General features: G+C 38.3%; 3 protein-coding genes and 1 pseudogene across 3 annotated transcripts in view; all 4 read left to right on the forward strand.

Annotated features, from left to right (window-relative positions):
• Positions 1-11995: 11995 nt before the first annotated feature.
• LOC110542904 (putative vomeronasal receptor-like protein 4) lies at positions 11996-12895 on the forward strand. The gene has a single exon (XM_021629386.1). It carries the CDS (start codon positions 11996-11998, stop codon positions 12893-12895), a length of 900 nt encoding a protein of 299 aa, XP_021485061.1.
• A 10694-nt stretch (positions 12896-23589) lies between these two features.
• LOC132652758 (putative vomeronasal receptor-like protein 4) lies at positions 23590-24509 on the forward strand (annotated as a pseudogene).
• Positions 24510-44882: 20373 nt separating this feature from the next.
• Positions 44883-45791, forward strand: LOC110542439 (putative vomeronasal receptor-like protein 4). Its single transcript, XM_021629030.1, has one exon. It carries the CDS (start codon positions 44883-44885, stop codon positions 45789-45791), a length of 909 nt encoding a protein of 302 aa, XP_021484705.1.
• Positions 45792-68826: 23035 nt separating this feature from the next.
• LOC110544309 (putative vomeronasal receptor-like protein 4) overlaps positions 68827-72089 on the forward strand; it is an 8849-nt gene continuing 5586 nt past the window's right edge. The window contains exon 1 of the mRNA XM_060378774.1: positions 68827-69693. Within this exon, the coding sequence (XP_060234757.1) occupies positions 68827-69693 (867 nt within the window). The remainder of the gene's footprint in view (positions 69694-72089) is intronic.

Genomic DNA, 72089 nt, shown 5'->3' on the forward strand with positions numbered 1-72089 from the left:
GTGTTGTCACTTGAGTTTTTCATCTTGTCCATTCTGATGGGTGTAAGGTGAAATCTCAGGGTCATTTTGATTTCCATTTCCCTAATGGCTAATGAGGTTTCTTTAAGTGTTTCTCTGCCATTCGATATTCCTCTACAGAGAATTCTCTGTTTACCTCTGTTCCCCTTTTAAATTGGATTACTTGGTTCGCTGCTTTTCAGCTTTTTAGTTCTTTATATATACTGGATATTAGTCCTCTGTCAGATTGAGGTTAGGTAAAGATTCTTTCCCAATCTGTTGGCAGTTGTTTTGTTTGATGATGGTGATTTATAGAAGCTTTTCAGTTTCATGAGGTCCCATTTATCGATTGTTGTTCTTAGAGCCTGTGCTGTTGGTGTTCTGTTCAGGAAGTTGTCTCCTGTGCCAATGAGTTCAAGGGTATTCCCCATTTTTTTTTAACCGATTTAATGTGTCTGGCTTTATGTTGAGGTCTTTGATCCACGTGGACATTAATTTTATGCAGGGTGATAAGTATGGATCTATTTTCATTTTTCTACATGTAGACATCCAGTTGGACCAGAAGCATCTGTTGAAGATGCTATCTTTTCTCCATTGTATGGTTTTGGCATCTTTGTCAAAGATCAGGTGTCCATAAGTGTGTGGGTTTATTTTTGGGTCATTTTTTCAGTTCCATTGAACCACCATTCTGTTTCTATGCCAGTACCATGCAGTTTTTATAACTGTTGCTCTATAGTACTGCTTGAGATCAGGGATGGAGATAGCTGCAGAAGATGTTTTATCATAGAGGATTGTTTTAGCAATTCTGGGTTTCTTGTTATTCCATATGAAGTTGAGAATTTTTCTTTCCAGGTCTGTAAAGAACTGTGTTGGTAATTTGATGGGCATTGCATTGAATCTGTAGATTGCTTTTGGTAAGATGGCCATTTTTACTATGTTAATCCTTCCAAGCCATGAGCATGGGAGATCTTTCCATCTTCTGATATCTTCTTCTAATTCTTTCTTCAGAGACTTGAAATTTTTTTTCATACAAGTCTTTGACATGCTTGGTTAGGGTTACTCTAAGGTACTTTATGTCATTTGTGGCTATTGTGAATGGTGTTATTTCCCTAATTTCTTTCTCAGCCCTTTTGTCTTTTGAACACAGGAGGGCTCCCAATTTTTTGAGTTAATTTTGTATCTGGCCACTTTGCTGAAGGTGTTTATCAGCTGTAGGAGTTCCCTGGTAGAGTTTTTGGGGTCACTCACGTATACTATCATATCATCTGCAAATAGTGATAATTTGACTTCTTCCTTTCCAATTTGTATCCCCTTGATCTCCTTCAACTGTCTTATTGCTCTAGCAAGGACTTCCAGAACTATGTTGAAGAGATATGGAGAGAGTGGGCAGCCTTGTCTTGTCCCTGATTTTAGTGGGATTGCTTTAAGTTTCTCTCCATTCAGTTTGATGTTGGCCGTAGCTTGCTGTTTATTGCCTTTACTATGTTTAGATATGTGCCTTTTATCCATGATCTCTCCAATACTTTAAACATGAATGAATGTTAGATTTTGTCAAATGCTTTTTCAGCATGTAGGGAGATTATCACGTGGTTTTTTTCTTTCAGTTTGTTAATATGGTGGATCACATTAATGGATTTCAGTATATTAAGCCACCCCTGCGTACTGGCATGAAGCCTACTTGGTCATAGTGGATGATATCTTTGATGTGTTCTTGGATTCGGTTTGCAAGTATTTTTGCATCAATGTTCATAAGGGAGATTGGCCTGAAATTCTCTTTCTTTGTTGGGGCTTTGTGTGGTTTAGGTACCAGGGTGACTGTGGCTTTATAGACTGAGTTTGGTAACGTTCCCTTTCTTTCCATTTTGTGGAATAGTTTGAAGAGAATTGGTGTTAGCTCTTCTTTGAAGGTCTGGTAGAATTCTGTGCTGAAGCCATCTGGTCCTGGGCTTTTTTTGGATGGGAAACTTTTGATGACCGCTTCTATTTCCTTGGGGGATATAGTACTATTTAATTGATTTACGTGGTCCTGATTCAGCTTTGGTAAGTGGAATTGATCAAGAAAATTGTCCATTTCATTTAGATTGTCAAATTTTGTGGCATATAGATTTTTGAAGTAAGTCCTAATGATTGTTTGGATTTCCTCATTGTCTGTAGTTATGTCCTCCTTTTCGTTTCTGATTTTGTTGATTTGGATGGTGTCTCTCTACCTTTTAGTTAGCTTGGCTAAGGGTTTGTCTATCTTACTGATTTTCTCAAAGAACCAGCTCTTGGTTTCATTGATTCTTTGAATTGTTTTATTTGTTTCTAATTGATCGATTTCAGCCCCGAGTTTGATTATTTCCAGCCGTCTACTCCTTGTTGGTGTGTCTGCTTCTTCTTTTCCTAGGGTTTTTAAGTGAGCCATTAAGTTGCCATTAAGTTCCTTGAATGAGCTGTCTCAAATTTCTTCTTGAAGGCACTTAGTGCTATGAACTTTCCTCTTAGCACTGCTTTCATTGTGTCCCACAAGTTTGGGTATGTTGTGTCTTCATTTTCTTTGGGTTCTAGGAAGACTTTAATTTCTTTCTTTATTTCTTCCCTGACCCAGCTGTCATTTAGTAGCAAGTTGTTCAGTTTCCATGTGTGTGTAGGCTTATTGCTATTTCTGTTGTTGTTGACGTCCAGCTTTATTCCATGGTGATCAGACAGGATACAGGGGATTATTTCAATCTTCTTGTATCTGTTGAGGCTCTCTTTGTGGCCAACTATATCGTCTATTTTGGAGACGGTTCCATGAGGTGCTGAGAAGAAGGTAAATTCTTTTGTGTTTGGGTGTAAGGTTCTGTAAATGTCTGTTAGGTCCATTTGATTCATGACCTCTGTTAGAGACATTGTTTCTTCATTTAATTTCTGTCTTGTTGACCTGTCCTTTGTTGAGAGTAGGGTGTTGAAGTCTCCCACTATTAATGTGTGTGGATCTATGTGTGGTTTAAGGTTTACCAAATGTGGGTGCCCTTGTATTTGGGGCATTGATGTTCAGGATTGTGATGTCTTCTTTTTGGAATTTTCCCTTGATGTGTATGAAGTGTCCTTCCCCATTTCTTTTTATTAATTTTTGTTGAAAGTCTATTTTATCAGATATTAGAATGGCTACTTTTGCTTGCTTCTTGGGTCCATTTGCTTGGAAAGCCGTCTTCGAACCCTTTATCCTCAGTGAATGTATATCTTTGTGACTTAGGTGTGTTTCTTGTACACAACATTTTGCTGGGTTTTGATTACGTATCCATTTTCTTAGTCTGTGTCTTTTTATTGGAGAATTGAATCCATTGATGCTGAGAGAGATTAATGACCAGTGGCTGTTAGATCCTTTGATTTTGATTTTGGCTGTGGTGATAAGGTTGTGTGTTTGGTTGCTTTTTGTTTTACTGTAGTGAGGTTAATTATTTCCTGTGTTTTCTTGAAAGTAGATAATTGACTGTGTGTGCATGTTTAAAGTTTTCATTGTAGAGGTCGTTTGCTTTTTAGGTGAGGTTTATACTAGATATTTTCTTTTCTATGAAGCTATTGTGAATGGAAATGTCTATAATCTCGTCATCTCGTCTGTCTTCTTTATTGCTGCTATATAAAAACAAATATTGGTTTGTGCAAGCTGATTTTGTATGTTGTCACACTGCTGAATTTGGTTATCATTTCTAGATCTGTTCTGAGAATTTGGGGACCTTTAACATATAGTTTATGCCATCAGCAAATATGGATATTTTGACTTCTTTCTGTACACGTATCCCTTTAATTTCCTTTTCTTGCCTTTTGTTCTAGTTAGTCCTTTGTGATCCATGTGGAAAAGGAGAGGAGATAGTGGGCATCCCTGTCTCATTCCTGACTTGAGAAAAATGCATTTAGGGTACTGTTTGCTGTGCTCATATATAACTTCTATGTAGGGGTGTGTTCTCTCTAGTGCTATATTTCCTAAGACTTTAATCATAAATGCATGTTATTTTTTCAAAGCCTGTTCCTTCATTTATTGAGATGATCATGTGGTTTTTGATTTTAAGTCCATTTCTGTGGTTTATTACAATTATTGACTTGACTATGTTGACCAATCCCTACATTTCAGAGATAAAGCCAATTTGCTCATGTGGTAGATTGGTTTATTTTTTGTATGCCTGCATTTTGTTTGTAATTATCTTTTTTTGTTCTTGTCGAGTCATTACTTATTTTTGGTATTACAGTTATACTGGGTTTGTAGAAATAGTTTGGTAGTGTTTCCTCCCTCACTCCTCCCATCCTTCTCTCTCTTTTATTCTCCTTCTTACAAAAATTGTGAGAAAAGGACTGACTCTACTGTGTTTAAATATCTGGTAGAATTCTGCTTTAGGTCTTTTGGGTCCTGGACTTTCCTTGGCTGGAAGGCTTTTTATTATTATTTCAGTCTCCTCTTTTGTTGTTGGTCCATTTAAATTGCTAACTTTTTTGCTTAATTTTGTGATTTGGAAGAATCCTACATAATGGAGTACATGCTTTCAAAATGTCCTCTTACAATATTATGAATTTGTTTGTTGTCTCTTGTAACATTTATATATTTACTTCTTTTTAAAAAATTTTATTTTATGTAAATTGATATTTTACCTAAATGTATATTTTACCTAAATGAGAGTGTTGCATCTTAGAGTTATAGATAGTTGTGAGCTGCCATAAGGGGTGCTGGGAATTGAACCCAGGTCCTCTGAAAGAAGAGTCAGTGTTTTTAACCACTGAGCCATCTCTTCAGCCCCCCACATTAATTTTTGATTCTGTTAATTTGGATCTTCTCTTTATTTCTTTTGCTTAGTTAGGCCAAGTTCTTCTCAATTACATTTCTTGATTTTTTTGTACTGTTTTCTTTGTTTCTGTTTTGTTGATTTCTGCTTATATTATTATTTATTCCTGTCGACTAGGTTGTATTTGGTTTGCTGCAACTTTTTGAGTTGTATAATTATGACGTTTATTTATGATGTTTATTTCTGATTTTTAATAAAAACTATAAATTTCCCACATAAGATTGCTTTCAATGTATTTCAGAAGTTTTGTCTTATTGTGGTTTTTTTATTTTCAAATAGTTCCAGGAAGTTTTTATTCCTGTATTTATTTTTTCTTTGACCCCATCATCATTCTGTATTGAGCTTTTTAATCTCTAAGAATTTTTGTATTTAATAGAGATTTGTTTGTTGTCAGTTTTAGGTTTTATTGCATTGTTGTCAAATTGGATGCAAGGAGTGATTTCATTTTTTTTTATTTGTAATGATTTGCTTTGCAGTTCAAGATACTGTCTATTTTAGAAAAAATTCTTTGTTCTTCAGAGTGAAATGTATATTCTTTGGTGTTTGGTTAAAATATTCTCTAGGTATCTCTATGAAGTCCACTTGCTGTATGACATCATCTTTTTATTTGATGTTTCTGTTTAATTTTGGCCAGATGACTAATGAGAGAAAGTTGCATATTGAAATCACCTACTAATTATGGATTGATATTAAGCTGTGCTTTTTAATCCAGAAGTAGATATTTTTAAACATATTCGGGTGTTTCTGAGTTTGATGTATATGTGTTTTAGGAAGTAATGTTTTCTTGGTTAACGGTTCCCTTGATTAGAATTAAGTGTCTCTCTTTGTCTCATATATTTAGTTTCAGTCCAAAATCAATTTGTCAGATGTTTAGGATGTCTATGTTGTGGAAAATTGTTCTTCTTTCTTCAATCACAGCATTAGTATTGCTAGGTATATTAGATTAGGTAACATTTAGGACTTGGGATGTATTACTGTAGGCTCTTCTAGCTTTGAAAGTTTACCCTGCTAAATCAGCTGTTCATACTGCACTGTTTTCTTGGAATTAATGAAGTTCACTTTTCCCTTTTTTGGCTTTTCTTTATTTGTGACTTGAAATTTTTCTCTTGGAGTTTTTAATCCACTTTTTTTTGTTTTTATAGTCATAGTGTTTTAATGATAAGATGCATGGAAATTTTTGTTTCTGCTCTTCTCATTTTTGTGTTCTGTGTGCTTCTTGTAATATATGGTGTGTCCTTGTATAGTTTTTTCTTATCATTATATTTTAGGTTTTGTGTTTCCCATTGACTTATGATTCTTCTCCCTTACCTGTACCTATAATTTGAAGGTCTGATGTTTTTCATGGTGTCCCATGTACACAACATTTCTAGGCATGCACACTAACAACTGAGCTATATTCTCAGCCTCAGAGACCACTTTCTGCTGATAATACAGTCATATTACTTTACTTCCATGTGGTCTATAAAAATTATTTTTCCCAAATGTGTTTTGAGGATGTGACATTTTCTTAATTTCCTCAAAAGAGCTGTTAATTTCTGGGTGGGACCCTAAGCCTACAGTGAATTAAATATGGAGGCTACAAGGAATGTTTGAGAAGAAGGAAGGATTCTTGGCAGAATCTGAAATGTTTTTCCACTTGTAAAAAAAATGGGCTATTATTATTCATAACTCTGTTTTGTTCACAGAGACTTGGGATAAGTTAATCCACACAGGAAGATATGGCCTGTTGAGAATAGCTCACACACAGGAATCCCTGAGCTCAGCTGTAACTATGCCCATGGTTCCCCTGAAATTGGGGAAGTTCACTTTTCCATTTGATGGTACCACATACTAACAACCCAAAGGACAAACTGCCTTCTCCAGATGACATGATAATTATTGGTCTAGAGGGAGATGAGCTGATAACATGTCTTCCTTATAACTACTTCTTAGGGCCTCATTCTACATGGATGTTTGTCAAAGGTCCAGCCTGGTAAGTGTCTCTTTTTCCGTTCATGAATAGTGAGAGCTGTAAGTAGGTGATAGATTGACGCAGGATTTTCTGTAAAAAGTTAATACTGAATCCCCTGCTTAGAATTTTACTTTTGAGATGCATTGTATCATAAACATACACAAGATGCTTGTAGACATAAATATATCTGTCTTTATAAAAGCACATCGATTTCACTTAATGGGGGTCTCTGATTTTATATGTGTCCCTAGTATGGGAGCTATTGGAAAGAGGATGGGATCAAGTACAAGGATGGATAGAGAGAGAAGAGGCTAATAGGGTGAAGATCATCAATGGGTATTATACAGTGAATGAACATGTCATGAAAACCATCACTCTTTACAATGAATGTACTTTTACATATATGCAAAGAGTAGCTCCAGATGCAATATTTTAAGGAGACTGTATTCCTAAGGTTCTTCTAAGTGTATAATCTAAGAATTCTAAGACTGTGATTCCACCTAGGTATTGCCAATTGTGTTAGTTTTCCATCCCTGTAACAATAACTTAAAGGGTAAAATACACAAATAACAGACATATTTTTGTTTGTAGGAGTACATTTATATTAAGGTACTTTTAAACTACATTTTGTATTTTGTCATTTTCCTACTTTTTTTTCCCAAGTTAGCTGGCTGTATACATTTAACTACATGAAACCTATGCTAGGTACCCATAAATAATATTAACTAATTTAGCGTTTATCCAGTAATTTTCTAGTCTGTTACGTTTGCATATACTTAGGAATTCTTAAGAAAGTATTAGTAAGACATAGCCTAGTTAAGACATATGACATTATTAATATTATATAAGAAGTTGAAAAACTTTTATATAGATTTGATTATTCTATGATTCATAATAGAGCAGATATTTGGGGGAATTTCAAAAGAATTTGGAAATCCACATTATGTATGAAATTCTTGCAAAGTTAATTTTACAAAATTTAAACTGGATGTTTTCCAGTAAATATTTGAGTGTTTTGGCTAAAATGAATTCCATTTTTAATATTTCAGGTTTTCTAAATCAAACCTTGTAATGCTGCTACCAGTATAATATTGAGCAAGCTTTTCATTAGCATTGAGAAAATATTTTAAATTCTCAACAAATACTTAAATAGTATAAAATATTCAAAGTCAACATCCCGAATGTGTCTTTCAATAGTTACAAAATACAATTGTTGATTAAAATACGTATTCACAAAGAAATGCCAGGTAAACTTAAATTTAGGTCATGAATATCACAAGTTTATTTTTATTTTGATGGAATATTATTTACTAATATATATAAGATTAAAATGGAAAATGATGGCAGATGTGGTGACAGACACCTATGAGTCCAACATTTTCAAGGCTAAGACAGAAGCCTCATGGATTTGTTTGAAGTCAGTCTGAACTACAGGTTGAAATCTCCTCCATCTTTCTCTTAAACACACATGCACACATGCACACACACACACACACACACACACACACACCAAACATAAGAAAATTTAACTTGAAAAGAGATAATGTAGAATTATAAAAATGTTTTAAAAGAACGGAACAAAATGATGCCAGCTAATGTTAGTAACTCACTGGCCACCGAGTATCAACAACACAAAAACCAAATGATAAAAACATGAGTTTATGTTTACAAGCATTAGAAAATTTTCCTTTTGTTTTGGACAATTCACATTAAATATTTGCTTCAATGCAGAGGCAGGGCCCATGGATCTGATCAAGTCAACCATCAATCAAAAAACAGAGAACACTTCCTCCATTTTTCTTAAAGTTCCTTTTATTTCACAAATATATTTTATATATTTCTCAGTTTTTAACTCCTGTTGTGCAGCCCAGGCACACAGTATGATATTCCTCTATTCTTAGTGTCAGTATTCCAATAACCTCTCTCTCTCTCTCTCTCTCTAACACACACACACACACACACATACACACACAGTTTTCCAGGAAACATTTTTATATCTTTACCTAACTTATGCTATGCAACCTGTGATGAATCTCTGAGCTTGATGGCTTCCCCACAGTCTCTGCAGTGATCCTCCTGCTGCTGCTGCTTCATCTGGGAGAGCTGGATCGTAACTGTGGGGCTGTGCTGTAATATTCTAGTCACCATCTGTGTGCTTCCAGTCACAGCTGCACTAGACTCAATTTCAAATGCACAATTCAAGCATTGAAATTACTTAAGAATATTGGGTAACAGGTATAAATTAATAACTCACTAAAAAGCAGTAACTATTCATGCTGGCATTATCTATTTTATAAAGATTTCATAGAACTAAATTGATTGGTTAAGGTTTTCATCCTTCTAAGATTCCTGAAGACTTAATTCTTGTTGCTGACAGTGGGCATTACATATGACAACACCATTTATCTTGTCACCTGAAAGTCACATCTGCACTTTATGGTCTCTCTGAGCTGTCACACTGCTTTATGCGCATTATGAACTAAACATGGTAAAACATAATATAAAAAATGATAATTTAAATGTAATATATTTGTATGTGCTTTATATCATTCACTCTTCACAAAGCAGAATGAAAAGATCACTATATAGTTATAAAACAAGACCGTTCTAAAATAAAATACCATAATAGTGAAGAGGTAAAGTGATTTTTCTTGGAAGAATGTAGAGCTATGCACAAAGCAGCTCTTGGTCTCCTTTGTTGCAGGTCTTTTCACACAGCTGCCTGCACACTGCTTAGTCTTTTGTTGTGTGTCAATTTAATCAAGATGGCCTCTTCACTATTATGAATGTTTATGGGTATACTTTGTGTTTTAGTACATACAAGAAAAGTTTACAACTTAAACTAAGGTAAAAGCCTCCAACACTGCAATTTTCTTTTAAAATGAAATATGATTTTCTCAATGTGTATCTATGTTAACATCTCAGATTGTAGCCATGGCAGCCGCAGTCTTTTCTGGTTCAGTCTCAGATTCAGTGAGTTCCAAAGAAAAGTGCCACTTTATTAATGTATGTGATAAACATTTAAAGAGCAATGAATATGAAGTAGAGAGGTTGACTTGCATATTTTTGGGATAAGGAAATCATGTTAGATTATTGTCTTTTACCTTATATTATCATGTTTTAATTACCCATAATACATGTGTTATGTTAATAAATTATTGCTGTATAATTAATAATGAATGATCATATATGTATCTGGTTTGTACACTTGCATTTTTAAAATTAGAATTGAGCTATATTTCCTACCGTTTGGAGAACAAGGCCTGAATTAAGTATGATCCTGGAGCTTTATTTGTTTATTTATTTATTTATTTATTATTTATTTAGTTTATTTTACACATTTGTGTGTTTTGCCTATATATAATATCTAGACTCCACTGATCTGCCTAATCAGAGATTGCAATGGATCACCATGAACTAGAGTTACAGATGATCATGAACAAACATATCACTGCTAAGAATCAAACCCAGGTCATTGCTAGAGCAAAAACTGGTCTTAACCACTGACCTATACCTCCAGCCCATATCTTGGAGCTTTTTAAAACAGAACATCCCTGTGTAGCTATTGTAAATATATGTTGGTAATGAAATCAAATGCTTGGCTCTGGCAATTTGGGTGAATCCATTTCTCAACTAGATTAAACTTTTTAAGTGCAAAATCATGCCAATATAAAGCATGTGGTTTGTGGTCTCATATTCATAGCAAGAGTGGTCTCAGCAACAAACTTCTGTGTCATTTTTATACATACATGCATGGTTACCCCTTATATGAGTGAACTTGGAAATATAATTGAGCACACATTATCATACAAGAATCTGAGCCAGTGTGGTTGTTTTCTATTTCTCGATCTCAAAATGATTTTAAAGTAATTCATGAAATTAATTTGATATGATAATGACATATATCATAAGGACAAGTAACTGAGACAGGCAGGAAGGTAAGACTGTTGTTGAAGCTGTAAAATGTGTCTGGGTGCTGATGATGTATGATGACATTGGTGACCTTGATTTGCACTGCATGGTAAGGAATCTCTTTTAAACATGATCACTACATGGTCATCTTCCACAAGTTCCTGCTTGTTATAAATGTGTGGGAAATAGTGTTTGTCTTAGTGTCACTTGCTGGAGTCTTCCAGCTTGTAGATATGATTATGTAGCCTGTGGTAAGTAACTATGGGAATCAGGAAAGTAAAACAGGACCGTTTCCAGGATTATGGGTGATGCTGGGAGGAGTAGAGAGCAGAAGAGCAGGTACAAGTATCTGATCAAGAAAATAGTTAAAGGTGGGGCTTCTTAGAATGTGTGAGGAAGATAAATACAGAAGAAAGACTAAGTAGGTAAAATATCAACATGATGGCTGAAAAGCTGTAACTAGTCATTCTGTTAGGAATTTACACTGCTCCTCCAAAAAGAAAAGAAAAACAGTGTTTGTCACAATAACTTGAAGACAATTCTTTTAAACCTGAGACAGAGTCTTATTAAAGGTAATGGGATGGACACTAAAGTGGGAGACCACGTATAACCATAATTAATGGTTAGGGAATTCATAGGATGAAAGTACACTAATGGTTTCCAACTATGTACATGTCTTTAACTCCAGATTCTGGGAATGTAAGATTTCATGCGAAAAGAAGCATATTTTTATGATGAATTGAGATAGACCTATTGCTAATTAAAGCAGCGGCATTATCATGAATTATCACTGTGACTCCATTAGAATTATGAGTCAAGACATGGATAGTTGCAAACTTAAACATAGTAAAATTATAGAATATTAGACAGACTCACCTCAGTTTTAAATTTTTGTGACTATTTTCCCAATTAATGTAAGTTTTTTCAGTTGCACAATGTGATTAATTTTCTGTCCTCCCCACTACTGTTTTAGGTATTAAGAATAAAATGAGGCAATTTGAATAAATAGGATTGGATTTCTAAGGCATGAAATTCAGATTTAATAAGGCATACACAAAGCATGTATTCTGTATAGATGTGCTAGTGAATGACTTTATCATGTCCAGTATTCTATTTCTCCAGGTAGAGAGATATATGGAGAGTATATAGAAATGTAGGCTATGAAGTCTAATATGGAACATCAAAAGTTAAAGGGGCAGGCTAATCAAGAGTAAATAGATAAAATGTTATAATGATATAGACACACTGAGAGGTGGATCACAAAACGTATACTCTGTTTTTCTTCCAGATATACGAAATATCCTTCCTTTCTTCTCTTAAGATGATTTAATTTCCTCTTATGTCTTCATTAAAGAATGTCCTTTATTTCCAAGCTGGATTTGGACTCATAGCCAATATGTATCTTCTTTTTTTCTATACTTTCATAATTGTAGGTCACAGACCTAAGCCCACAGACCTGATGTCCTATCAACTGACCTTTGTTCACATAATGATGGTCCTCATTGGAGGAGACATGTGGCTTACAGACATATTTGAGTCACTGAACATTGAAAATAACTTCAAATGTAAGACAAGTTTTTACATACACAGGGTGATGAGAGGCCTCTCCATCTGCATCACCTGCCTCCTCAGTGTGTTCCAGGCTGTCACTATCAGTCCCAGTAGCTCTTTTTTGGCAAAATTTAAACATAAACTAAAAAAATACATGATCAGTGTTTTCTTCTGTATTTGGTCTTTCAATTTGTCCTTCAGTAGTAACCTAATATTCTATGTTGGTGGATTTATCAATGTGAGTGAGACAAACCAGATGAAGGTCACTAAATCCTGCTCACTCTTCCCCACGAACTATGTCCTCAGGGGATTGATTTTAACACTGACAATATCCAGAGATGTGTTTCTTGTAGGAGTCATGCTGACCACAAGTGCATACATGGTGATTATCTTGTTCAGACATCAGAGGCAATGCAAGAATCTTTATAGCATCAGCCACCTGAGAGCATCCCCTGAGAAAAGGGCCACCCAGAACATCTTGCTGCTGGTGGTTTTCTTTGTTATCATATACTGGGTGGACTTCATCATCTCATCTACCTCAGTCCTGTTATGGAACTATGACCCATTCATCCAGACTATTCAGAAGTTTGTGATGAATGCCTATCCCACAATTACTCCTTTGATACAAATAATTTCTGATAAAAGAATAATAAGAATGCTGAAAATCTTGCAGTCAAAATACCACTAGATTTTATAAAAGACATTTTCCTCTTCTTTTAAAAATGATTCATTTATTTTCATTTGTATGTATGAGTTTGGTAACAATAAGTATGCAGGTGTGCATTCCTGGTGTGCACAGAGGTCTGAAGAGGTCTCTGGCTCCTCAGAGGTGACAGTGATCTTGTTATTGTCGCATTTGATGGTTACAACGCTTCTGCCAAGAGTCCCAGCTTTCCCTTTCATCTTGATTCTCTCCTGGAGGACCTGCTTAAAACTAGCAGCATCCATAATTCCATCTTCTACAGAATGGGTGCAGTCAAGGATGAAATTCAAAACCTGTTTCTTTTTTGGTTTTTGCCCCCCACTTGCCACAAGATTTTTCACAGGTGTCATGGCAACAGAGGAGGCCTTTTCATATGATTTTAAAGTAATTTGTGCTATTACATATATACATTCTTTTGACATTATGCTGCCAAGCAATATAAAGTTCTTAAGTTTATTGTACACTATAAGCTAGTTCCACATGAATTCTCTTTCTCCTTTTTTCTTTATATCATAAAAGTGTCCTTGATGTTGAGGTAACTTAAAAGAAGCTCTTTGCTGAGAGTGACCTTTTAAGCCTTTCTGTTGAAAACTGAGATTCCAAGTGTTCACCTCCATACCCCACCATTTAAAAACTATGTTTTTCCTCTATTGAAAACAGTTTTTTTTTCATATAATGTATTTTGATCAGATATTCCCTTTTCCTAGTCCTCCCAGTTCATCCTCATCTCCTCTCCCACTCAGATTCACACCCTTTCTGTCTTTCTTCAGGAAGCACACAGGCCTGTAAGCAATAATAATAAGTGACAGTAAGATAAAACAAAAATAACAAATCAGAATAGAATAAAAGAAACAAAAAAAAAGGGTCAGAGAAAAAGCCCAGTAAATACATATAGATATAGAAAAACACAAGTTCAACACAGGGATCTCATTAAAATACAAAACCAGAAATCATAAACTTTATGAAAATGACCTGTAGAGACTGCACTGACTTCATTTTGTGTGGGTCCAAGTGGCACTCCTGGAACACACCTGCAGAGCAACCGGTAGAGGACTAATCAGATCTAGCATGTCCAAACCCAGGAAATCTCAAACTTGAGATTTAAAATTTATCCTGAGAACAGAAGGTGTGGGACAAAGCTTTCTCCTTGTTTCTGTGCCTGTCTCAGGAGCACGTGACACAACACCTAGGTGGCCACAAGTGAGTCAGTCACTTAAACTTGTCACTTGTTACCTTTCCCCATGCCAGGGAGCATCCCCAGCGTCGTAGTCCCTGCCAATCAAACCCCAAACCCCTCCCACTGCCCAAGGTTTACAGTGTCCCTGCTCAGGAAATGAAACAAGCCCATCTACTTCATCAAAGATGGTCTGAGACTTGCTGTTTGTTCTGGGAAAACAAGGGCTGCCCTCCTCCCAGAAGAATTCACCGCTGGACTCCCAGACTTGACTGCTGGCCAAGCAGTTGCAGCAGAACCACAGCAGGCACCTCTGGAGCTCTCCTGGGTGCCTCGAAACAGCTGCTCAATTCATCCAATTCAGGTCTGGCAGGCCTCTAAGAGCTCTGAACTCCTGCTGCTTGGATCAGCCCCAGAACCTGCGTTCCTGCTGTAGCTGCATCAGGAGTGGGCATTTGGTCACACCCACTGATATTAAGACAGTGGTTTAACCAAAGAGATGTAACACTGCGATATCTCCACCACCTGGGCTTCAGAGCCCTGAGCCTTTTGGCCTCTGTGGTCCAACCAAAAGGGAAGTAACACTTCTGCTGTGGAGAAAATCTTTTCTCCCACATATCCGGCCAGACTGGATATCCAGTGGCTGGGATCCGGTTCTGTGTTTCATTCATGTCAGCCCTAAGACAAAAGTTCCTGAGAAAAACGGAACTCTGGACCCCACGCTTCACTCTTTCCCCCAGGAAGCTGACGGTGCTTGGACCTTCTTATGGAAAAAGTGCCTAATTCAGCTCAGTGCCCCATGCCATTCTGCAGCTCTTCTGGCTGGAGACACTGAACCACAAGGCAGGGGCCTACTGTTATAAAGTAAGTAATGTATTATGAATAAAGCTGCTACAAACATGGTTGAGCAAATGCGTTTGCTGTGTACTTGAGCATCTTTTGGATATATGCCTAGGAGTGGTATAGCTGGATCTTGAGGAAGCACCATTCCTAATTCTCTGCAACTCCAGATTGATTTCCAAAGTGGTTGTACAAGTTTACATTCCCACCAGCAATAGAGCAGGGTTCCTTTTTCCACATCCTCTCCAGCATGTATTGTCACTTGAGTTTTGGATCTTAGCCATTCTGATGGGTATAAGGTGAAATCTTGGGTTTGAATCTGGAAACAATCCAGATGTCCCTCAATGGAGGAGTGGATACAGAAATTGTGATTCATTTACACAATGGAATAGTACTCAGCAATTAAAAACAAAGAAATCATGAAATTTGCAGGCAAATGGTGGGAACTAGAAAATATCATTTTGAGTGAGGTATCCCAGAAGCAGAAAGACATACAAGGAATATACTCACTTATAAGTGGATATTAGACATAATATAGGATAAACATACTAAAATATGTACACCTAAAGTAGCCAATCAAGAAAGAGGACCCTGGGTGAGATGATCAATCCTCACTCAGAAAGGAAAATAGGATGGATATTGTAATATGAAGAAAACAGTAAACAGGAAGCCTACCACAGAAGTCCTTTGAAAGACTCAACCCGGCAGGGTATTAAGGCAGATCCTGAGACCAAACTTTGGGCAGAGTACAGAGAATCATATTAAAGAAGGGGAAGATAGAAAGACCTGGAGGGGACAGGAACTCCACAAGCAGAGCAACAGAGCTAAGACATCTGGGCCCAAGGGTCTTCTCAAACACCAATACTCCAACGAAGGACCATGCATGAAGATAACTGAGAACACCTGCACAGAAGTAGCCCATGGCAGTTCAGTGTCCAAGTGGGTTCCCTAGTAATGGGAACAGGGACTGTCCGTGACATTCATTCAGGTTGGCTCTTTAATCACCTCCCCCTAAGCGGGTAGCAGCCTTACCAGGCCAGAGAGGAAGACAATGCAGCCAGGCTTGATGAGACCTGATAGGCTAGGGTCAGATGGAAGGGAAAGAGGACTTACCCTATCAGTGGACTTGGAGAGGGGCATGGGAGGAGATGAGGGAGAGCTGATGTGATTCGGACGGAATGAGGGGAGACCTTCAGCTGGGATACAAAGTGAATAAATTTTAATTAATATACCGGCTAGAAAAAAAAGTGGGGAATACCCTAGAACTCATTGGTACAGGAGAAAACTTCCTGAACAGAACACCAACAGCACAGGCTCTAAGAGCAACAATCAATAAATGGGACTTCATGAAACTGAAAAGCTTCTGTAAAGCAAAGGATACTGTCATCAAAACAAAGCGACTGCCTACAGATTGGGAAAGAACCTTCACCAACCCTTTATCTAACAGAGGACTCACATCCAGTATATATAAAGAACTAAAGAAGCTGAAAAGCAGCAAACCAAGTAATCCACTTAAAAAATGGGGAACAGAGCTAAACAGAGAATTCTCAATAGAGCAATATCGAATGTCAGAGAAGCACTTAAAGAAATGCTCAACCTCATTAGCCATTAGGGAAATGCAAATCAAAACAACCCTGAGATTTCACCTTACACCCATGAGAATGGCCAAGATCAAAAACTCAAGTGACAACACATGCTGGAGAGGTTGTGGAGAAAGGGGATAAGGGGAGAAGTCCTGGGGGCAGCTGCCCTCCTTCTGGGTTTCTTGCTGTAAATTTAGTGATCAGCTGCGGTAATCTGTGGCGGGTGAGTACTGCTCTGGTGTCTTGGGGCACTCAGTTCTGTCTGTTTGCAATCTGCCGTCTGCTAGACTTTCTCTAGGTGACCCCAGCAGCACGGTTTCTTCCTTCTCTGTGGGGTCCTCTCCGGACAGGGGTTCCCAGTCCCTGTTGTACTGGGGCGCACAGCTTGTCTGTACCGCTGAGCTGAGCGCAAAGCTCTCTACGCGCGGCAGGAGCTCGGCTGTGATGGCGGCAGAGACCTGGGAAACATGATCGATGTAGTTTCAGGGCCCCGAGTTCAGTCTCCTGGTCTCTGCACGAAAAGTGCTGTCCTGCTGCTCAGATGTGCTGTTTTTCCAGCGCCGCCATCTTGGCTCCCCCCCTATCGCTCTATTCTTAGACTCAGTATTCCAATAATCTCTCCCCCCTTCACACACACACAAGCACGCACACAGACACACTTTTCGATTGAACACTTTCTTATCTCTATGTAACTCATGACATACAACCTGTGATGAATCTCTGAGCTTGATGGCTTCCCCACAGTCTCTGCAGTGACATTCCTGCTGCTGCTGCTTCATCTGGGAAAGCTGGATCGTAAGTGTGGGGCTGTAATATTCTAGTCAGCTTCTGTGTGCTTCCAGTCACAGCGGCACTAAACTCAATATCCAAAAACCAATTCGTGTATTTAAATTATTTTTAAGAGTATCAGGTAATAGGTATGAATTAATACCTTATTGGTAAGTGATCAGTATTTATTTCTGCTGTCCTTAACTAATTTATGAAGGTTTCATGGAAGTAGCTTGAGTGGCTATGGTTTTCATCTTCAGGCAGCACCACACCCCTCGTCACCGCAAAGTCACACACTCACTTTATGCTCTCCAAGCAGTCATACTGCTTTTAGGTCATTACCCACTAAATATGGTAAATCTTAAAATGAAAATGATACTTCTGGCATACTTGTATGCTTTTTAGATTACTAAATTTCTACTAAGCAGAAGGCAAATATCAGCATAGTTTATAAGACAAGTCTGTTCTAAAATCAAATACTGTGATAATGAAGTGGTAAAGTGTTTTTTTCTTGGAAAAGTTTAGAACTATGCACAAAGCAGTTATTCGTCTTTTGTTGCCGATGTCTTCACACAGCTGCCTGCACACTCTTTAGGTCTGGGTCAATCTAACAGTGATGGCCTCTCCACTATGATGAATGTGTATGGATACACTTTGGGCTTTATTACTCACAACTGAAATTATACTTTAATAAGTGTGAAAACCCCCAGCACTGCAATTTCTTTTTGTGTTTTTCAAATAAAAAAAATGGGCTTGCTCAGTGCATGCAATGTTGACAACTGTAGACATGGCAGTTATGGTCTTTTATTTCTCATCCAGTCTCAGCTTCAGTGAACCTCAGAGAAAGGTGTCACTTGACCATTTAGAAGGTTTGATGCTACTGGATGAGACAAACATTTAGGAAGCAATAGATATGAAGTAGATAGATGGAATAATATACCTTTGGAAAACAAACACTTTTTAGAATAATATTTTTTATCTTATGATCTTTTTTATGTCTTATATTACATGTGCTATATTAGTAAAAGTAGATATATAGTTCATGAAAATAATTATAGATATATAGTTTGTGAATTTGTGATTTTAAAATTGGAATAAGGTTTCTCCTCTTTTAATTCGGAGGCCAACACTTAAAAAAGGTATTATCAGGGAACTTTCCTTTATTTATTAATTATTTTTCATATATGAATATTTTGCTTGCATGTATGTCTGTGTACCACTAGTGTGCCATGACAGAGAGAGCAATGGATCTCCCAGAATTAGAGTTACAGATTATTATGAGGCACCATATCAGTTTTGGGAATCCAATCCAGATCAGGAGCCTACCACAGAGAACTTCTGAATGACTCTACCCACACGGTACCGAAGCAGAGGCTGAGACTCATAGCCAAACTTTGGGCAAGGAGTCTTATGAAAGAATGGGGAGCTAGATAGTATAACTGACTGACCCTCAAAATGCTACCAGGGAACTTCTACAGCTGATATACATCTTCAGCAAAGTGGCCGGATACAAAATTAACTAAAAAAAAAAAAAAAAAAAATCAGTAGCCCTCCTGTATACAAAAGACAAAAGGGCTGAGAAAGAAATTAGGGAAACAATACCCTTCACAGTAGCCACAAAAGACATGAAGTATCTTGGTGTGATCCTAACCAAGCAAGTAAAAGACTTGTATGAAAAAAAAATCAAGTCTCTGAAGAAAGAATTAGAAGAAGACATCAAAAGATGGAAAGATCTCCCATGTTCACAGCTTGGCAGGATTAACATAGTAAAAATGGCCATCTTACCAAAAGCAATCTATAGATTCAATGCAATTCCCATCAAATTACCAAAACAATTCTTTACAGACCTTGAAAGAAAAATTCTCAACTTCGTATGGAATAACAAGAAACCCAGAATTGCTAAAACAATCCTCTATGATAAAAGATTTCTGGAGGTATCTCATCCCTGATCTCAAGCAGTACTATAGAGCAACAGTAATAAAAACTTCATGGCATTGGCATAGAAACAAAATGGTGGACGAATGGAACTGAATAAAAGACCCAGAAATAAACCCACATACTTATGGGCACCTGGTTTTTTACAAAGATGACAAAACCATACAATGGAAAAAAAGATAGCATCTTCAACAAATGGCTGGTCTAACTGGATGTCTACATGTAGAAAAATGAAAATAGATTCATACTCATCACCCTGCAGAAAACTAAAGTCCAAGGGGATCAAAGACCTCAACATAAAACCAGACACATTAAATCGGTTAGAAGAAAAAGTGGGGAACAGCCTGGACCTCATTGGTACAGGAGACAACTTCCTGAACAGAACACCAACAGCACAGGTTCTAAGAGCAACAATCAATAAATGGGATGTCATGAAACTCAAAAGCTTCTGTAAAGCAAAGGACACTTTCATCAAAACAAAACGACAGCCTACAGACTGGGAAAGAATCTTAACCAACCCTACATCTGACAGAGGGCTAATATCCAGTATATATAAAGAATTAAAGAAGTTTAAAAGCAACAAATCAAGTAATCCAATTAAAAAATGGGGAACAGAACTAAACAGAATTCTCTGTAGAGGAATATCAAATGGCAGAGAAACACTTAAAGAAATGCTCAATGCCATTAACCATCAGGGAAATGCAAATCAAAATGACCCTAAGATTTCACCTTACACCCATCAGAATGGCCAAGATCAAAACCTCAAGTGACAACACATGCTGGAGAGGTTGTTGAGAAAGGGGAACCCTCCTCCACTGCTGCTGGGAATGTAAACTTGTACAACCACTCTGGAAATAAATTTGGCGCTTTCTCAGACAACTAGGAATAGTGCTTCCTAAAGATCCAGCTATACCACTCCTAGGCATATATTCAAAAGAGCTCAAGTACAGAACAAGTACATTTGCTCAAACATGTTTGTATCAGCTTTATTTGTAATAGCCAGAAGCTGGAAAGAGCCCAGATGCCCCTCAACTGAAGAATGGATGCAGAAATTGAGGTACATCTACACAATGGAATATTACTCAGCAATAAAAAACAAAGTAATGATGAAATTTCCAGGTAAATGGTGGGAACTGTACAAGATCATCCTGAGTGAGCTATCCCAGAAGCAGAAAGACACACACGGTATATACTCACTCATATAGACATATAATATATGATAAACTTACTACAATGTGTACACCTAAAGAAACTAATGAAGAGGAAGGACTCTGGCTACAATGCTCAAATCCATCCCAAAAGGCAAAGAGGATGGACATCAGAAGAAGAAGAAAACAGGAAACAAGTTAGGAACCTGCCACAGAGGACCTCTGAAAGGCTCTGCCCTGCAGACTATCAAAGCAGAAGCTGAGACTAACGGCCAACTGTTGGACAGAGTGCATGAAATCTTATGTAAGAAGTGGGAAATAGTAAGATCTGGAGTGGACAGGAGCTCCACAAGGAGAGCAACAGAACCAGAAAATCTGAGCACAGGGGTCTTTCCTAAGACTTATACTTCAACCAAGTACAATGAATGGAGATAAGCTAGAATAAATGTAGCCCCTGGCAGTTCAGTGTCCAAGTAGGTTCAACAGTAATGGGAACAGGGATTGCCTCTGATGTGAACTGATTGGCCTGCTCTTTGATCACCTCCCCCTGAGAGTGGAACTGCCTTACCAGGCCACAGAGAAAGACAATGTAGCCACTCCTGATGAGATCTGATAGACTAGGATCAGAAGGAAGGAGAAGACCTCCCTTATCAGTGGACATGGGGAGGCGCATACCTCAAGAAGGGGGAGGAAAGGTGGGATTGGGAGGCGAGGATGGAGGGGTTTATGGGGAGCTACAATGTGAATAAAATCATCAATAAAAATAAAAAATATAAAAAAAATTCATGTTAAAAAAAAAAAGAATGGGGAGCTAGAAATACCTGGAGGTAACAGGTGTTCCACAAGGAGACCAACAGAACCAAAAAATCTGGGCCCAGGGGTCTTTTTTGAGACTGATACTTCAACCAAGGGCTATGCAAGGAGATAACCTAGAACCGTTGCTCAGATGTAGTCCATGGCAGCTCAATATCTAAGTAGGTTCCCTAGTGAGAGGAACAGGGAATGTCTCTGACATGAACTCAGTGGCTGGCTCGTTAATCACCTCAACCTGGGTTTGGGGTGGAACAGCCTCATAAGGCAACAGAGGAAGACAATGTAACCAGTCCTGATGACACCTGATAGGCTTGGGTCAGATGGAAGTGGAGGTAGACCTCCCCTATCAGTGGACTAGGGGAAGGGTATGGGATTAGAAGAGGGAGGGAGGGTGGGATTGGGAGGAGACAAGGTAGGGGGCTACAGCTAGGATACAAAAAATGACTAAATTGTAATACATAAAAATAAATAAGTAATTTTTAAAAAAGAAAGGGGCCTGAAGTGACAGGAGCTCCACAAGAAGACCAACAGTGCCAAGTAACCAGGGCATCAACCATGCAGGAACTGGACCTAGGTGCTCTACAAAGGTTAAGTTGATGGACATCTTAGACCTCATGGGGGTCCTCTAGTAAGGGAAGTGGGGACTCCATTAGACAAAGCCTTACTTGCCAGGTTTTTGATCACTTTCCTCTTGTGGAACTGCCTTGCCAGGCCACAGGAGCAGAGAATATGCTTAGTCCTGATGCAACTTGATGAGCTGGACTGAATGAGAAAGGAAGCTCCACTTTTCTGAGGAAAAGGGGAGGACGAAGAGCAAGGTAGAGAGTCTGGGGAAGGGAGGATGGATGGGACTATAACAGGATGTAAAATAAATAAAAATAAAATTAAGTAAAAGAAAGAAAATTATTTACTTCTTTCTGGCCTTTATTGCAACAAAAGTAAAGAACAATATCATTTGTCTAAATAGCTCAAAGTTAATTCTTTAATCCTGAATTGGAGCTATCAAAGGGTTTAAATGGGATAAGAACTGCACTGGAAGTCATCCAAGTCCACTTACAACCATAACAATTAATACTACAATTAATACTGTGTGGAAAGTACAGAAAATGTCTCCAAAGGCATCTATGTCTTTAGTTTTGTATGCTGAGGATGTAAGATTTTGTGGAAGAATAAGCAAACAAACAAAAAGAGAATTGAGGTAAACTTTTTGCTGATTCAAATCATGAGATTATCATGAATTATCGCTGTGATTCAATAAGAAATTTGAATGAAAACATTGTTACTAAAATACATCATAGTAAAATTATAGACTATGAGTCTGACTCACCTGATTGGATACTTTTAGTGATTTTTTTTCTTCAGACTGACACAGTTTTGTTCAGTTGTACAAATGTGATTAATAATTTCTGCTCCTCACTACTATTTTAGGTGGTAACAATAAAATGAGGCAATTTAAATCAATAGGATTGAATTTTTAAAATTTTTATTTCTTAATATTAATCACAGGTTATTTACTTTGTATCCCAGATATAACCCACTACTTCATTCCCTCCCAATCCTACCCTCCCTCATTTCCTCCCTGCCCCTTTCCAAGTCCACTGCTAGGGGAGGTCCTCCTCCCCTTCCACCTGACTGACCCTACCTTATCAGGTATCTTCAGTACTGGCTGCAATGTCCTCCTCTGTGACCTAGCAAGCTGTTCCTTTCTTGGGGGCTAGTGGAGGTAAGGGAGCCAGTCCTTGAGTTTATGTCCAAAATAGTTCCTGTTCCCATTACTAGAGTATCCACTTGGATACTAGCTACCATGGGCTACATCCGAGCAGGGGTTCTAGGTTATATCCCAACATGGTTCTTGGTTGCAGAAACAAGAGGACCCCCTTGCCCTGATATATTTTATCCTTGTGGAGCGCCTGTCCTCTCCCGGTCATATTAACAAATGGGATGGACATGGGAAGTAGGAGAAAACAAGAAACAGGACAGGAGCCTACCACAGAGAGCCTCTGAAAGACTCTACCTAGCAGCATATCAAAGCAGATGCTGAGACTCATAACCAAACCTTCGGCAGAGTGCAGGGAATCATATGATAAAATAGGATTGGTTTTCTAGTTGATATGCAGGTGCAATACAGGCACACAAAATATGAGTTCTGTATAGATATGAATGTGGATGCATTTGTTAATCTATACGTGCTATATATACAAGTGACACATGGAGGCTATATACAAATGTAGGCTATGATGGACAGCCTGGATCTTCAAAAGGTAGAAATATGGATTAATGAAAAATTAGTGAGAAGAATGGAATTATAATACAGACATACTGTCCAATGAATTACAAGTTTGATGAGTAATTTTTTTTTTTTTCAGATATAAGAACTATGCCTCCACTATGGTCTTCAGATGAATACACTTCTCACCTATGTCCTCATTAAAGGATGTCCTTTATATTCAAGCTGGGCTTGGAGTCCTGGCCAATTTGTTTCTCCTTTTTTTCTATTCTTTCACAATCCTAGGTCAGAGACCTAAGCCCATGGACCTGATGTCTTGTCAACTAACCTTGGTTCATATAATGATGCTCCTCACAGGAGGAGACATTTGGCTTACAGACATATTTGAGTCACTGAACATTGAGAATTACATCAAATGTAAGACAACTTTCTACATACACAGGGTACTGAGAGGCCTCTCTATCTGCATCACCTGCCTCCTGAGTGTGTTCCAGGCTGTCACTATCAGTCCCAGTAACTCTCTGTTGGCCAAGTTTAAACATGAGCTTAAAAAATACATGATCTACGCTTTCTTATGTATTTGGTCTTTGAATTTGTCCTTCAATAGTAACCTGATCTTCTATGTTGGTGGTTTTACCAATGTGAGTGAGACAAACCAGATGAAGGTCACTGAATCCTGCATAGTCTTCCAAATGAACTATGTCATCAGGGGATTGTTTATAACAGTGACAACCTCCAGAGATGTGTTTCTTGTAGCAGTCATGCAGACCACAAGTACATACATGGTGATAATCTTGCTCAGACATCAGAGGCAATGCAAGCATCTTCATAGCATCAGCCACCTGAGAGTGTCTCCTGAGAAAAGGGCCACCCGGACCATCTTGCTGCTGGTATTTTTCTTTGTGGTCATATACTGGGTGGACTTCATCATTTCATCTACCTCATTCCTTGTGTGGATGTATGACCCCTTCATCCTGAATATTCAAAAATTTGTGATGAATGCCTATCCCATTACAAAGGAGTAATGTGGACCATTACTCCTTTGGTCCACATCAGTTCTGATAAGAGAATCATCAATGTGCTGAAAATCTTACAGTTAAAATGCTACTAGATCTTTTTAAAGGATTTTTTCTTCTATTAAAAATAATGATGGGCTCTCTGGCCTCCCCAACCCCAAGGGAGGAGCAGTCCTGTTAGGCCACAGAGGAAGGCTTTGCAGCCAGTCCTGAAGATACCTGATAAAACAGGATCAGATGAATGGGGAGGAGGTCCCCCCCATCAGTGGACTTGGAAAGGGGCATGGTGGAGATGAGGGAGGGAGGGAGGGACTGGGTGGGAATGAGGGATCGGGACACGGCTGGGATACAGAGTTAATAAAATGTAACTGATAAGAAAAAAATAAAATTAAATAAAAAAATAATGAATTCATTTTTATTGATATATTGTGCCAGCATGTATGAATGTGTGCATTCCAGGTGACCTCAGAGTTCTGAAGAGTATAAAGCAAGCCTCAATAGAGACAAGAAAATTGAAATAGACACTTGTAATTTTATCAGATCACTGTGGATTAATGCTGGAAATGCTCATCCTCATTAGCCATCAGGGAAATGCAAATCAAAACGACCCTGAGATATCACCTTACACCCATCAGAATGGCCAAGATGAAAAACTCAAGCGATAACACATGCTGGAGAGGTTGTGGAGAAAGGGGAACCCTGCTCCACTGCTGGTGGGAATGTAAACTGGTACAACCACTCTGGAAAGCTATCTGGCGTTTTCTAAGACAAATAGGAATAGTGCTTCCTACAGACCCAGCTATACCACTGCTAGGTATATACCCAAAGTTTGTTCAAGTACACAAAAAGGACACTTGCTCAACCATGTTTATAGCAGCTCTATTTGTAATAGCCAGAACCTGGAAACAACCCAGATATCCATCAACGGTGGAATGGGTACAGAAATTGTGGTATTTTTATACAATGGAATACTACTCAGCAATCAAAAAGGAGGAAATCATGAAATTTGCAGGCAAATGGTGGGATCTAGAAAAGATCATTCTGAGTGAAATATCCCAGAAGGAGAAAGACAAACATGGGATATACTCACTTATATAGACCTATAAGATATGATAAACATAATGAAATCTATACACCTAAAAAAGATAATCAATTGAGCGGACATGGGGTAAGATGATCAATCCTCATTTAGAAAGACAGATGGGATGTGCATTGAACGTATGACAGGAGTCTACTGAGCGCATCTGAAAGACTCTAACTAGCAGTGTTTTCAAAGCAAAGACTCATGACCAAACCTTTGGCAGAGTACAGGGAATCATAAGAAAGAAGGGGAGTTAGTCTGATGGGGAAAGGATAGGAGCTCCACAAGGACCAAATATATCTGGGCACAGGGTCTTTTCTGAGACTGACATTCAACCAAGGACCATGTATGGACATAACCTAGAACCTCCACTCAGATGTAGCCTGTGGTAGCTCAGTAACCAATTGGTTTCCCAAAGTGAGGGGAACAGGGACTATTTCTAACAGGAACTCGATGACTGGCTCTTTGGTCTCCCCACCCCCGAAGGGAAGAGCAGTCCTGTTAGGCCACAGAGGAGGGCTTTGCAGCCAGTCCTGAAGATACCTGATAAAACAGGATCAGATGAATGGGGAGGAGGTCCCCCCCATCAGTGGACTTGGAAAGGGGCACGGTGGAGATGAGGGAGGGAGGGAGGGAGGGACTGGGAGGGAATGAGGGATCGGGACACGGCTGGGATACAGAGTTAATAAAATGTAACTGATAAAAATAAAATAAAATAAAAAAAAATGCTGGAATTCAGTAACAAAAGGAATAACAGAAAGCCTAAGAACACATGGAAACTGAAAAACCTTTCTACTCAAGGACCACCGGGTCAGGGAAGAAACAAAGAAAGAAACTAATAACTTCCTAGAATTCAATGAAAAAAAAAAAAGACACAACATAGCCAAACTTATGAGACACAATGAAAGTGGGGCTAAGGGAGAATTCATAGCATTGAGTCCCTTCTTTCAGAAACTGTAGAGTTCTCATGCTAGCATATTAAAAGCATACCTTAAAGCTCTAGAATAAAAAGAAGCCAACACACCCGAAAGAAATAGATGGCCAGAAATAATCAAATTCAGGGATGAAATCAATAATTTAGAAACAAGTAGAATGATAGAATTAATGAAGCCAAGAGCTGGTTCATTGAGAAAATAAACAAGATAGAGAAACCAGTAGTAAAACTAACTAAAAGGCAAAGGGAGAATATAAAAATTAACAAAATCAGAAATGAAAAAAAAGCCCATATTCCACAAAATAAAAAAAACTTTGTTTTTGTTTTGTTTGTTTGTTTTTTGTTTTTGTTTGAGAGACTTTTAATAACTGCCACTATTTCCTTAGGGGTTACAGGGCTATTTAGTTTGCCTGCCCTTAATTTTACTTTGGTAAGTCCTATTTATCAACAAACGTATCCTCTTTGTTTAGATTTTCCAATTTCATAGAATATAGGCTCACAGCCAAACATTGGGGAATGTGTAGGGGACCTTGTGGAAAAATGGGAGGAAAGAGAAAAGGACCTGGAAGTGACAGGAGCTTCACAAAAAGACCAACATAGCCAACTAACCAGGGGCCAGAGAGGCTTACTGGTACTGAAGCAACAATCTTCAGGAAATGGACCTAGGACCCCTACAAAAATTTAGCTTATGTTACACTTAGGCCTCATGTGGGTCCTCTAGTAAGGGAAGTAGAGACTGCATTGGACACAGACTCACTTGTCCTCTGTCAGATATAGGGTTGGTGAAAAGCCTTTCCCAGTCTGTAGGCTGTTTTTTTCTGATGACTGTGTCCTTTGCTTTATTGAAGCTTTTCAGTTTCATGTGACCTCATATGTTGATTGTTGATCTTAGAGGCTGTGCTCTTGGTGTTCTGTTCAGGAAGTTGTCTCCTGTACCCATGAGGTCAATATGGGATGGGGTTGTAAGGAAGTGAGAAAGAGGGGGAGAGGGAGATAGATAGATAGATAGATAGATAGATAGATAGATAGATAGATAGATGGAGAAATTTCTAAGGCTTTCCAAGAGCTAAAGTTGCGGAAAGAAACATAAATATCCTAAGTATCATTTCCAGAAGTTTAGAGGCCACCTAGGACATACCTCCTGTTGGGTATTGAAATCACCTACTGTTAATGGATTCATGTTAATCTGTGTCTTTTAATCCAGTTGTAAAATTTATTTGATATGAAATTGGGTGTTCTTGAATTTGATACAGTTTCATTTAGGGTTGTAATGTCTTCTTGGCCCACTATTTCCTTGATTAGAATGAAGTTTATCACTTCTGATTAGTTTTAGTCCAAAGTCTGTTTTGTCAGATATTAGGATAAGGACATCTGTCTTCATCCTTGACCACTGGAGCACTTTTGTCAATTCTTTTACTTTGTGGTACCTATCTTAAAATTTAAGATGTGTTTCTTGAAGGCAGAAGATAAAGAGAGTTTATTTCTTGATCTGCAAAAGATCTCAAAAGTCTGCAACTTTTGAGTAGAGAATTGGTGCCATTCATGTTAAATTCTTACTGAAATGTGTGTTTTAGCTCTGGTCATATCAACGTTTGTTGATAAACAACAATTATATTTTGTTGTTGTTATTGTTGTTGTTTTCACTGTGACTTTATGTTTTAATACTTTTGGCTCATATTTTTTCACAGCCTCTCTGCTATGCTTATTATTTTCTTCCACCCCAAATGATGCTTTCTGTATTACCTTAAGTTTGGTTTTTTGAATATAATTTTTTTAGGCTGTCTACGATGTGGAAAATTATTCCTCTTCTTTCAATCATAGCAGTAGTTTTGCTGGGTATACTATTTAAATTAGATATAATTTTGGACTTGGGATGTATTGCATCAGGCTCTTCTGGCTTATAAAGTTTAGTTTGAGAAATCAGCTGTTCCTTCTCCATTTGATTAGTGAAGTTCACTTTTCCATTTCATGGGTTGTCTTTATTTGTGATTTGCAGTGTTTCTCTTAGAGCCTTCCATCCCCTTTTTTGTTTTGTATGCTTAGTGTTTTAATGTAATGGAAGTTTTGGTTTCTTTGTAAAACTCAGTTATGTTATGCAAATATGTTTTTGTTTTAATTCCAAGTGTAGGATTTCAGTTGGGCTTTAGTATGTCTACAGCTGGTAATTGTCTCCTGCAGGGCACCACCTTGACAGCTGGTAAACACCTGCATTGTGTGGTACAGAGAGGAGTGTGTTCTAGGGCTCTGAGGATATAAACATGAGAGCCCAGAAAAAGAAAGTGTGGCATGCGATGTTGGCATGTGGCAAGTGGCAGTTTGAAGACACCAGAGATGAACGGTGTGGCTTTTGAAGTAGACAAAACCACTTTGGGCTGCAAAGGCTTGGAGGAGACTGCTGGCTTTGTTTGCTGTTGATGGAGATTGATATAGCCCTAATAGAACCAATCAACCCTAAACAGCTAGGAGAAAGAATTCAAGGGGTCTGTACCCCTTCTCTCCAGTGATCTCTCTCCTACCTAGGGTTGGGGGTAAGGTGGGGAAAAGAGACTTAAAGAACCACACACACACACAAAAGTAATAATTTAAAATGATAGCTCCATTTTTAACTATAAGATGCATAAAAAATTTGCTTCTGTGCTTCTCTTTTTGTGTTCTGTGTGCTTCTTGTATTTGTATTAGCTAGTGTTTGGGCAGTTTTCTTCTTTTGACCTTATTGAAATTCCTGTGTTTGACATTGACGTGGATTTCTCCTCCCTCACCTGTACCTATAATTTGAAAGTTTACTTTTTTTTATGATGTCCCACATACAGAATACTTTCTAGACAAACACTCTACCAACTGAGCTCTATTTCCAGCCCCATAGCAAGATTTCTGCTGATAATACACTCACATTACTTCACATCTGTGTGCTCTACAAGAAAGATTACTTTGCCCAAATGTGTTTGGAGGAGATTATATTTTCTTAATTTTAGCAAAATAGCTGTTACTCTCTAGGTTGGATCCTGAAGCCACTGTTAAGTAAGTATGGAAGCCACCACAAATGTTTTCTGAGCAGGAATAATACCTTGGGGAAAACTGAAATGCTTTCTACTTCTTTTAAATGGAATATTATTATTGTTACTTTTGTTTTCTTCACAAAGTTAAGATCAGTCAATCCACATAGACAGGTATGGCCTGCGGAGAATATCTCACACATGGAGACCCAGAGCACAGCTCTTCCTACTCTAATGTCTTCTTGAAATTAGGAAAGTTCACTTTTCCATTTGATGGCATCACTTTCTAACAACCTCAAGGTCAGAACTGCCTTCTCCAAATGGCATGATAATTGTGGGTCTAGAAGGAGATGAGCTAATGACATTTCTTCCCTATAAGTACTTCTTAGGGCCTCATTCTCTATGGATGTTAATGGGAGGCCCAGCTTGGTTAGTGTTTCTTTTTCATTTCCTTAATACTACTAAAACTAAGAGCTGAAAGTCCAAGATTGAACGAAGTAGGCATTTCTGTAATAAGTGATTCGAGAATTCTATACTTCTGATATTTCTTTGAATCATCGTTTATCATAAGAAAAAACATCAGATGCTTCTAGACATAATGACATCAGTATAATGATTTATAAAACACAAAAATTTCACTTAATATGATCTTTGATTATAATACATGTTACAGTAGAAGGGAGTCTATTGGAAAGAGAAAAGAGGCCTAGCAGAAGGTGGTGAGAGAGACAGGAAAGGCTAATAGGGTGAAGTCAATCAATAGGCATTATATATTGAATAAAAACTTCATGGATAATCAATTGAGCGGACATGGGGTAAGATGATCAATCCTCATTTAGAAAGACAGATGGGATGTGCATTGAACGTATGACAGGAGTCTACTGAGCGCATCTGAAAGACTCTAACTAGCAGTGTTTTCAAAGCAAAGACTCATGACTAAACCTTTGGCAGAGTACAGGGAATCATAAGAAAGAAGGGGAGTTAGTCTGATGGGGAAAGGATAGGAGCTCCACAAGGACCAAATATATCTGGGCACAGGGTCTTTTCTGAGACTGACATTCAACCAAGGACCATGTATGGATATAACCTAGAACCTCCACTCAGATGTAGCCTGTGGTAGCTCAGTAACCAATTGGTTTCCCAAAGTGAGGGGAACAGGGACTATTTCTAACAGGAACTCAATGACTGGCTCTTTGGTCTCCCCACCCCCAAAGGGAGGAGCAGTCCTGTTAGGCCACAGAGGAGGGCTTTGCAGCCAGTCCTGAAGATACCTGATAAAACAGGGTCAGATGAATGGGGAGGAGGTCCCCCCTATCAGTGGACTTGGAAAGGGGCACAGTGGAGATGAGGGAGGGAGGGAGGGACTGGGAGGGAATGAGGGATCGGGACACGGCTGGGATACAGAGTTAATAAAATGCAACTGATAAAAAAAAAAAAAAAACTTCATGGAACCCATCACTTTTTATAATGAATGTACATTCATATCTATGTTAAACATAGTTCCAGATGCAATATTTTATATTTTAAGGAGCACATCTGACATAGAATTCTCCTGAGTGTATACTCTAATAATTCTAAAAATATGGTTCCATCAAGGTATTCCCAATTCTGTTAGTTTTCTATCCCTGTAACAAAACACCTGGAATACCTTACAGGACAAAAAACAAAGAACAGGTATTTATTGGTTTTAAGAGTACATTAGTAATATTAAGGTGCATTTAAATTGTATCTTGTAACTTCTAGTTTTACTACTTTTCTCAAGTTAACTGACTGTAAACATATATTTAAATGAAACTTAAGCTAGGATTGTTCAATTATATTAAATAAATTAGTGTTTTTACCAGCAATTTCATATTTTAAGTTTGCATATACTTAGGAATTCTTACAAAGTTTCAACTCTTGGCTTAGTAAGACCTAAGACTTTTTATCATCCTATAAGTTTTAAAATTTTTACATAGATTTGTCTACTTTATTGCAATGATCCCCAATAAAGTAGATTTTTATTGGTACTTTATTTTTTATTTAAATTATTTTTTAATTTTTATTTATTTATATTATTAGTTACATTTTATTAACTCTGTATCCCAGCTGTATCCCACTCTCTCATTCCCTCCCAATCTCACCCGCCCTCCCTCATCTCCTCCCTGCCCATTTCCAAGTTCACTGATAGGGGAGGATCTCTTGCCCTTTCATCTGACCCTGGTTTGTCAGTATCTTCAGGACTGGCTGCAAAGTCCTTCTCTGTGGCCTAGCAGGGCTGCTCCTCCCTTTGGGGGTGGGGAGGCCAAAGAGCCTGCCATTGAGTTCATGTCAGAAATAGTTGCTGTTCCCCTTACTAGGATACACACTTGGATACTGAGCTACCATGGGCTACATAGAACAACTGAGCAGAAGTTCTAGGTTATATCCATACATGGTCCTTGGTTGGAGAAACAGCCTCATATAAGACCCTTGTGCCCAGATATATTTGGTCATTATGGATCTTCTACCCTCTCCAGGTCATATTAACTCCCCCTTCTTTTATATGATTCCCTGCACTCTGCCGAAGTTGTGATTATGTGTCTCAGTATCTGCTTTGATGCACTGCTAGGTAGAGTCTTTCAGAGGCCCTCTGTGGTAGGCTCCTGTCCTGTAGAAGATTTGTTTTCTTCTATGTGCAATACCCATCCCAATTGTCTTTATAAGTGGGGATTGATCATCTTACCCCTGGTCCTCTTTCTTGTTTTTCTTCTTTAGGTGTATAGATTTCATTTTGTATATCATATCTTATAGGTCTAAATGAGTGAGTATATATATGTGTGTATATGTGTATATGAGTATATACACACACATATATATATATATGTATCTTTCTCCTTCTGGGATTCCTCACTCAGAATGATCTTTTCTAGATCCCACCATTTGCCTGCAAATTTCATGATTTCTTTGTTTTTAATTGTGGAGTAGTATTCCATTGTGTAAAAACACCAGTTTCTGTATCCATTCCTCCATTGATGGATATCTGGGTTGTTTCCAGGTTCTGGCTATTAGAAATAAAGGTGCTACAAACATGGTTGAGCAAGTGTCCTTGTTTTGTACTTCAGCAACTTTTGGATAAATGCCTAGGATTGATATAGCTGGGTCTTGAGGAAGTGCTATTCCTAATTGTCTGAGAAAGCATCAGATTAATTTCCAAAGTTGTGTATGGGTACTTTAAAACACCTGGAAATCTTACCTAACTTTTCATCTTCTTTAAAAATATATTTTTTATTTATATGTGTGAGTGCATGTATGTATGTGTGCATACCTGGTGCTCACAGAGGTCAAAAGAGGTCATGGGATCCCCTGGGGCTGGACTTACAGAATGTTATAAGGAGTAATTCTGGTGCAACCCATTTTTTTTTCTAAAACAAAGATTCTTCTTAAACTTTAATATTTCAAGTATCAAAACAAGATTTTTATATGACTTAAATAAAATCTGTGGTATTACTTCTACTTTTTATCATAAATATGTCCCTGACATTGAGTTTACCCAATGGTAGCTGCTTGTTGATAGTGACTTTTAAGCCTTTCTTTTGAAAATGTCTTCATCTTCTCTCAGTTCCCAATAGAAGTTTAAATTGTAGCTTTAATTCTGCTAACTCATTAAAATTTATCTGGATCCTACTGTGAAGTGAAATTTTCCATTTTTTAAAGCACGGTTACTCACTATGAAAATTTCATACACCTGTTTGTTTTCACTTTATTTCACCTACACAGCCCTTCACTCTGAGGTAGTGTCTATCTGTGTTGCATAGGTGTGTTTCTTGGATGCAGCAGATTGTTGGATCCTGTTTCAACAACTATTCTGTTAGTCTGTGTCTTTTTATTGGAGAGTTGAGCCCATTGATGTTGATAGTTAATAGTGACCATTGAACATTGGTTCCTATTATTGTAGAGTTGGCGGTTGTACTGTGATTCATTGCTTGTTTTCTTTCAATTTTTGTTGGGAAATTATCTGTATCCTATGTTTTCTTGGGTGTAGTTGTTTTCAATGGATTGGAATTTTTCTTCTAGTATCTTCAGTAGGGATGGTTTACTGTTTAGATATTGCTTAAATATAGTTTTGTGATAAAATAGTTTGTTTTCTCCATTTATGTTGTTTAAAGCTTTGCAGGGTATAGTAGTCTGGGTTGGCATCTGTGTCCCGTAAAGCCAGCATGGTATCTTCCCAGGCCCTTCTGGCTTTCACAGTTTCTCATGAGAAGTCCAGTGTGATTCTGATATGTCTACCTTTATATGTTACTTGGCCTTTTTCCCTTGCTGGTTTTAATATTTTTTCTTTGTTCTGTAGATTAAGTGTTTTGACTATGATGTGGCATGAGGAGTTTCTTTTCTGGTGTAGTCTATTTGGTGTTCTATAGACCTGTATATATTTATGGACATCTCTTTCTTTAGGTTGGGAAAATCTTCTTCTATTATTATTTTGAAAATATTTTCTGGACTTTGGAGCCTGGAATCTTCCTTTTCATCAATTCCTATTATTCTTAGATTTTGCCTTTTCATCGCATCCTTGATTTATTGGATGTTTTGTGTTTGGGATTTTTACAATTTTACTTTTTCTTTGAGAGAAGTATCAGTTTCTGTGAGTGTATCTTCAGCACCAGAGATTCTCTCTTCCATCTCTTGTATTCTATTAGTGATGCTTACCTTTGTGGTTCCTTCTCTTTTCGCTAAGTCTTCCAGCTTCAGTTTTTTTTTTTTTTTTTTTTTTTTTTTTTTTTTAGTTTGTGTTTTCTTTATTGTGTATAATTATGTTTTCATGCCTTGCACCATTTCCTTCATCTATTGGAATGCGGACTCCTGTCTCTCTATGAAGGTCTTTATTTTTTTGGTTGTTTCCTCTCTTTGTGCCACTAATTGTATCTCTACTTGTGCCTCTATTTGTTTGGCTATAATTGCTTGTGTTTCTTGGAGAACTTTTTTATTTCCTCTTTCTTTGCCTCTGCTTAGGTGGACAGTTCTTTGAGAGATTTGTTTGTTTCCAATTTAACTATTTGGATTTGAATGGCTATTTTTCTGAGAGATTTGTTTGTTTCCTCCTTATATGCCTCAAATAACTGGATAAGCATAGCTTTAAAGTCATTTTATTATGTTTCTGATGTTTAGGAGTATCCATTATTTTTGGGGATTGCCAGTGAAAGCCATGATGTCTTGATTTATGTTGGATGTGTTCTTTTGCCAACCCCCGGGCATTTGGTTATCCATAACTTTCACTGTTTGTTCCTGAATTCTCCAGATCAGACTGGTGTCTGGAGAATTCTTCAGGAAAATGAGAGATGTTCAGTGGTTTCAGCATTGCATTGGTGTTTCAGCTGTATCTGTGGGAGGAAAGTTCATAGGCACAGAAGGACAAATGCAGAGAAGCATGTGAGCATGCCTGTGTGTGGAAGTGTGCCCTGAGGGACATTTCAGTGTATAGTCTATTTTAGAAAAGTTTCTTTGTGCTGCAGAATAAAGTGTGTATTTGTTTTTTGGTTAGAATATTCCCAACATATCTGTTAAGTCCATTTGATGTATGATGCATGTATTTTTTTTATTTTTTTGAAAGTTACGTTTTTATTTTTTATTTATTTTATTTTATTTATTTTTTCAATGCAGTTTATTCAGGAACCTTGAACAATCTTCTGACCCTCGGGAAAGCCAGCCCACAGCTTAAATAGCCTCTGGGTAGCCAACCCCAGCGTGCCACGTGGGCAATGCAGATAGGTCCACATACATGGAAGCAAGCCAGATCCTCAGCCTTAGCCAAATATGGAGTTGTTTGTGACAGAGAGCACTCACCATCAGGAAGGTGGAAGGCAGAAACCAGCTCCATCTTTAAGGCGCGGCATTACGCAGCTCTCTACAGTTCCCCCTTTTTGTTTTACATGCATCAGGCAAGAGTAGAGGTCTGATCTCTGATATTAGAAATAAATTGGGACTTTGTACTGATGTTCATTTAGGTGTCATCCACCCAGAGAGCATCAGACCCGTCTGATACCTTTTTCTCAGAGGCGGGACCTGGGGCATCAACCCGCATGCAATCAGACATGCTCTTCTCTGGGTCCAAAGCGGCTGACCCTGAGTGCAGTGCTTAGCCTCGCATCCTGAGCATAACATTTTAGCTCCCATGCTTGGGGAGAATGTCCTGCTTTAATGGCTGTAAAGGCCTGAATGGTCATGGCTGCATTACGCTGTTGTGAGATCTAATCTTGCATATACACCACAGGCAAACCAAGGAGACCAACACCAGAAGGTCTGCTAAAGTTCCCATGCCCGCCCATTCCTTCAGATGATTCATGCCTGCAGCAATCCATGATGATAATCCTGTGGCTAGTCCTGCGTCCACTCTGGTAGAATTTACCGTGACAATGGCCACTCTCAGCTGCTCCATCGTAGTATCGATTTCTCCAGTCCGATTACCTAAAATGTAGCTAGACAATTGTTTAGACAGATTTGCAGCACAGGAAAAATTCTCATATTGTATGCTAGTGACATATACTTCCATTGACAGCCAAGTTGAGCGATTTGCCATAGGGTATCAATTTGCTCCTGCACGAGGTCAATCCTCTGATTGAACACCATCAAGCCTCCTTTTGGTTGACCATTAATTCCTTTTTGTAAGTTCCAACGAGGGGGTTAAGGCTTCTCATAATATTTCCTATAAGCCCACACCTGTTTGTCTATATCCCCCATTTTTATTCATTGTTAGCCAGATAGAGCCAAGTAATTGTGGTAATGATACTTGCTTTTTTGCCCAATGCTGGAATGCTAGTGAATTTAGGTATGCCCTGGTTACTCGCATGCCTCGCTGGGTGCCTGTGCCCATTGATTCCCCTCACGCTATGACTCTCTTCAGACAGAAAAGGGATCTTGGAATTACAGCCGCCATTGTTACTGCCATCTCATTGGCGGCTGTTGGAGCTACCACCGCGGCATTAGCCATGAGTCATACTGTGCAGACTGCTCAGACCCTGAATAGTCTTTTAGCCAATGTAGCTCATGCCTTAGATGATGCATATATTTATCTGATGTACCTGTTTATTTTTGCATAGATGACCTATTTGTGAATGTTCGGTACTGAAATCACTTACTATATATGAGTTGATATTGATCTGTACCTTTTAATCCAGGAGTAGATTTATTTTTATTTTTATGAAATTGGGTTTCTAAACTTTGGTGAATATATGGTTAAGGTAGTAATGTGAACTATTTCCTTTGTGAGAATGAAGTGTACCTCTTTACTTCATTTAATTAGTTTTAGTTCAAAGTCTTCTTTGTTAGATGTTTGGATAGTGAATACTGCTTTCTTCTTGATTTCATTTGATTGAATTACTTTTGCCCATCCTTTTATTTACTGTAAGGTGGTGCTTATCTCTAAAATAAGATATGTTTCTTGATTCTTTCATTCACTGTTTGTCTTTTGAGTGGAGAACTGAGGATATTTATGTTTAAATTATTGAAATAAATGTGTTAGTTCTGAGTACCATATTGTTAATTTTTGGTGTTGTTTTCAATGGTACTTTCTGTTTTAATAATTACAGCTTCATTTTTTTTTGTCAGAGTCTCTCTGCTGTGCTCATTTCTCTCTTCAGCCCAAAATAATGGTTTCTGTGTTACCTTAGTTTTTTTTTTTTTAATAAAAAACCTTTTTTAGGCTGTTTATTTTATGGAAAATAAAATAAACAATGCTTCAATCATAGCAGTATATTGCTGTGTGTATTATTTTATATTGGATATCATTTAGAACTTGGGATGTATCACTGCAGGCTCTTTCTGCTTTGCAAGTACAGTTTGAGAAATCAGCTGTTCTTAATTAATAATTAATTAATTAACATTTTTCCTGGAATTAGTGACATTCACTTTTCTATTTGAAAGGTTTTCTTTATGTGATTTTCAATGTTTCTCTTAGAGCTTTCAACTCAATTTTTGTTCTGTATACTTAGTGTTTTACTTGTAAAATATATGAAAAATTTTGCTTTTGCTCTTTTTTTGTGTTCTATGTGCTTCTTGTATTTGTATGGCTGTGTCTTTTTTTAGTGTGGGGCAATTTTCTTCTACTATCTTATTGAAAGTATTGTATTTGCCATTGACTTTGGATTCTTCTCCATCAGATGTGCCTGTAATTTAAAAGTTTGATGATTTTTCATGGTGTCTCACCTACACAATGCTTTCTCCGCATGTACTTTATCAACTGAGCTACATCCCTAGCCCCACAGCCCGATTTCTGCTGATAATATAGTTACATTACTTCACTTCTGTGTACTCTGTAAGAATGATTACTTTCCCCAAGTGTGTTTGGAGGAGGAGAAAATACCTTAATTTTATCAAAAGAGCTGTTAATATTTAGATAAGTCCTCAAGGCCACTGTCAAGAAAGCACGGAGTCCACAACAAATTTTTTGGAAGCAGGAAGGATACTTTGGTAAATGTTTTCCTATTTGTTTTAAATAGAATATTATTTTTGTTACTTTTGTTTTGTTCACAAGATTGGGATCAGTTAATCTGTACAGACAGGTGTGTCCTGGGGATAATTGCTCATACATGGGAAACCCAGAGCTCAGCTGTTGTTGCTTCCCCGTTCTCCTGGAATTAGGGAAGTTAACTTCTCCATTTGTTGGTACTTCTAACAACCTGAAAGACAGAACTGCCCTCTCCAGATGAGATGATAATTATAGGTCTAGAGGGAGATGAGCTGATGAAATATCTTTCTTATAACTACATTTTAGGGCCTCATTCTACATGGATGGTTGTCAAAGGGCCAGCCTGGTGAGTGTTTCTATTTCTCTTCATTAATGATGAGAGCTGAGACTAGGTGGTAGTGAAGCAGGATTATCTGTAAGAAATGATTATAGAATTATCTGCTTGGAATATTACTTTTGAGGCTTACTGTATAATAAGCACCCAACAGATGCTGGTAGACATAAAGATATCAGTATAATGGTTAATAAAAGAACAGATTTCACTTAAAATGATCTATGATTATAAAATATGTGACAGTGGAAGGGGGCTATTCAAAAGAGGACAGGGTTTAGCAAAAGGGTAGATAGGATAGGCTAACGGTGAAAGTCATCAATGGATATCATAGACTGAATGAAAATATCACGAACCCCATCACTGTTTACAGTGAATGTACATTCATATATATAAATATTTATATATTTATAGCTCTAGATGCAATATTTTAAAGAGCATGTGTGAAATAGGATTCTCCTGAGAGTGTACTGTAATAATTCTAAGAACATGATTCCATCCATTGCCAATTGTGTAAGTCTTCCATCCCTTTAACAAAACACCTGAAATTCATTAGAGGGTGAAATACAAAGAACAGACACTTATTGGTTTGCAGGCATACATTTATAACATTAAGGTACATTTAAATTATATTTTGCATTTTCTCATTTTAGTACTTTTCTAAAGTTAACTGATTATATACATTTAATTATATAAAACTTAAGCTAGGAATATTCAACAAATATTAGCTAAGTTAGTGTTTATCAGTAATTATCTAGCCTGTTAAGTCTGTATATATTTAGGAATTCTTAGGAAAGTTTCAACTCATGTCCTAGTAAAACATAAGACATTATATAATATGTTTTTTATAAATTTAGATAGATTTGTTTATTTTATTGTAATGATTTCTCATAAGGTATATCTTTCTGGAATATTTAAATGTACCTATAAATCTCACTTCACCTATTTATTAAATCCATGTAAAGTTATCCTTACAAAAATGTAAACTGGATAATTTTCAGAAGATATTTGAGTGTTCAAAATAAATTCAGTTTTAATATTTCAAGTTTTCTAAATTGACCCTTGTAACACTGAAAATGATATAATATTGAGTATAATATTGATATAATATTTAGTGCTTTTCATTAAAGCCTAGAAATATATTTTCAATTCTCAAATTGTATAAAAATATTTAAAGTCAAAATTCCCAAGGTTTTCTTCAATAGTTACAAAATAAACTGCTCATTAAAATATGCATTCACAAAAAATGCCAAGTAGATTTAAGCTTAATATTATCACAAGACTATGTTTTCATTTTGCTGGAATATCTTTTACTGATGTGTATACGAGAATCAAATGGACAGTGAAGGCAGGTGTGGTGGCACACACCTATAATCTTAGCACTTTTAAGGCAGGAACATCCTCTGTTTGTTTGAAGCCACTCTGAACTACAGGTTGAGATCCTTATCTCTTTCTCTTAAACACACACACACATGCACACACACACACACACGTACACTTTTGCAATGAACACTTTCCTATCTTTACTTAACTCATGCCATGCAACTTTTGATGAATCTCTGAGCTTGATGGCTTCCCCACAGTCTCTGCAGGGACACTCCTGCTGCTGCTGCTGCTTCATCTCAGGGTATCATAAGTGTGAGACTGTAATATTCTAGTCAGCCTCTGTGTGCTTCCAGTGAGTTTTGTGCTTTTACCTGCACAAACCTCAATTTACAAAGAACAATTCATGCTTTTAAATTATTTAAGAGTAACAGGAAATATCTATGAATTAATGCATTATTAATAAATGAGCAGTATTTATTTCTGCTCTCCTTACCTGTTTCATAAAGGTTTCATGGAACTAGCTTGTGTGGCTAAGGTTTTTCACCTCTGGAGATTTCTGTAGAGTTATTCTCATTGTTAAAGTGGACAGTACATCAGGCGACATCAACTATCTTGTCACCTGAAAGCCACGTACTCACTTTTTGTTCTCTCAGCAGTCATACTGCTTATAGGTCATTACTCACTAAATGTGTTAAAATGTAACACAAATTGATACTTTTCATCTACTATACTTGCATGTTTTTTAGATTATTAAATCTCCACAAAGCAGAAGGTAAATATCAGCATAGTTCAAAAGACAAGACTGTTCTAAAATCAAATCTGTGATAATGAAGCGATAAAGTGGCCTTTCTTGGAAGAATGTAGATCTATGCACAAAGCAGCTCTTGGTCTCTTTTGCTGCAGGTGTCCTCAGAGAGCTGCCTGCACACTCTTTAGGTCTCCGTCAATCTATCAGTGATGGCCTCTCCATTATGATGAATGTTTATGGATACACTTTGGGTTTTATCACTTACAACTAAAATTACAATTTAAACTAATGTGAAAACCCCCAGCACTGTCATTTGTTTTGTTCCAAATAAAATAAATGGTTTTTCTCAGTGCATGCATTTGTCAACAACTCTGTAGCCATGGTAGCTGTGGTATTTTCTCGACTAGTCTCAGCTTCAGTTAACCCCAGAGAAAGATGTCATTGAGAAGGTATGCCATTTTCTGCATGGAACAAACATTTAGAACTCAAAGGATATGAAGCAGAAAGGTTGAAGAATATATCTTAGGGAAAAGAAAAGAAACATTCTAGAATAGTAACTTTTACCTTATATTATCATTATTTTATATTACTTATATTGCATGTGCTATGTTAATAATTGTATATGAATAAGTTATAAATTAATACATATATGGTTTGTGCAATAGTAAATTTAAACAGCCACATACAACAGTGCATTCTCAATTGTAAAATCAGAATAAGGTTACTGTTTTATTAATTTAAAGATCAAGACTTGAATTAAATATTGAGGAGCTCTTTATCATATATCTATCTATCATCTATCTATTATTTTTCATGTGTGTGCATTTTGCTTGTATGTCGGTGTACCACTAGTATGCCATGTCAGAGAGGGCAATAGACTCCCCAGAACTGGAGTTACAGATAATTATGAGCCACCATGTCATTGCTGGGAACCTAACCCAGGTCCTCTGCAAGAGTTAAAAGTGCTCTTAACCACTGATTCCTCTCTCCAGTTCATATCCTGGAGCTTCAAAGAAAAAAAGAACATTACTGTGCTCCTACTGTAAATGTATGTTGGTGAAAGAATCAGATGTTTGCCACTGGATTAAGCTCTTTAGGCATAAAAATATAAATATATATATATATAAATATATATATATATATATATATAATCTGTGGCCCATGCTATTTCATTCACGGGGATGTTGTAGGATGGTCTCTTCTACTAACTTCTGCATTATTTCCATTATATGTTCATGCATCTATATATGTGAATTATACAACTGAACTTGAAAATAGAATTGAGTGCTTTTCCCCCTCACAATCTGAATCAGTAGTCATTTCTATTTCTCCATCACAAAGCTGATTTTAAAATACTGAATTAAATTAGTTCAACAATAAATTGATCTGATTAACCCGGCCAGATGAGTTGCATAAGACCAAAGGTAAGATTGTTGAGTGAAACTGTAAAAATGTCTGGGAGCTAGTGATGTGTAACACTTGGGACCTTGTTTTCCAGTGCATCAGAAGGAATCTCTTTTAAACAGAAATTCCCAAAGAGCGTCAGTATATGGTCATCTTCAGCAAGTTCATGTTTGTCATAATGTGTGGAAAATAGTGATCATGTTACTGTTACTTCTTCTCTCTTGTTGGAGGCTCCTAGCTCCACATCTGAAGATGTAACTGCGTAGCCTGTAGTAACTGTGGAAATCAGAAAAGCAAAACGGGACCGTTGCCATGACAGGGGTGCCAGTGGGAGCAATAGAGAATAGAAGAGCAAGGTTCAAGTGTGTGATCAGGGAAATGGGAAACAACAGGGCTCCTTAGCCGGGAAGAGGGAGGGAAATACAGAAGAAGGTGTGAGGAAGTAAAGTAGCAGGATACAATTGATCAGATAGAGAAAAGGGAAAAATGAGAGAATGTGTGGATTCATAAGGGTGCTGAAGGTAAATACAGAAGTAGGAAGTTAGGCAAAATAACCATATGGATGGTTGGGAAAAAAAACAGAAGGAATTATGCTGTTAATGATTTGCTTCTCTTTTATTTTTTTTATATTAATTACAGTTTATTCCCTTTGTATTCCAGCTGTAGCCTCCTCCCTCATTCCCTCCTAAACCTACCCTCCCTCCCTCATCTCCTCCCAAACCCCTCTGTAAGTCCACTGATGGCGGAGGTCCTCCTCCCATTCCATCTGACCCTAGCTTATCAGATCTCATCAGGACTGGCTGATTGCCTTTCTCTGTGGCCTGGTAAGGCTGTTCCACCCTCAGGGGGAGGTGGTCAAAGAGCCAGCCACTGAGTTCATGTCAGAGACAGTCCCTGTTCCCTAACTAGGGCACCCACTTGGAGACTGAGCTGCCATGGGCTACAACTATGCAGTGGTTCTAGGCTATATCCATGAATGGTCCTTGGTTGGAGTATCAGTTCCAGAGAAGACACCTGTGCCCAGATATTTTGGTACTGTTGCTCTCCTTGTGGAGCTCCTGTCCTCTCCAGGTCTTACTCTCTCCCCCTTCTTTCATAAGATTCCCTGTACTTTACCTAAAGTTTGGTTATGATCATGCCTCAGCATATGCTTTGATACACTGCTGGGTAGTCTTTCAGAGGTCCTCTGTGTTAGGCTCTTCTGTTTCTGGTTTTCTCCTTCTTCCAATGTCCATCTCAATTGTCTTTCTGAGTGAGGATTGATCATCTTACCTCCTTCTTGCTTAGCTTCCTTAGGTGTACAGATTTTTATAGGTTTATTCTATGTTATATGTTTAGTATTCACTTATAAGTAAGTATATACTGTATATCTCTTTCTGCTTCTGGGATACTTCACTCAAGATGAACTTTTCTAGATTCCACCATTTCCCTGCAAACTTCATGATTTCCTTGTTTTTAATTGCTGAGTAGTATTCCATTGTGTAAATGTACCACAATTTCTGTATCCATTCCTCCATTGAGGGACATCTGGGTATCTTGAGGAAACACTATTCCTAATTGTCTGAGAATGTGCCAGATTGATTTTCAAAGTGGTTATACAAGTTTACATTCCCACCAGCAATGGAGGAGGGCTCCCCTTTCTCCACATCCTCTCCAGCATGCATTGTCACTTGAGTTTTTTTTTTTGTTTGTTTGTTTTGTTTTTGTTTTTTTTTTTTTTTAATCTTAGCCATTCTAATGGCTGTAAGGTGAAATCTCAGGGTTATTTTGATTTTCATCTCCCTGATGAATAAGGACTTTGAGAATTTCTCTTCCCTTCTATTTCCTCTACAGAGAATTCTCTGTTTAGCTCTGTACCCCATTTTTTAAATTGGGTTACTTGATTTGTTGTTTTTTAACTTCTTGACTTCTTTCTATATTCTGGATGTTAGCCCTCTGTCAGATATAGGGTTGGTGAAGATCCTTTTCCAGTCCATAGGCTGTCATTTTGTTCTGATGACAGTGTCATTTGCTTTACAGAAGTTTTTTAGTTTCATGAGGTCCATTTTGATCATTGATCTTAGAGCCTGTGCTGTTGGTGTTCTATTCAGGAGGATGTCTCCTGTGCCAATGAGTTCTAGGCTCTTCCCCACTTTTTTTCCTAACTGATTTAGTCTGTCTGGTTTTATGTTGAGGCCTTTGATCCACTTGGACTTTAATTTTGTGCAGGGTGATAAATAAGGATCTATTTTTATTTTCCTACATGTAGACATCCAGTTAGACCAGCTCCATTTGTTGAAGATGCTGTCTTTTTTCCATTAAATGGTTTTGGTTTTGTCAAAAATCAAGTATTCAAAGGTTTGTGCTTTCTTCCACTCCCCCCCCCCCCAGAAAAAAAAGTAGAGAAAATAGTGTTTGTCTTGATAGCTGAGAGTTAGTTCTTTAATCCTGGATTGGAGTCCACACAGGGATTAAATAGGATAGAAACTGAAGTGGAAACCATCTAGTTCCAATTGTAATCATAATGGTTCTACAATTAATAGGGTGTAGAAGGTACACTAATGGTCTCTAAGTACATCTGTGTCTTCAATTCTAGATTCTGAGAATATAAGATTTTCTGGAAAAATAAACAAAAATGATGAATTGAGATAGATCTTTGGCTGATTAAATTAGAGAGATCATCATGAATTATGACTGTGATTCCATTAGAATTATGAATGAAAACGTGGATAGTTGCAAAATAGAGAATAGCATAATTATAGAATATGAAACTGACTCACCTGCTTTTTTGGATTCTTTTAGTGATATTTGTCTCTAGACGGACATAGTTTTGTTCCCTTGTGCAAATGTGTACAGTATTCTATGTTCTCTACTACTGTTTTAGGTGTTAATTATATAATGAGGCAATTTATTATATCGAAGCAAAATATATAATGAGGCAAATCAATAGGATTGGATTTCTAAGCTATGAAACTCAGATGAAATACAGGCACACAATATATGCCTTCTGTATAGATATGAATGTGAATGTATTTATTATCTATAATTTGCTATATACAAGAGATGCATGGAGGATCTATAGAAATGTATGATGTACAGTTTGGAACATCAAAAGTTAAAGAGAGAGATTAATCAAGAATTAGTAGGGAAAATAGAAATTGATATAGATATACTATCCAGTAAATTACAAGTTTGATGTATAATTTTTTTCAGATATAAGAAGTATGCTTCCACTATGCTCTTTTCACTGATGTCTTCATTCAGGAATGTCCTTTATTTTCAAGCTGGGCTTGGAGTCCTGTCCAACATGTTTCTTCTTTTTTTCTATACCTTCATAGTCTTAGGTCACAGACCTAAGCCCACAGACCTGATGTCTTGTCAACTGTCTTTTGTTCACATAATGATGATCCTCACAGGAGGGGACATTTGGCTTACAGACATATTTGAGTCACTGAACATTGAGAATGACTTCAAATGTAAGGCAACTTTCTACATACACAGGGTGCTGAGAGGCCTTTCTATCTGCATCACCTGCCTCCTGAGTGTGTTCCAGGCTGTCACTATCAGTCCCAGTAACTCCTTGTTGGCAAAATTTAAACATAAACTAAAAGAACACATGATCCATTTTTTCTTCTGTATTTGGTCTTTCAATTTGTCCTTCAGTAGTACCCTAATATTCTATGTTGGTGCTTATATCAATATGAATGCAACCAACCAGATGAAGGTCACCAAATCCTGCTCACTGTTCCCCATGAATTACATCATCAGAGGATTGATTTTAGCAGTGACAACCTCCAGGGATGTGTTTCTTGTAGGAGTCATGATGACCACAAGTGCATACATGGTGATTATCTTGTTCAGACATCAGAGGCAATGCAAGCATCTTCATAGCACCAGCCACCTGAGAGTGTCCCCTGAGAAAAGGGCCACCCAGACCATCTTGCTGCTGGTGGTTTTCTTTGTGATCCTGTACTGGGTGGACTTCATCCTCTCAATTACCTCATTCCAATTATGGAAGTATGACTCCTTCATTCTGACTGTTCAGAAGTTTGTGATAAATGCCTATCCCACAATAACTCCTTTGGTACAAATCAGTTCTGATAAGAGACTAATCGATGTGTTTAAAATCTTGAAGTCAAAGTGCCACTATATTTTGTAAAGATTTTTTTTCTCCTCCTTAAAAAATGATTCATTTGTTTTTATTTGAATGTACAAATGCTATGCCACCTTGCATGCATATGTGCATTCCTGGTACTCACAGTTGTCCGAAGCCATGGGATCATGTGGAAGTAGAGTTTTAGATGGGTGTAGTTGCCATGCTGGTGTAGCAGCAGTATTTTTTTTCTAAATTACAGATTCTTCTTAAATTTCAATTGTTCAAGTAGCAATGTTAGAATATTCATACGATTTTAAATAATTTGTGTTATTACAGACATACATTCTTTTGAAATTTCTGATGCCAAGTACTATAATGTTCTTAAGTTCATTGTGCGACATAAGTTGCTACTTTCACATAAAATCTCTTTTCTCATTTTTACTTTATATCATAAAAATGTCCTTGATGCTGAGGTTACTGAAAAGAAGCTTCTTGCTGATAGTGACTTTTTAAGCCTTCTGTTGAAAACATTATACTATACTTTCAATCATAAAGAGTGGTTTAAATTATAGTTTTAATTCTTTTTACTAATTAAAATTTCTCTGGATATAAAAATAATGCTAATATAAATTTTCCATTTTTACCACATTTCCCCAATGATCCTTATATGAAAATCTCACATACTTGTTTATTTATTATTTATATAGACATACATGATCTACAATGTGGTTTTTGTGAATGTGAGTATGCTTTATGTATGTGCACAGATGAAGGATATGTGTTCATGTTCATGTGGAAACTTTGATGCAATGTCTCTCACTGTACCTGGGGCTTCCCAAGTAAGCCAAGATGGTAGCCGTAGAAATTATCTGGGATTACCACCATACCCCACCACTTAAAATTTATGTTTTTCTTTTATTGAAAAAAAGATTTTTTTCATATAATATATTTTGATTAGGGTTTCCCCTTTTCCTAGTCCTATCAGTTTGTCCTCTTCTCCTCTCCCATCCAGATCCACATCCTCTCTTATAAAACAAACAGATCTCCAAGCAATAATAAAAAAAACCCAATAAGATAAAACAAAGGTAAAAAAATATCAGAATAGGACAAAGCAGAAAAATAAAAAGCACAATGATCATCACTTTAAATAGCTGAATAATGTTCTATTATGTAAATGTAGCACATTTTCCTTACTCCTTCATCTGATGGTAGACATCTAGGTTGGTTCCAATTTCTGGATATTATGAATGATCAATCTCTGTAGTAGGATGAAGTGTCCTCTGGGTGTATGTCCAATGGTAGTAGAGCTGCATCTTGAACTTGATATATTCCCTACTTCCTGAAGAACCATCACATTGATTTCCATATTGGATGTACTGTTATGTCCAGTTCATGAGACCCTGAAAGACCAACAGAAATCGACTCTGCTGCAAATACATGAGGATCTTTTATTACAAGCTCTAGCCTGGGTTGCAGTATTCTCCCTGGGTTGAAGAAGAGGAGTGCTGCCCCATGGTCTAGGGAAACAAGGTTTTTAAAGGGAACAAAAACAAGCAGGGAGTTACATGCCTTGGTGTTACATGATTGAGTAAGGGAAATTGACTTTTGAAATGATTGGTTTATTTTAGGCACCAAGACCATAAACAGTTCTGACCTGGCCATCTGGGCTGGTTTCTTAGCAACTGTATTTCTAGTGAGCAGGGAAAGAATTCAGTAAGGCTAGTTCCTTTCCTCAGGTGGCTGGACATGTGTACACCTGGTTGGCTTTCACCCAGGCCTGTGCTCCAAACCTTAAATAATACCCCCCCAAAAACAATTTTCAATTTTTTGGTTTCTCATTCCCCTCTTCCCATGATCAATCTTGGGTCTTCCAGATATAACACCTGGAGTCATAGCTGTAAGATTTACCTTTCCACAATGGGATCTGAGTACCATTAGTTGTATCACTCTCAAACATTCCTTTATGAAAGCCATCAAGGCCCAAAGTTAAAAATCAAAATTAGTATGTATCCCATCAGGGTGGGTATAAGGGTAGGAAGCCATCTTCTGGAATCTTTTCTCTCTAGGGTCTCTCCAGGCTGTCTGATATTCTTGCTAAGGATTTCCTCATCATTCCTGACTGGTTTACATAAAAACAACATTTCTCTCTAAGGGCTGCATATAGCCCATCCTGCTGTAAAAAGCATTTTCTGCTTTGCAACACTATTTCTACCAAGAATCAACACTCTTTTCTAAATGGGTGCTTGAGTTCTCAAGGCATTGAATATCTTCATCAATATCTGCCTTTAAGCTGTTATAATTTTGACTTTGTACATCCAGTGCTGCAATACCAGTTCCTACTTTAGCTAAGCAGATCCCCAAGATAATAGCTAATGTCAGGGAACCCCTTTTGACTTAGAATTTCAGCCTGTTAGGTGAGATTTGGGGTGGAGGTCTCTCCTTTTAAAGTTGTTTCAGTGCTGACCATGGGGCCATTGACATCAAGTGGCTGGGAAGGCTGAAATGCCAGTCAAAGGCTGGGCAATGGGGCAGTCCTCAGAAGCATCAATTCTTTGGTCTCTCAGTACAAGTTGATGCAATGAGAGTGGTCTTGATGTTCTTGATGAGTGTTCTTACTCCACCTCCTTGCCAGCATGAAGTGTCACTTATATTATTCAACTTGGCCATTCTGACTGGTATAAGGTGAAATCTCAAAGTAGCTTTAATTTGCTTACGATGATGACTAGGGATGTTGACCAGTTCTTTAAACGTTTTTCAGCCATTTGAGTTTCCTCTTTTGAGAATTCTCAGATTTGGTCTGTACACCATTTTTAAATTGTCCTGTTTTCTTGATGTCAAGGTATTTTTAAGCTTTAAAAAAATACATATTTAGGGTATTAGACCCGTACTGGCTGGTTTTGTCAACTTGACAGAAGCTGGAGTCATCAGAGACTTAGGTGTTTTAGTTGATGAATTGTCTCTATGAGATCCATCATAGTGACTAAGGCATTTTCTCAATTAGTGATCAAAGGTCATAGTCCGTTGTGGGTGGTGCCATCCCTGGCTGGTGGTCCTGGGTTATATAAAAAAGCAGGTTGAGCAAGCCAGGGAAAGCAAGCTAGTAAACAACATCCTTCCATGGCCTCTACATCAGCTCCTGCCTCCAGGTTCTAACCCTGCTTGAGTTCCTGCTCTGAATTCTTTGGTGATGAACAGAATTGTGGAAGTGTAAGCCAAATAAACCCTTTCTAAAAGGCTTTTTCTCTGCCTTGGTGATGCAGATACAGGACAGATTAAATCAGAATAAAAGGAGATAAAGGCAGTTTATTAGGAGGCAGCTCTTGCTGGGGGCAGGGCTGGGGTCACCAGTTCCACAGGTGAAGGTCAGCTGCACACTCTGGCAAAGCAAGTGGGTTTTATAAAGCTCAAGTGAGGAATGATGATGTGATGATGTGTCAGCTAGGAGCTGGGATTGTGCCCAAATGTGGTAAAAGACTCCATCTCCCCATTGGGAGGAAGCTTGGGCGGTTCCAGGAAATGTAGTGACAAGGAGTTGTGACAGGTCATCCAGGAGTTTTCTTCCTGCAGGTGAAGAGAGGAAAGAATATCAGATGGGGTTCCTTGGCTTGTGCAGGGGCAAACAGGTTCTTCCCAAATAACTTGACTTTTTTGGGTATAGGTGTACTTCAAATCTAGATACTTCCTGCAGGCATGGGACAATGTGTGTGTGTGTGTGTGTGTGTGTGTGTGTGTGTGTGTGTCAGGGATTTCAAGGACTGGTGATCAGTGGGAGGTATGGGTGCAGAAGCATTTGGTTAACTGCCATCCTGGAGACTCTGCAAATCTATCCCCAAGGGAAAAGGATAAAGCAAAGGTTTGGAAAGAAACATAGACAAATGAGAACAATTGGTTCCATAATAGGGGCAAGCCTGCCAAATGAGGCCTGCCATCAGAGAGGAAGTGGGTTGTTTGTGCCATCTGAGGTCCTCGTCCAGTTTCTGGAGTAACTAACTATCTGGGTCTCTATCAGGCCTGACTTGTTGATATCCATGCTCTTCAGGACCACCTGGGGCTAACCACTTTGAAGATGTCCAGATTTTGAGGAAACACTTGGACTTGGCACAGTATTGGAACAAATACATGTACATATACACGTATTAAGAGAAGAAGATAAAGTTAAAGTTAGATAGGTTAGGGAGAAAACATAAGTGAAAATGTTTCCTCACAGTGGGGACTGAGTTCTTTAAAGACCTTTTCAAGATGAAAACTAAACTTTGCTGTGGAGATCTCTGAGGTTGTTGAATTAAACATTGAGAAGGCCAGGAACTCCTTTGTCACTCCAGAAAGAAGACTTGTTAAGAAATGACTCGTATTCTCAACATGTCCCATGGTAAGGGAAGAACAAATATTTATGTTCCACAAAGACTCAGGGTTCATAGAATACTGAGAAAAAGTGTGGTAGAACTTGAAGCGGCCTTCAGAGGTGAGAGCAGTGCTATGGAATCAACTTCTTTCACGACATGGACAGTGTTTCCAAATGGGTGGTTGGGAGCTGCTCTCTGAGTCAAAGGCTCCAGGATATTGTGAGTTTGTGTTTCCCCACAAGATCTCTTAGCAAGCAGTCTCTGAGGTTTTTGGGGTTTTTTTGTTTGTTTGTTTGTTTGTTTTTTATTAAAAGAAAAATACATTTTTCTGAATTAATGCTGGAGAAATGCTCTTTTTCTGTTGGCTCAGATTCAGAAGAAAAGTGGAAAGCTCCCGTGAGCCCACATTTAACATGTTTTTGAGACATTTGCTCCATCCCTCACTAGTGTCTACACAAGATAAATTTAAATAGGTTAGGAAGAATATTTTTTTCTTAGGTGTACAGTTGCAACTTTTAGGCTGTGGTCTTGGTAGTTGAAGGAGGAAAGCTCCAAAACCAGGGAAAGTGGGGGATTCCACCCTCTGAAATAGGCAAGCTTAGGCTGTTGATTGGTAGGGTTGTTTTTTGGAGTTTGACCCATGAGAGTTGGATTCAGGTCAATTTCCTGAGACTTACACGCCTTTTAAGTTTAAAAAAGAGGTACATTTTAGATATGTTAGCATCACCATTGTTTGTAACCTGTACTTATTTTTAAGTTCATTGACCTCATAAACGAAAACCAGTATAGATGTTCCTAAGCTTGGAAACACATTTAGTCTGGATATCTCCATGGATATGAGTAGTAGCCAGCAGAAGGTTGTGAGCACCCAAAACTCAAGCCTTTTTTATATGCCTCTGTTGCTTACCCTCTTGCTACCTGGTGTATTCCTATGCCCAAATTGGTACCTGTGCAGTAAGAAGAAAGGGCAGCTAATACAAAGTGTATCACTCTCATATCTAGGTCCATAGGATTTCAGAAACCAGAGCCAAAATGGCCTTTAGATGTAACCCAGAGTTAAGAGCATGTGACTGTGACCTTCAGATTGACAGTTTGTACATATGAAGCAATGCATACAGTTAGTGTAATGGAAGTATTGGTTTCTTTGTATGCTACGTAAATATCCTTTTGTTTTAATCCCAATTGTGGGATTTAATTGGGCTATACTTTGTCTACACCTGTTAATTGTTTCCTGTGGAGCATGGCTTTTGCCAGCTGGTAACAGCCTCCCACCTGTGGCATGGAGAGGAGCAATGTCCAGGACGCAGAGAGTATAAATACGAGGGATGAGGTGGTGTGGTGTTTGATGTGTTGTGATGACGCATTTGGTGCTGGCACGTGGTGTGTAGCAGTTTGGAGCAACAACCAGATCTGGTTGTGGTGGTTGGAGAAGATAGAAAGAGGAGAAATGCTTCTGGAAACAGCAGCATGGAGGAGTTTATTAGCTGAATCTGTGGTTGACAAAGATTGTATAGATCCCTAAAAGAACCTGTTGACGCTAAATAGCCAGGAGAAGTAAAGGGGTCTGGGCCTCCTTTCCCCACTAATCTTTTCTCTCTCATACTTAAAGTTGCAGGGGGGCAGTTGGTAGGAGGTAGAGGCCTACACACCCCAAGTAAAGGAAAAAATTTTAAAAAGAGCACTATTATTTAGTCCCAGGCAGTATTTGTAATGGAAAACAGCGCCTCTGGGAAGGGAATCTGGCTCCAGCCCACACCAGTCTTGTCCCCAAGGAATCAGAAAATGAGGACTATAGGTATGATGTACCTAAGCCACTTGTGCTAGCTGCACTGGCTGGGTGGACCTGTCTGACATCTCTGATGCCAGCTCGTTCTTTGCCTGGTTGTCTCTAGATGGTGATCTCCTAAACTTCAATGAGGGTTTCCAAGTTCCTGAGCACCCCACCCCCAATCATTTCCTCAGAGAATCAACTCTGAATGAAAAGCAAGTAGCTATCAGCAAGGTGTGAGCGCCATTGCTAACTCTTTTGCCATTGTTTCCTCATAGCAGTTCTTAAGCGAGATTAATCACCTCATGAGTCAGGGCTATTCCCACTAGGACATTCAGAAAGCTCTGGTCATTGCCCACAACAATGAGATATCCAAAAACACCTTCTGGTGTAGAGGTGACCTTCATTCACATTGCATTAAGATGTGTCTTTGTATATTCCTCGTTAATCACAGAACTGAGCTGGGTGAGCTAAGCACTAACAGATTCTGGTATTGCAATTACTTTTGAAGAATCTCCTGTCTCAATGTTATGAACACATTGTTCTCCATCATCTCTATTTGGTCAATAAAGAGCTGAAGAGCCTACAGAGGGCAGGAGAGTTAAGGTGGGATCCAGGTCCCAAAAGGAGGTCCCAAAAGAGCAGGGAGAAGGAGACAGAGAGAGCAAGAGTGAGAGTGAGGAAGCCAGAGAGACATGAGGAGGTCTGTTTTGGCATACTTTTAAAAAAGTCATTTATTTACATTTCTTATATCTCTGTCTCCTTACTGTTAGTGTTTAGGCAGCCTGCTTCTGTGTTGCCTAGCAATCTATAATGTCATCATCTGTTGCCTGCCAGGTAGCCACACCTGGCAGGAGTGGTTAAATTTCTCCTTTAAAGGATCAGCCTGCCACTTTGTTGCTCTCTTGCTCTCTTGCTTTCTTGCCTTATTCTCTTGCTCTCTCCCCTTTCTCATTTGGCGCACTCCCTCCCTTCCCTCTATCATGTCTCGCTCTCACTTTCTCTTTTTTTCATCTCCATCTAATAATCCTCTTCCATATAAAATCTGTTGTGCCCATCATCATTTCATTGGTCCTAACATTGGTGTGATGGCCAGGAAGGGCTCTCCTGGCAGAATCTGGTCTGGTCACACCAGGAACCTTTACTTAGACCATGATGCCTGCAACAGATTTTTCTTCTACTCTACCTATCTGTAACCAGTGCTCAACCATATGTGCCCTAAAACCTGCTCTTTCTCTCAACTGCCTGGCCCTTACTGAACACACCTGCCATGTGCTCAGAGCACCGGGTACAGGGCACACATTCTCGCTGTGCCATAACTGGCTTGGGGAAACTAAACCGCTCATGCAAGAGGCTGGAACTGTCACTTCAGACACAGACACAGCCTGCTTCTAAACTGCTCTTAGGTAAGCAATTGCTGGGGACCCTGTGCACACACAGATGTCTGTAGATTGCACTGCTGCCTCAGGCCCAGGCCCCATGGGTGAGGTTTTAAATCTCCTGTGGAATGCCTGCCAGGAGAGGCTGGCTTGCAGAGGAGGGTTTTCAGGTGTGCAGACATCTAATCAGCAATGCCTCGTGCTCAAAGAGCACCAGGCCAGGAGAGCCATCCCACCAGCAAGCACCTGGTCTCGGTATGCCATTATGGCCACACACTGCACATGGCTATTTGCCATGTTGATTTTGGGATAAGGAGGGTGGAGCCACGGCTCCACTGACATCTCCACTAAGGGCAAGCACATGGTTTCACTGCCATGTTAACTTAGGGCAATCAAGGGTAGTCACAGGATTGGCAGTCATGTTGGTTATAAAAAAACAAAACAAAATAATAATAATAATAATAATAATAATAATAATAATAAAAAAACGCCATGGTTTCCCCCACTGCCACCTGCTTTTACTACTTTGTTTCTGTCCCACTGCTTTCAGAGCTACAAAACTGAAGTCTCTTGTAGACCCTAAAAGGCCACTGTGTCCCTTCTTACCTCCATTCTAAAGCTGACTATCTGCCCCTATCCTTTCCCACAGATGAAGTTCGTGCTAGGAAAACTTGGCCTTACTGCTGATAAAGCCCTGATACCAGGCACTGAGGTTCTTGGGCTTGGCTGGGCTATTTGGTTGATGAACCACTAGCTGCAAGGTCCATTTCCATTTCCCTTTTCTCATTTGAAGGAACAGCTTCCTCATAGTCTCTTCTCTTAGGGAAACCTCTGGGGTCTACGCCTACATTTGCCCTACTCAAATGTCTAATACCCAGTAATACCTACTAACACTAAGAGTGATCTATGAAGTAAAAAACCAATTTCTTATTTCTCTTTTCTCAAAGACTTGTCTGTTTTTCTCTGCCTGCCATCTCACTAAATATATTCTCTGGTTTCTTTTTATACTCTCAAAAAAAGAATCTTAAAATTAAACTGTAAACCTTAAGGTGGTCATGTGGTATGAAAAATTTTAATCATAATTAATTCTTTGTTTATTTTGTCTCCTTTTAGACTAGGACAGCAACAAGTCTTCTTTTAAATTGATATGGATTTTTATAAAAATTCAAAGTTACACTTTACAAGGACCATGTGTGGATACATTTTACAATATATATGATTCAACCCTGCTTCAAAATAATTTTTATATAATGCTAAAGTTTCAAAATTATAAAGGTCCATTTAAATTAAGCTAATTTGAAATGTATGTCTAACTGCCTATATCCTTATCAATTCCTAAATTAATAAATGCTTTTTCTCCTGCCATGAGCTGCCTATGATCCAGATTCACCACTAGGCTTTCTGGCTAATAGGTTTGCTATAATAAATGTAAATGTAATTTTAAAATTGCTTTATACTGTTCTACTATATTGTTGGTTTAAAAACTCATAGGTCAGGGTTACTACATTCAAGTTTTTACCAATACTCTAAATTAAGATCTGTTATTTTTAGAGGCATTTATTTACATTAAGGCTTGATCATTGTGCTATATTTTCACTATCAAAAGGTTAAAATATGCTTTGTCTTGTTTTCTAAAAATGGTAGTATTATTAATCTATAGTATAGTCTTAGACTTTTATAAGCTATGAATTGTTTATATATAAACCATATAAAAAACTGTTATGGTCCCACTTTAATGGACTATATGTATGACTTTTAAGGCTCCAACTTAACAGTATCAAAACCTAAAGTCCTAATATTTGATGGTTAATGAATGCAAGTTAATAGTCAGTCATCTCATACATGATCAAGTCCTCTAACATGGGCAATATATATATATATATATATATATATATATTCCTATAGATGCAAACATGGCCTCAATGCCATCTTTAATAAACAGCTGAAGATGGTCCTTGAGTTACCATATAGGAGTTGGTAAAAATAATATGGGATGAGCCTCCCTGACAGGCTCATCTATAGCAAAAACTATGCTCCAGACTTTGGCTGCTGCTCTGAGGCTGTTGGCATTCCCATACAGAAAACAAGAAATTAGTAATGCCTCATCCCACCCAGGTATAGCCAAAAGTTGATTCTGCCAGGTGACTGTTTCAAATGTAGCCAAGGAGATGCTGGTTCCATGGCTGCCTCAACAAGCCACGGCCACCTGCTGGCAGACTGGTTTCTGGAAGTCAAAATGCTCCCATGCAGGCTTGTCCTCTGTGCTCAACCAGCACAAAAGCCACAGACACTTCCAGCCTTTGAGCTCCTTGACCTGACAGAGGAAAAATGGCTCCTAGAATCATTGACCTCTACTACCCTTGCCAGCCCAGTGTAACATTGCAGGTCTGTTTTGGCCTCACACTGGGGTCCCATGGTCATATTGCCGACTTGTTTTGGGAGACTTGAGATGCCTTCTCAGTTCTCTTTATATGCAGGAGATCAGGCCTTAAGCCTTCTAGAGCTGTTACTGTCAGGTCTAGATACAATATGCCTTGTTGCCAGACTCAAGAAATAGGCCTCCAAGGTAACCTTTTCCCATTCCTTTAGCTAAAGGACAATAAATGTTCACAACAGTCTTGCGTATGTCTCATGAGAAATAACTAGATACAAAGTACTAAGAAAAATGTTGTTTGAGGGTCTAAGAAAGTGTTTTAAGGTTGGTAAATGCAAGTCATAAATGTTTGAGGTTCTAAGAAAGTGTGTAAAGGTTGGTAAATGCAAGCTGTAAACCCTTGAGGGTCTAAGAAAGTGTCTTAAGTTCTGTAAATGCAAATTATAAATGTTGCAAAGTCTAAGGTGATTTAAGGTATCCTAAATATATAAAAACGCTTAACATTTCCTTATGTTGCTATGCTACTATTATATTGACTATCTAGGGCTTTAACCTTTATCAATAGAGCTCTGATTTATTAATCTAGCTCTAATACAAAAACATTCCATATACCACCAACTAGGGTTCCAAGCTCAAGATTTTAAATCTCCTTTAAATCTCCATAATGTGTAATCATAGTAAAGGATAAGATCAAATGAGCTTTTGTCCCTTCTACCTCACAAAAGGCTTCTGCCTTTTCAAAGCTTACCTTAAAAAATGCTTATGCTGTTAAGATTAATGTTTATGCCCACTAACTTTTCTACAGTCTTTATGTCAGTGCAGATTACAACTGTGATGCTAACATGTCTAAAATTTTATCTCCTTTGTAAAACTTAAAAATAATTTTTTTGATAGTCTGCAGAGCAGAGCTTTTCAGAGGCCCTCTGTGGCAGGTTTCTAGGTTGTTTCCTGTTTTCTTCTTCTTCTGATGCCCATCCTCTTTGCCTTTTGGGACGGGGATTCAGCGTTTTAGTTAGGGTCTTCTCTCTTAATTAGTTTCTTTGATGTACAGATTTTAGTAGGTTTATCTTACGTTATATGTCTATATGAGTGAGTATATACCGTGCGTGTCTTTCTGCTTCTGGGATAGCTCACTCAGGATGATCCTTTCCAGGTCTCACCATTTACCTGCAAATTTCATGATTTCCTTCTTTTTCATTGCTGAGTAATATTCCATCGTATAGATGTACCACAATTTCTGCATCCATTCTTCAGTTTAGGGGCATCTGGGCTCTTTCCAGCTTCTGGCTATTACAAATAAAGCTGCTACAAACATGGTTGAGCAAATGTTCTTATTGTGTACTTGAGCCTCTTGGATATATGCCTAGGAGTGGTATGGCTGGATCTTGAGGAAGCGCTATTCCTAGTTGTCTGAGAAAGCACCAGATTGATTTCCAGAGTGGTTGTATGAGTTTACATCCCCACCAGAAGTGGAGGAGGGTTCCCCTTTCTCCACAACTTCTCCAGCATGTGTTGTCACTTGAGTTTTTCATCTTGGCCATTCTGATGGGTTTAAGGTGAAATATCAGGCTTTTGCATTTCCCTAATGGCTAATGAGGTTTAGCATTTCTTTAAGTGTTTCTCTGCCATTTGATAAAATTTTAGACATGTTACCATCACAGTTGAGTCCTCTGTTTAGCTCTGTTCCCCATTTTTTTAATTGGATTACTTTGCTGCTTTTCAGTTTCTGTAGTTCTTTATATATTCTGGATATTAGCTTTCTGTCAGACAAAGGGTTGGTGAAGATTCTTTCCCAATCTGTAATAGCCAGAAGTTGGAAACAGCCCAGAAGAAAATAGGAAACAACCTATGAACCTGCCACAGAGGGCCTCTGAAAGGCTCTGCCCTACAGATTATCAAAGCAGACACTGAGACTTAAGGCCAGCTGATGGGCAAATTGCATGGAATCTTAAGTAAGACGTGAGAAATAGTAAGATTTGGAGAGGACAGGAACCCCACAAGGAGAGCAACAGAACCAGAAAATTTGAACACAGGGGTCTTCCCAGGGACTCATATTCCAACCAAGGAACATGCATGGAGATAACCTAGAACCCCTGCACAGATGTAGTCCATGACAGCGTAATATCCAAGTGGGTTCCATAATAATGGGAAGAGGGTCTGCATCTGATATAATCTGATAGGTCTGTTCTTTGGTCACCTCCCCCTAAGGGGAGAGCAGCCCTACCAGGCCACAGAAGATGACAATGAAGCCATTCCTGATGAGATCTGATAGACTAAGATCAGAAAGAAGGAGAGGAGGACCTCCCCTATCAGTGGACTTGGGAGGGGCAAGCAAGAAGGGGGAGGGAGGGGGAGGCAGGAAGGGGAAGAGAGAGGGGCTTATGGGGGGATACAAAGTGAATAAACTGTAATTAATAAAAAAGAAAAAAGGAAAAAAAAAGAATAATTCTTGTAAGCTGCAGGAAATCCAGCTGAATCCACCTCTCAGGTCAGTTGGGCTCCAGAGAAGTACTGCACCTATTGTCTATCTCAGAGGATGGGATTCTTCCCCTTTTCCTGGTTTTGGTGCTTCCCTTTCCTGGCTACAGATTTCTACATTCCTATACCCAACACCAGCCAACTGGTGAGTGTTTACTTCTGGCTGCTTCAAATGCTTCCCACTGCTCTTGCCAACCTACATCCAAACCCTTCATGTAGGATTTTTCCTCTACTGGCATGGTTTCTCTCCCTTCCCCTCTTGCTCATCTAGGAAAATCTTAGGGTTAGTTAAACCATGTCTGTTATGGACAACTGTGCCCTTGGTCTCTGGCCAATGCTGACAAGCTGTTGGAACAGATTGTACCAATCTACTGAGTCAAACCTTACTCTTGGGACACCTTGACAGGCCACTGACTCCTACCTGCCCAATGGGAATAGTCCATTTGCTTGTTCCTCCAGATTCTTTTATGGGATGTCTTCCGGAGAATTTCAGATTTCTATACCTAGTGCCTGCTTTAAGGGCCTCTAATCTTATATGCCTCTGTAACTAAATTTGGCCTCAATTTCCTTAGATGGCAGATCCAAAGCAAAGCAAAACCTTTTTAATTATTGCCAATGATTGAGTAAATGGAAGCTCCCTCAGGTAAATGGTGGCTCCCATGTTCAAGTCTCTTTGATCCAAACCTTCCACCTCTGTTTGCTCTTCCAAAAGTTTTAAATGCACACCTAAATAAATATTCTCTATAACCTACTTAACCTTGTCTTCTTCCTACATATATGTTTCAGAATCCTGCCAGACCTAGGTGTTTCCCACATCTACGACAGTGTCAAAACAGCTACCATATGTGTTCCAGTCTGACCTCACAGACTTCCATCAAGCTGTACCTGCACTTTCCCTTCAAGCCATGGATGTCCTCATAGACCCTGGACAGCATCAAAACAGCCTGTCCTTCCTGGACTTGGCCAGCATTTCAGCCTTTTGACCTTGCTCCAATGCCTCCAGTGTCAGCAGGGAGTAGCCAGAAGAGAATCTACACCTATTATTCACTTATTATTACCAAAAGTTTGGAATGCGTTAGGTCCAAGACAAGTAACTCCAGGCCCTCCCAGCATTCCTCTGTCCCTGCCTGGTGTCTTGTATGGCTGGCAATTCTCTACTGGCAACCCTCTACTCTGAACTTTCCAGGTCAGGGGCTCCCCCTCCTCCTCTTGATCATGTAATCTGGACATGTGTTGCTATTATTATTTTTTCTCTCTCTCTCTTACCTGCTTGCATGACAACCAAGAGCTGCTTCCAATGAACCTAAAGTTATATAATTTAACTTGCCTTACATGAGAAGCAGCCCAAACTCCTCATTTTTTAGTTATAGAAGAAGGGAGGAATGTTAGTATTTAGGTCGTCTGCTTCTGAGTTGCCTAACAACCTATGATGTCAGCATGTGTTGCCTGCCAGATAGCCACACCTGGCAGGCAGTGGTTAAAGTTCTCCTTTAAAGGATCAGCCTGCCACTTTGTTGTTCTCTTGCCCTCTTGCTCTCTTGTTCTCTCCCCTTTCTCTGTTGGGGCACTCCCTCCCTTCCCTCTATCATGTCTCGCTCTCTCCTTCTCTCTTCATCTCCATCTAATAAACCTCTTTTATATAAAATCTGTTGTGCCCATCATCATTTCATTGGTCCTAGCACCTACTCCACCCGAATCACTTCCAACACCCAAACACCAGATAGGAAAGAGAAAGGGTTAGTGGGAGGGAGAGAGAGCACAGTTCTTTTATGGCTCTTATTTGTTCCACAGTCTCTGCTCTGCTCATTGCTCTCTCCGTCCAAAATAATGCTTCCTGTATTACCTTTTGTTTGGTTTGTTGAAAATATTTTTTAGGTTGTTTATGATATGAAAAATTGTCCCTCTTCCTTCAATCATGTCAATAATTGTACTGGGTATGTCATTTTAGATTGGCTTTCATTTAAGTCTTGGCATGTATTGCTGCAGCTCTTCTGCTTTTGACAGTTTACCTTCTGAAATCACCTATTCTTAGTCCACTCTTTGCCGGAAGTTGTGTAGTACACTCTTTGTATTGATGAGTTTTCTTTGTGATTTTCAGTTTTTCTCAGAGAGCTTTCCACCCAATTTTGTTCTATAAACTTAGTGTTTTATAAGATGAATGGAAATTTTTGTTTCTGCTCTTGTCTTTTTTTTCTTTCTCTGTGTGTGCTTCTTGAATTTGTATATTACCCACTTTAAGGGCCTCTATTCTTATATGCCTCTGTAACCAAACATGGCCTTAAATTCCTTAGATGGCAGATCCAAAGCAAAGCCTTTTTAATTATTGCCAATGATTGGGTAAATGGAGGTTCTAATATTCAAGTCTCTTTAATCTAAACCTTCCACCTCTGTTTGCTCTCCCAAAAGTTTTAAATGTACACCTAAAGAAATGTTCTCTATAACCTACTTAACTTTGTCTTCTGCCTATATATGTTTCAGTATCCTGCCAGAACCAGGTGTTTCCTACATCTACCATATATGTTCCAGCCTGACCTCACAGACTTCTGTCAAGCTGGGACCTGCACTTTCCCTCCAAGCCATTGATGTCCTCATAGACCCTAGACAGCATCAAAACAGCCTGTTCTTCCTGGACTTGGTCAGCACTTCAGCCTTTTGACCTCCCTACAGTGCCTCCAGTATCAGCAAGAAGTAGCCAGAAGAGAATCTACACCCATTATTCACTTATTATTAACAAAAGGCTGGAATGGTGTGTTTCAGATGCAGGACAAGTAACTCCAGGTTCTTCCAGCATTCCGCAGCCTCTTCCTGGTGCCTTGCATGGCTGGCAACTCTCTACTGGCAACTCTCTACCCTGAACTTTCCAGGGCAGGGGCTTTCTCTCCTCTTCTTGAAAGTGAAATATGGACATTTGGTTGCTATTGTCTTTTTCTCTGTCTCTCTTACCCACTTGCATGAAAACCAAGAGCTGCTTCCAATGAACCTAAAGTTATATAATTTAACTTGCCTTACATGAGAAGCAGCCTAAACTTCTCATTTTTTAGTTATAGAAGAAGGGAGGAATGTTAATATTTAGGCAGCCTGCTCCTGGGTTGCCTACAACCTATGATGTCATCATTTGTTGCCTGTAAGGTAGCCACAATTGACAGGATTGGTTAAGTTTCTCCTTAGAAGGATCAACCTGCCACTTTGCTGCTCTCTTGCCCTCTTACTCTCTTGCTCTCTCCCCTTTCTCTGTCTGGGTGTCCCCTTCCTTCCCCCTATCATGTCTTGCTCTCTCCTGTCTCTCTTCATCTCCATCTAAGAAACCTCTTTGATATAAAATCTGTTGTGCGCATCATCATTTCATTGGTCCTAACACCTACTCCACCTGAATCGCTTCCAACACCCAAACACCAGGTAGGAGAGAGAAAGGGTTAGTGGGAGAGGGAGCACAGTTCTTTTATGGCTCCTATTTGTTCCACAGTCTCTGCTGTTCTCATTCCTCTCTCAGCCCAAAATAATGCTTCCTGTGTTACCTTTTCTTTGGTTTGTTGAAAATATGCTTTTAGGTTGTTTATGATATGAGAAATTGTTCCTCTTCCTTCAATCATGTCAGTAACTTTACTGGGTATATTATTTTAGATTGGCTGTCATTTAGGTCTTGTCCTGTATTGCTACAGCTCTTCTGCATTTGACAGTTTACTTTATGAAATCACCTGTTCTTAGTCCACTGTTTGCCCAGAATTTGTGATGTTCACTCTTTGTATTGATGAGTTTTTTTGTGATTTCCAGTTTTTCTCTTAGAGCTTTCAACCCAATTTTGTTCTATATACTTGGTGTTATAACTGTAAGATGCATGGGAAGTTTTTTTTTTTTTTCTGCTTTTTTTTTTTTTTTATTCTGCGTGCTTCTTGAATTTGTATGGGTGTGTCTTTTCTTAGTCTGGGTCAATTTTCTTTCATTATCTTATTGAAAGTGTTGTGTTTGCCATTGACTTTGAACCCGAGGTCTCCATTTCCTGTGTCTGTAATCTGAAGGTTTTTTTTTTCTCATGTTATTTCATATACACAATACTTTCTAGGCATGCATGCTATGTTCCCATCCCCACAGCCTGATTTCTGCTGGTAATGCAACTACATTATCTTAGTTTGTTTGCTCTACAAGTAAGATTGTTTTCCCCAAGTGTGTTTTGAAGAGGTGACATTTTTTAAATTTTAGCCAAAGAGCTGTTAATTTATAGGTGACACCCTGAAGCCACTCTCAAGGAAGTATGGAGGCCACCACAAATGTTTTGGGGTCAGGAAGGATACCTTAGGGAATCTGAAATACTTTCTCCTTTAAAAAAAGTGATATGATTATTGTTGCTTTTCTTTTGTTCACAAGGTTGGGATCAATTAATTCACACAGACATGTCTGACTTGGAGGGAATAGCTCACACAGGAGAAACCCAGAGCTCAGCTCAGCTGTTGCTACTAACTGTTTTCCTGGAATTAGGGAAGTTCACTTTTCCATTTGTTGGTACCACTTTCTAGCACCCTCAGGGCAGAACTGCCTCATTCAAATGACATAATAATTATGGGACTAGAGGGAGAGGAGCTGATGATATTTCTTCCTTATAACTATTTCTTAGGGCGTCGTTCTACATAGATGTTTTCAGAGGCCCAGCCAGGTAAGTGTTTCTTTTTCTCTTCATTCATAGTGAGAGCTGTAAGTAGGTGTCAGAAGGAAGCAAAATTCTCTGTAATAAGTGATTTGAGAAATGTCTGCTTAGAATATTTCTTTTAAGCTGCACTGAGTATCAAGCATACAACAGATGCTTGTAGACATAAAGATATCAGTGTTACGATTAACAAAAGAATATAGATTTCACTAACATGATCTTTGATTATATATGTTGCACTAGAAGGGGGCTTATTGGAAAGAGGACAGGGTCTTTGTGAAAGGATGTATAGAGGGACAGGACAGGCCAATAGGGTGAAGATGATCAATGGTATTATATATTGAATAAAAATATCATGAAATACTTTACTTTTTAAAATTAATATGCACTCATATTAATATATATATATAAATTAGCTATATAAATTAGCTCTTGATGCAATATTTTAAAGAGCATATCTGAAATAGGATTCTCCTGAATGTGTAATCCAAGAATTTTAATAATATGGTTCCATGTAGGTATTGCCAATTGTGTTAATTTTTCTATTTCTGGAACAAACAAGAAATAACTTAGAAGGTGAAAAACCAAGAACAGATATCAGTTTAAAGATGTGCACTGATAACATTAAGATACATTTAAATTGTATTTTGTATTTAATTACTTTACTGCTTTTCTCAAGTTAATTGGCTGTATCCATTTAATTATATGAAACTTAAGCCAGGAATATATAAGTATTAAATAATTTATAGTTTATCAGTGATTTTCTATTCATATAACTTTGCATATATAACTCTTAGGAAAGTAAAATATAACATTGGCTTAGCATTAAATAATAAGTTTAAAAAAACTTTTAGATAGGTTTGGTTATTCTATTGCAATAACTTCTAAAAACATAAAATTTTGGAGGGATTTCAAAAGCATTTGGAAATCCTCATCATTTATTAAACCTTTTAAAAATCATCTTTCCACAAAATGTATACAGGATAATTTTTAGTAGGCATTTGAGTGTTTCATTTAAATTTTAGTTTTAATACTTCAGTATTCTAAATTGAACTTTGTAACATTGCTACCAATATAATATTGAGTGAGCATTTCATTAGCTGTGTTTAAAATATTTTTATTTCTCAAATAGTATAAAATTACTTAAATCAAAATCTCAAAGTTTTCCTCCAATAATTACAAAATACAATTCTTCATTATAAAATATGCATTCACAAAAAATGTCAAGTAAATTTAAATTTAGGTGATGAATGTCACATGTCCATTTTTATTTTGCTAGAATATCATTTACTAGTATATTTAAGATTAAAAAGGAAAATAAAGGCAGGTGTGGTAGCACACATCTATGATCCCAGTATTTTCAAGGCTAAGTTTGATTGAAGTCACTCTGAGCTACAGGTTGAGATCCCATCTCTCTTTCCCTTACACACACACAGACACACACACACACACATAACAAAAGTAAACTATAAAATCTATAATGCAGAGTTTGATCATTTTAAGCAAATCAAACAATATGATTCCAGTTAATGTCATTAAGGTACTGGGCACAGAGTATCCTCACCATAAACACTAAATGATAGAAACATGAGTTTATGCTTGCAAGCATTACAGAATTTTCAGTTTATTTTGAGTAATTAACATGAAATGTCCACACCAGTGCACTAGGCAAGGCCTACAGATCTGATCATATCAACTGGAAAACAGAGGACACATTCTGCATTTTCCTAAAAGTTTATTTTATTACATGAAAACATTTTATGTTAATCTTAGTTTTTCACTCAAATGATTTACAGGTATTCATGTTAAGAGCCCTGGCACACTATGCTATTGCTCTATTCTTAGTCTCAGTAGTCTAATAATCTCTCTCTCTCTTTCTCTCTCTCTCACATACAATGAAAAACAAACAAACCAGCAAGCAAATAAACTTTTTATATCTTCCCCAAACTCATGCCCTGCCACCTGTGACAAAGCTCTGGACATGATTGCTTCCCCACAGTCTTACAGTGACACTCTGCTACCGCCTCTGCTTTATCTCAGGGGAACTGGCTTGTGAGTATGAGATTAGAACATTCTAGTCAGGGTGGTGTGGTGTTTCCAGTTATACCTGCACAAAATCAACTTCCACAGAACAAATCATAATTTAAATTATTTAAGAGTGTCAGGTAATAGCGATGAATGAATACCTTATTAATAGGTGATCAGTATTCATTCCTGCTTTCTTTACCTGTTTTATAAAGGTTCCATGGAGCTAGCTTGGGTGGCTAAAGTCTTCATTTCCTGAGATTCCTGAAGACTTATGTTTGTCACAGTCTGTGGACAGTACAGCAGGCATTACCATGTATCTTGTCACCAGAAAGTCACATACTCACTTTATGTTCTCCTTAACAAGCAATACTGCTTTAAGGTTATTGCTCACTAAGTACGGGAAATCTTTTTTTTTTTTAATTCTTTTCTTTATTAATTACACTTTATTCACTTTGTATTGCCCCTGTGGTTCTCTCCCTCCTCCCATCCCAATCTCCCTCCCTCCACCCTCTGCCTGCATGCCCCTCCCCAAGTCCACTGATAGGGGAGGACTTCTTTTCTTTCCTTCTGATCCTAGTCAATTAGGTCTCATCAGGAGTGGCTGCGTTGTCTTCTTCTGTGGCCTGGTAATGCTGCTTCCCCCTCGGGGTGGGGGTAGGGAGGAGATAATTAAAGAGCAGGCCAATCAGTCATGTCAGAGACAGTCCCTGTTCCTATTACAATGGAACCCACTTGGATACTGAACTGCCATGGGCTACATCTGTGCAGGTGTCTTAGGTTATCTCCAGGCATAGTCCTTGGTTGGAATAGCAGTCTCAGGAAAGACCCCTGTGCTCAGATATTTTTGGTTCTGTTGCTCTACTTGTGGAGTTCCTGTCATCTACAGATCTTACTGTTTCCTACTTCTTTCCTAGGATTCCCTGCACTCTGCCCAACGGTTGCCATAAGTCTCAGCATCTACACTGATAGGGCAGAGCTTTTCAGCGGTCCTCTGTGTCAGGCTCCTGACTTGTTCCCTCTTTTCTCCTCCTTTTGATGTCCAGCCTCTTTGCCTTTCTGGATAGGAATTGAGAATTTTAGCAAGAGTCCTCCCTCTTGATTAGTTTCTTTAGGTGTACAGATTTTAGTAGGTTTATCCTATATTATATGTCTATATGAGTGAGTATATACACTGTGTGCATCTTTCTGCTTCTGGGATAGCTCACTCAGGATGATCTTTTCCAGATCCCACCATTTACCTGCAGATTTCATGATTTCCTTGTTTTTTATTGCTGAGTATGAAAATGATACTTTTAATTTAGTATATTTGTATGTTCCTTAGATTAGTAAATCTCCACAAAGCAGAAGGCAAAGATCACCATAAACTCATAAAACAAGACTGTTGTAAAATCAAATACTGTGATAATGAAGGGGTAAATTGATTTTCCTTGGAAGAATGTAGAGCTATGCACAAAATAATCTCTTGGTCTCTTTCCTTGCAGGTCTCTCAGACAGCAGTCTGCACACTGCAGACTTTTGTACTGGGGTCAATTTAATAGTGATGGCTTCTCCACTCTGGTTCATGTTCACGGATATACTTTGAGCTTTAGTACTTACAACAAAAATTACAATTTAAATTACTGTGAAAGCCTCCAGAACTGCAATTTTTTTCAAATCATACAAATGGATTTTCTCAGTGCATGTAGTGTTAACAGCTCTGTAGCCATGGTAGCTATGTCCTTTTGTCCATTCTCAGCTTCAGTGAACTCCAGAGAAAGATGCCACTTGACCAATTAGAAGATGTGTCGTTTCCTGTATGTGATAAACATTAACAAAGCAATGAATATGAAATAGAAATGTTGAAGTGCATACCTCTGAGAAAAAGAAAACATTTAGATTAGTATTGTTTACTTTATGTTATTATTTCTTTCCATTAATAATATTGCATGTGCTATATTAATACATTTTTATTTGTAACTCATAAAAATTACACATATATGGTTTATGCATTTGCAATTTTAAAGTTAGAATAAGGCTGCTGTTCTTTCAGTTTGGAGACTATGGCTTGAACTGAGTATTATTGAGCTCATATTTACTTATTTAAGACTTATTTATTTTATTTTACATATATGAGTATTTTGCTTGCATGCATGTCTGTGTGCCACTATCATGCCGTGTTCGATAGGGTAATGAATCCACCAGAATTAAAGTTATAGATGGTTATGAGCCACCATTTCATTGGTGGAGATCTAACCCAGGTCTTTTGCAAGAGTTAAAAGTGGTCTCTTTCCAGACAGATGAATTGGGATAGGAAAGAACACTGATCCATCTCTACAGCCCATATATTGGAGCTTTGAAAAGACATATGATTACTGTGCATTAGCCTAAATGTATTTTGGTGAGAGAATCAGGCTCTAGCAATTGGGATGAATGCATTCCTTTACAGATTAAGAGTTTTTAGGAGCACAAATCACGGAAACATAAAACATGTGATTTATCATGCTATATTCATGCAGGTGTTATAGGATGGTCTCTTCCACTAATTTCTGCATTATTTCTGCACATATATGCATCTACATATGCAGAATATACAAGTGAATTGAAAATACAAATGGGCACTGTTTCTCACAAGAATCTGGGTCAATATATTCATTTTCTATTTCTTTATCAAAAAGTTCATTTTATAATACTGAATTTAATTCATGTAAGTTGATCCTGCTAACCAAGCCAAATAACTTACATAAGCAGCAAAGGTAAGACTGCCGAGTAAAACTGTAAAGATCTCTGGGTGCTGGTGATGTATGATAACACTTGGGACCTTATTTTCCACTGCATGGGAAGGAACCATTTTTAAACAAAAATTACAAAGCAGCATCAGTATATGGTCATATAGTAGTTGTTTTAACATGCCATGTTCTCTTTTGTTGGAGGCTCCTAGCTAAACATCTTCAGAAATGATTGTGTAGCCTGCAGTAACTATGGAGACCATGAAAGTGAAATAGGACATTGATAGGATAGGGGTGATGATGGGAGCAATAGAGAGCAGAAGAGCAGAACACAGGTATCTATCTGATCAGGGAAATGGGAAAGACAGGGTTCCATACTTTGGGAGGAGGAAGGAAAAGGTGAGTAGCAGGATACAATTGATTAGATAGCAAAAATGAGAAAATGGGTGAGTTCTTAGGTAAGAGTGAGAAATGAAAATACAGAAGGAGGAAGTTAGGTAAAATAAAAATATGGATGGCTGAAAAAAACCATAAAGAATCATATTGTTAATAATTAACTTTTGATTATTTATCCCCCAAAAGGAAAATATAGTGTTTGTCTTTATAGCTAGGAGTTAGTTCTTTAATGCTGAACTGGAGTTTAAAAGCAACAGGAACTGAACTGGAAACCATCTAGACCACTTATAACCATAAAGGCTCTACAATTAATAGGATGTACACTAATGGTCTCCAACTGTATTCTAGATCCTGAGCATTGTAAAATTCATGGGAAAACATATAAAAGATGAATTGAGATACACATTTTGCTGATTGAAACAGTGAATATCATGAATGTTCACTGTGATTCCATTAGAATTAGGAGTCAAAACATGGGTAGTTGCAAAATAGAGCACATTAAATTATATAATATGAGACTGAGTCGCTCATTTTTTGGATTCTTTTAGTGATTCCCCCTTCAGACTGACATAGTTTTGCTCAGTTGTACAAATGCGATTGATAGTCTGTGCTAATCAGTACTGTTTTAGATGTTAACTATAAAATGAGGAAATTTAAATCAATAGGATTAGATTTCTAAGGTCTGAGACTCAGGTGCAATACAGGCACATTAATTGTGCATTTTGTTTAGATATTACTGTGAATGCATTTGTTATATATAACATGCTATATATACAGGAAATGTGTGGAGGATATATGGAAATGTAAGCTGTGATGTACAGTCTGGGACATCAAAAGTTAAAGAGACAGGTTAATCAAGAATTAGGGAAAATAGAGCATGATATAGGCATAGTGTCCATTGAATTATAAGTTTGATACAATCTCTATTTTTTTCAGATATAAGAAATATTCCTCCACTATGCTCTTAAGGTGAATACACTTCTCACTTATGTCCTCATTAAAGAATGTCCTTTATTTTGAAGCTGGGCTTGGAGTCCTAGCCAATACGCTTCTCCTTTTTTTCTATACTTTCATAATCCTAGGTCACAGACCTAAGCCCACAGACCTGATGTCTTGTCAACTGTCCTTTGTTCACATAATGATGATCCTCATAGGAGAGGACATTTGGCTTACAGACATATTTGAGTCACTGAACATTGAGAATGACTTCAAATGTAAGGCAACTTTCTACATACACAGGGTGCTGAGAGGCCTCTCTATCTGCATCACCTGCCTCCTGAGTGTGTTCCAGGCTGTCACTATCAGTCCCAGTAACTCCTTGTTGGCAAAATTTAAACATAAACTAAAAGAACACATGATCCGTTCTTATTTTTGTATTTGGTCTTTCAATTTGTCCTTCAGTAGTACCCTAATATTCTATGTTGGTGCTTATATCAATATGAATGCAACCAACCAGATGAAGGTCACTAAATCCTGCTCACTGTTCCCCATGAATTACATCATCAGGGGATTGATTTTAACAGTGACCACCTCCAGAGATGTGTTTCTTGTAGGAGTCATGCTGACCACAAGTGCATACATAGTGATTATCTTGTTCAGACATCAGAGGCAATGCAAGCATCTTCATAGCATCAGCCACCTGAGAGTGTCCCCTGAGAAAAGGGCCACCCAGACCATCTTGCTGCTGGTGGTTTTCTTTGTGATCCTGTACTGGGTGGACTTCATCATCTCAACTACCTCATTTCAATTATGGAAGTATGACCCCTTCATCCTGAATGTTCAGAAGTTTGTGATAAATGCCTATCCCACAATAACTCCTTTGGTACAAGTCAGTTCTGATAAGAGACTAATCGATGTGCTTAAAATCTTGCGATCTAAATGCCAGCAGATGTTTTAAAAAGATGCCTTTTTTTTCTTTTTTTTTTTTTTTTAAAAATGTGATTCATTCTGTTTGCCCTTTGAGTGAGGTTTCAGCCTCTTTCCTAATGTCCACCTTGTTGTTTAGCTTTCTCAGGACTATAAATTTTAGTATGTTTATCCTGTATTATATGTCTAATATCTACTTATAAGTGAGTATATACTACATGTGTCTTTCTGCTTCTGGGATAGCTCACTCAAGATGATCCTTTCTAGTTCCCACCATTTGCCTGTAAATTTTGATATTTCCTTTTTTTTTTTTTCAATTGCTTAGTAGTATTCCAGAAGGGAAAACAGAATAGACATTGGTAGTAGGAGAAGACAAGGAATAGGACTGAAGGCTTCCAAAGTGGGCCTCTGAAAGACTCTGCCCACCAGGATATTGGAGATACTGAGACTCATAGCCAAAATATGGACAGAATGCAGGGAATCTTCTAAAAGAAGAGGTGACAAAAAGACCTGGAGAGGACAGGAGCTCCACAAGGAGACCAACAGAGCCAAAACACCTGGGCCGAGGGCATCCTACAGAGACCGATATTCCAACCAAGGACCAGGCATGGAGATGACCTAGAATCCCTGCTCAGAGGAAGTTCATAGGGTGCTCAGTTTCCAAGTGGGTCTTCTGGTAAGGGGAGCAAGGGCTGTCTCTGACATTAACTCAGTGGCCTGCTCTTTGATCACCTCTCCCTGGAGGGTGCAGCATTGCTAGGCCACAGAGGAAGATGATGCAACCCTGATAGGCTAGGGTCAGATAGAAGGGGAGGAGGACCTTCCCTATCATTGGATTAGGGAAGGTGCATAGGAAGAGAAGAGGGAAGGTGGGTGGGAGTGGGAGGAAATGAGGGAGGGGGCCACAGCTGGGATACAAAGTGAATAAATTGTAATGAACAAATAAATTTAAAAAATATTTAAAAAGTGATTTATTAACTTCTATTTATATATGCAAGTGCTGTTATTAGTTGGGTTGGTGTTTAACTTTTTTTTCCTTAGGTAGTATTTTTATAATAATAAGTGTTTGTATGATCAGATTAAAGCTGAAGGTAATGTCAGGACAGGAAAGTATAAGTAATTTTGGAAAAAAATGGCAAGGATCTTTGTTGAGGGAGGTATTATCACAAGTCATAAGTTGTATTATACCTTATTTGATTAACAACAGTGGAGAATTTAGCTTTAGGAAGGAAGTGGGGTGCAGCATGTTGAGATGAAAGTAGGGGGCTATTTTGAGCTATGGCATTGAGGAAGGAGAGGCAGGTCTGTTGGAGTGGTGCAGCTGGAACAAATTTTGGGCCCCGTGGCCTTGGAGGTGGGGGATGGGGGTTGCAGAAGGAGTGGTCCCAGTAGTCCTACAAGGGCTAACAGGAAAAACAGTCTCTCTGGCCCAGGCATGCGCTTAAGGAAGCTGTAGTTCCTAGAAGGATGGGAGTGACCACGTGTTAAGGAGTGTTGGAGAGGCTGGTGTGCTCTGTACAGCAGCATTGAGGCTTCTCTGCCAGGCCAGGGTGGACTCTTCAGAGTAGGCGGGACTGACATGGACTGCATGTGGCCTTGTGCAGTGGGTGAGGGGGAAAGGGGTTACTGGGAAAAGGAGGGGGTTTACAAGAGCCAGAGTCAAGTGGAGGACATAGGCTGAAGAATCAGAGTGTAGAATTTGGAATCAAATTCACAGACAAATGATCTGTTCATACTTTAGGAAGGTTAGATTAGCAGCTTGGTTCAGAGCAGCCATTGTCTCTGATGACTGTGTTGTGGTGAAGAAGGGGGAGGGAAGGTGGGGCTCAGTCAAAGGAGACTCAGGTTTACTGTCCAAATCCTTGGAGGCAACGGAGTCTTTCAGAGTGACCACCCTTGCTATTAGGACCTGACCTGTAGAACGTCGGCTACAGAGGGAGGGATGAGAGCACGGTTCCCAAAAAACCTGGACAGAAGGTAATTCAGACCATTTGATCATATATGCCAATAGAAAAGTTTAAGATCATGAGGACATTAAAGTTAAGAGAGCCCTCTGGTGGCCATTTAGACTAGTTACTGAAGCCAGGTAACAGAACAAATTCATTTTGGGCTCAAAGTCTGTGGCAGTCCCAATTGGGAAATATTTCTTAACACACACCACAAGAGGGCAAGAGGGACTGAGAACCAAGTTTAGACCCAGCATCACTCATTTCCTAGCTTGTGCCAGAAACACAAACACCATGATACCTGGACTCAAAATGGGGGGAATGAGGTAGCATTGGAATGGCCATCTCGGAATCCTAAAGCTCCCCTGAACAAAGATTGTCTTTGTTCTTGCATGGATAGGCTTTCTTGGCCATGGTGGAAGCTTGGGGGAAAAAAAAG

Source organism: Meriones unguiculatus, chromosome 3, assembly GCF_030254825.1.
Source record: "Meriones unguiculatus strain TT.TT164.6M chromosome 3, Bangor_MerUng_6.1, whole genome shotgun sequence".
NCBI classification, from domain to species: Eukaryota; Metazoa; Chordata; class Mammalia; order Rodentia; family Muridae; genus Meriones; species Meriones unguiculatus.

Excerpts from the sequence above, each read along its gene's own strand:
- LOC110542904 (XM_021629386.1), top strand. The coding sequence starts at position 11,996 with ATGTCTTCATTAAAGAATGTCCTTTATTTCCAAGCTGGATTTGGACTC.
- LOC110542439 (XM_021629030.1), top strand. The coding sequence starts at position 44,883 with ATGTCTTCATTCAGGAATGTCCTTTATTTTCAAGCTGGGCTTGGAGTC.